The 72,089-nt window shown below is 41.4% G+C and overlaps 1 protein-coding gene across 1 annotated transcript; it reads left to right on the forward strand.

Annotated features, from left to right (window-relative positions):
* Positions 1–39,084: 39,084 nt before the first annotated feature.
* On the forward strand, positions 39,085–52,011 carry LOC147879572 (uncharacterized). Its single transcript, XM_087371401.1, has 3 exons — positions 39,085–39,202; positions 51,617–51,780; positions 51,862–52,011. Exons 1-3 carry the CDS (start codon positions 39,085–39,087, stop codon positions 52,009–52,011), a joined length of 432 nt encoding a protein of 143 aa, XP_087227527.1.
* The last annotated feature ends 20,078 nt before the right edge of the window (positions 52,012–72,089 follow it).

The following is a 72,089-nucleotide window of genomic DNA, read 5'->3' on the forward strand; positions in this document are numbered from 1 at the left end:
CGGGCTAGCAGTTAATTACCAACCACCATCGTGGCTCGCAATTACTCACCTGCCAGTTACCACCAACTAGATTGCATGCATGATTACTATGAGTGCAGTAAATTACCAGTCACTAGGCTTGCATGCTCATTAGAGTACTAGAGTGCATGGTAATGAGTGATTAGAGGTGATTAGGTTTCATGATTTACTTTTGTGGTAATTATTGCCCGATGGTGGTGGCTCTCATCAACCACATTTATTGTGGCTAAGACTCCATGGGACTACTGTTAATTACCAGCCACCATAATGGCCTACTCACCCACCACCAGGCATCTGCTTCATGATTACCAGCCTGTTTGGGGTGCCTAAGATACCACCGCAATGGCTTGCAATTAATATGAATGGAACCCTAGGCTCTAGCTACCACGATGGCTCGAACTTTATAATATATAAGTTCCGTGGCATTTGGCATTTTACTATGTTGCTCTCATCCGCTCCTACTCTGCTACTTTTCTCCACATGCTCTGTTCCACACACCCTCCGCCAGCTCTTTTCTGCCCCTGCTCTACTTTGCTCCATGCTCCCTCCTCCAACTCTCATCACTCATCTGCTCCCCTACTACTACTCACCCACTCATCTTCATCGTGCCTACTATCACCCCCCCCTCGATGCACTGTGATCCTAATGTTATATGCCTTCTCATATAAGGTGATTGCATTGCACTCACATGAAGTAGAAATGTTGGCACTAGTGGACACCCTTCATTGCCATGGTCGATTCCCCCCATATCTACATGTCACCACCTTAGATGACATGCTCACCTCTGGCCTCTTTATGGTTGTGTTGTATGGGTTCCCCCTAGACGTTGATGAAGGCCTCATATGGTTCTACTATATGCGATGCCAGTATTGCACAACACACCAATGGTACTCCAACGTACAATGATGGTGCTACAAATTACAATGATGGTATTGCGATGTACAATGATGGTAATTCAGAAGATAGTAGCACTAGTGGAGAAGAAATTGATGGTGATGATGATTTAGAAGACACTAACACAAACATTTATGATCTTGAGCGAGATCAACACCAAGAGCTTGATGTCTTGGGGAGACACAAGGTGCACACCGGAGATGGAGATGAGGACATGGATGAGCTTACTCTACTTGACCTTTACTTATCAGAAGCAGACCACTCCTCCATTGAAGACCTTCTTAGAACCACTTATGAGGTGGAAGGCTTACCTGGCCTGGGGAGCTGCCTCGATGTCTTGTCCACCCCGACTGCTCTCTGCCTCATCCTTCCTGGCCTTGAAGCTCTCTCGGAGTTCCTGCATCACCTTTCTGGTTTCCACATTCTCTCTTTTCAGTTCCTCCATCATCTTGTCTTTTTCAATGTTCAATGTATTATGCATGTTGTATAGCAATTTGTAAAGACCCTCCTTTTTGGCTCTCTGATCTTCAAGATCCTTTTGCATCTCTAGCTCCTTGTCCGCCATGTCCTCGTCATTTCTCACTTCTTTGAGCCTATCTCGGAGCTCCTTCATGCACTTCTTTGCTTCTTCTCTTCTATGCCTTTCCATGTCAACCAATTTTGTAGTGGCTGTACAACCAAGTTTGTGTGAGAGAATAGGATCAGCCCAAGACTACATTTGTCACTTAATGGGGCACGTATGCCTACCGAAGGATGCCCTTCGGATTATGTAATGCCCCCGCAACATTTCAACGACTTGTCATCAAACTCTTTCATGACAATATCGTCAAGTTTCTTGAGGTATTTCTAGATGACTTCTATGTTTTTAATGGTAAAGCCTCCTCCCATCTTGATCTGTCCATATAAAATGATCATCTACACAAGTCAAGATGGGTCTTTGATAAGTGTAGAGAAGTGCGTTTGTGCTTGAACCTTGACAAATGATTATTTCTTGCACTTGAGGTGTTCTCCTTGGTCATATTATTTCTACTGAGGGGATGACTACTGACCCTACCAAGAGGTAAAGTCTTTCTTAGGGAATGTGGGATATTAGTGGAGTTCATATGTTTCTATGCTAACATTGATGTTGCACTGATAGAACTATTACATCAAGAATGATCTTTTGTTTAGGCCACCCTACAACAACTAGCCTTTGATCATTTGAAGGATCACCTTGTGAAGGCCCCAATTCTTAGGTAGCCAGATTGGGATGTCATTTTTCATGTTCATGTGGCTGCTAGTGGATGGGCAGTAGGTGCTATACTGGCTCAACCTACTAGGATAACAAGATTGACTTGCCAATCTACTTTGCCAACCGACAACTCAATGGAGCAGAGCGCTACTAGAGTACCACAAAAAGCAAGGGTCTTGGCATGGTTTATGCCATGACCAAGTATCATCACTACCTCTTGGGAAACAAGTTTGTAATCATCACTGATCATCAAACTCTTAAATAGTTACTGAATAAGTCTACTCTTGGTGATCGGTTAAGTAGATGGATTCTTCTTTTTCAAGAATTTGAATTTGACATTGTGGTGAGGGTTGGCATACTACATCAACCTGCAGACCACTTGTTTAGGTAAGTTCTAGGAAACCAGCTAGTGGTAATACATATGAACTACCTGATGTGGGCGGGTGATGGTACTACTTACGAATGGCAGTTTGCTATGGACTGCTTTCCACCATGGTATGCCAACATAGTACAACTATTGTCTACAAGTGGCTTCCCTCCAGGTTTGACTCCAACAGAGAAACAGAAGAGGATCCTTCAAGCTACTCCTTTCAAGTTGATTGCAGGCCAATTGTACAAACTCAAGAAGGACCATGTCTTGAGATGATGTGTTGTTCCCCACAAGACACAATCCATTCTTGAAGAGGCACACATTGGCATAGGGTGGAGGGCATATGGCCTCGGATGCTACTGCTCAAAAGATCATGGGTGAGGGTTCTGGTGGCCCAAACTCTTCGACGACTGCCATGCTCATGTGATGATGTCTCATGTAACGAGCAAGCCCCAAGCCTACATGGCACATGCCCCCCTTCTATCATTGGGGGTTGGATTTCATAGGGCCCATCTCTCATGTCACACACCGAGGGAACAAGTATGCTCTTCTTGCTACTACTACTGACTATGGGACCAAATGGGTAGAAGCCAAGGTAGTCGAAAATTGCACAGCCCAAGTTGTAGCCACATTTTTATATGACCAGATCATCTCTAGGTTTGGATGTCCTATCAAATTGATGAGTGACCGAGGATCTCATTTCCTAAATGACACCATTGCTACCCTAGTCAACATGTAAAAAATACTTCACAAATTTTCATCTCCCTATTACCCACGTGCCAATGGTCTAGCTGAGAGCTCCAAACAAACCATGTGTGGGATCATGCATCATCTTTGCCTCAGTTGTTTAGCATATTGAGATGACATACCTCCACTTGCTTTATTTGCCTATCAAATAGCATACAAGGCGAGTACTAGGTATTCACACTTCGAGCTATTGGAGGTCATCATGCCTTATGAATTTCATCTTGACACACACTGGATACTTTCGGACAAGGATGACAACTTTGAATCCTGGACGATGGAACGCTTGTGGGATCTGGAGTCATTGGCAATCAACATGAAGCCAGTCTTTGCTCAAGAAGTGTGGCAGAAACACCAAAAAACATGGCATGATTGAAACCAAAAGCCACTGTTTCATTCTCTTTCCACCCAATGTCACCTTCTCTTTTTACCCGATTATCACTTTCTCTCTCTAAATGCCACCTCCTCCTGACACTGGGTGTCCCTTTCTCTCTCTAATTGAGGACTCCTCTTTTCACTTTGGTTTCACATTGTCTCTCTAATTGAGGACTTCTCTTTCCACCTTGGTGTCAATTTCTGTTTCACCCTAGTGTCACTTTCTCTCTCTAAATGGGACCTCCTCTTTTCAACCACGTGTCACTTTCTCTCCCTAACTAAGGACTCCCCTTTTCACCTTGGTGTCACCTTCTCCCTCTAGAAGAGGACTTCCCTTTCCACCCTGGTGTCATTTTCTCTCTTTAAATGGGACATCCTCTTTTCACCTAGGTGTTACTTTCTCTCTCTAAGTGACTCCCCTTTTCACCTGTGTCACCTTCTCCCTCTAGAAGATGACTTCCCTTTGCCCTGGTGTCACCTTCCCTCTCTTCATGGGACCTCCTCTTTCCACCCGGTTGTCACTTTCTCTCTATGAAGCGCCCTTCTCTTTCCATCCTCCTGTGCATATTATTCTCATTACTATGTCTAATCACTCATTACCATGCACTCTAGTTCTCTATTGAGCATGCAAGCCCGGTGATTGGTAATTTTTACTTCACTCGTAGTGATCATGCATGCTATTTAAGCATAGTGGCGGGATGAGCGGTGGCACAGTGGAATCATAACCACGACAGATGTGGCTGATGATAGCCACCACCATCGGGTAGTAATTCCCACAAAACTAAATCATGAAGCCTAATCACCTCTAATCCCTCATTACCATAATTTACTGCACTCATAGTAATCATGCATGCAAGCCCGATAGTGGTAACGCGGTGGCTAGTAATTAATTGATAGCCCAGTGGATCTTAGCCGCCACCACATGTGGGGGTTAAAGGCCACTGTACCTTAACCCCAATTATGTACAATACTCAAATACATACATATATGGATGAAATAGAAGATTAGGGTGTTCTGCACCCACCAAAACTTGTGTCTTTCAAGCTTCCTCTCACCCTCTTAGCTTTCGTTGTGTCCTCATAACTAGTATCAGAGCTTGGTAGTAGAGCCTGGCGGTAGCATGAGCAGCTCGGGGTAGCCTCTAGCCCAGAGAGAGAGTGGTGCATCCCAAAGATCCTTGTTTAGAAGGAGGAGCTACAGATTTTGGAGCTACTATAGTAGTTGGAGAGAAAGGGGCAAAATCCTCTTGGGCATTTATTTCACTGGGTTGCAAAGTTGAAGGCGTAGGATATAAGCAAATCTTCTCTGATACACGAATGTAGTAGTGCAAATATCAGGAGTTAGAGACAAAATTTCAACATGAAGTCTTCAAGCAAGCTATAGATCAGATTGAGAGCTACATTTTCACTTTTAACATCTCTGTAATCCGAGTTTTTAGTAAAAAGTTACAGCTCCTGCAAAAGTGACGAAATTCATTTCCTGCAAGGATTTCGTGTGTTGGATCTCCATATCCAAGCCACCATTTGTAGTTCTGACACTTCTAGTGGATCTAGAGTGGTCCAAAACTTCTACTTGAGAAGCTGCTTCCAGTTCTGTGAACTTTTGAAGTTGTGGTGAATCTCCGTCTACTACTCCGTCTTCATTTTGCCATTTCTTGTGTGAGTGGGATCTCAACATCTGGGCCTCCATTTGCAGAGCTGTCTATCCCGTTGGATTCGGGACTGCCTAAAACATATGTCTACGAAGCTTCTTGCCATTCTGTGACGAATCGAGGTAGTTGTGATTCTATGTGTTTTTCTGTCATCTCTTTGAAGGAAATTTCTCAAAGTTTCCAAGACCTTCTCATTGATTGCCATGTGGCATTTTGGCTAAGGTTAAGTTTCCTAAGGTTCATTTTTGCAAGCAAATGCAAGGGTTGACTAGCTCTTACTCCATCCTTGGATGAGATTTTGGAGTTGTGGCAGAAGAGAGATATTTGCAGATTGTCTTGTTGAGTTTGATTATGTAGTGATGCCAATGTTTGAGACATGCCAGGTTCTACTTTCACTAGCGGTCATTGCCGTAAGGCCATGATTTCTTGGATATACCTTACGCAGATCACTCTGATTGCAGTTTGAGCCATGTGCACTCATTTGTTGTTTGCATTGGGTTGTATTGGATGCTTTACAGGCCATTTGGGTGCATTGTGATCCTTGTTGGATGCGCTGATATGCCTAGATTGCCTTATGGGATGCTTTATTGATGGACGTTTAGCACACAAATGCTATTTTATGTTAAGGGACAGCTTTGACATATTGCAGTGGATGCACAGGTTGTGCTATGATCTTTTGGATGAGACATTATTGATGCTTATGCCCATGGACAGTCTTTATGCTTGAGGCATTTGGCTCTTATTGGCATTATATTTGCCATTGTTTTGTCATTGTGGGTTGACATTTTTCTTTTGGGCCAAATTTGCTCATATGGATGCATAGTATATGCACATGAGTCAGAGACATTTTGATGCTTTAAGCCTTGAGTTTTGGTGACACTATCCTTCATTAAAGCAGACATATTGGGTGCACCTGGTATTTGGTGTGATTTCTCTTTTGTAGGTACTAGCATTTGGGATTTTGTTTCATTTGCATCATGGCATCCTCTTCTATGTTTGAAAAGGAGTTTTTCAGCATTAAAAGGTTTGATGGGACAAACTTTTCTTTGTGGAAAGAACAGATAAGGGATGTGCTTATTCAAAAGAAGCAGATTAAACCCTTGGCATGGATTGAAGCTAAGCCTGAAGATATGTCTAAGGATGATTGGAATGAGTTGGATGCATTAGCAAAGTCTACTATTAGAATTCATCTTGCAGAGTCAGTTTATTTCACAGTAGTAAATGAGCAAACTACGGAAGATTTGTGGAAGAAATTGTGTGCCACTTATGAGAAGGAAATTGCCTCTAATGAAGTTTACCTCATGAAGAGGTTGTTTGAGCTGCAGATGAAGGAAGGGTCTCCATTGCTTCTCACTTTAATGAATTCAATATTATTTTCAGCCAGCTTCAGGCTCAGAAGATGAATTTAGATGCAGAGACTAAGGCAATATTTCTCTTATGTCCATTGCCATCCTCATGAGACACCTTTCGTACATCTGTCAGTAACTCTGCATCTGGTGGAGTACTGAAGTTTGATGATGTTGTGAGTAGCTTGTTGGTTGAGGAGATTAGAAGGAAGTCTATGGATGGCAACAACCAGGATGCATCCTTAAATGTGCAAAGGGCCAGATCATAGTTCAGGGGGAAGTCCCAAGAAAGAGGAAAGTCTCGTAGTAATTTTAGGGCATGAACATTGAGTGTTACCACTATGGCAAGAAGGGACATATGAAAAAGGATTGCTACAAGCTAAAAAGAGAGCAAAAGGATAAGAAAAAGAATGCAAATTGGGGTGCAAATAAGAAGGAAGAGAGTCCAAGGGAGGACAAAGGAAAAATGAAGATCGAGGAGATTAATGTAGTCATGGATGATAGTGACAATGACATTCTCTTCATGTCTAGTCTACTTGCAGACTTTCTTACCACTTTAGATGATGCATATTCCCAGGATTGGATTTTGGATTCTAGTGCTTCATTCCATGCTACTCCCCATAGGGAATGGTTCTCCACTTATGACAATGGAAAGACAGGTTGTGTGCATCTTGGAAATAACTATGCATTTGACATAGTGGGAGCAGGTGACATAAAGTTTTCTTTTGCAAATGGATCTACATTTGTTTTGAAAAATGTGAGACATGTGCCTAAGTTGACCAAGAGTCTTATTTCAGTGGGTCAGCTAGATGATACTGGTTTTTAGACCACTTTTGGCTTTCAGAGTTGGAAAATTCCAAAAGGCACTATGGTTTTGGCCAAGGGTGCCAAGTATGGGACTTTGTATCCCTTACATGTATCAAGGGTGTCTGATCATGTTGTTGCAATAACCGAGCAGCCAAGTACTTCTTTGTGGCATTGCAGGTTGGGGCACATGAGCCAAAATGGAATGAAACTCTTATGCCGTTTGGGTTATGTACCACATTTGAGTTTTTCTGATTTTGAATTTTGTGAGCACTGTCTCTATGGGAAGCAAACTAAATCAGCCCATAAAAGAAGGGGAAAGAAAGAGCTTGAAAGGCTTGATTTGGTGCATTCAAACATATGTGGTCCCATGCCTACACAGTCATTAGGTAGGGCTAAATACTATGTGACATTCATTGATGATGCAACTAGGAAAGTGTGGGCTTATGCTATAGCTCAGAAGAGCGATGTGTTCCAGGTATTTAAAAAATGGTTGGCTTTGGCTAAAAATCAGTCAGGTAGAATGCTTAAATGCCTACATACTAATAATGGTAGAGAGTATGTCTCATGACTTTTAGCATTTTTGTGATACACATGGGATTAAGAGGGACCCCTCGTACTCCAGACCAGAATCAAGTTATAGAACTAATGAACCGCACCATTTAGGAAAGGTTGCAATGTATGCTTTCCAATGCAAGTCTTTCTAGTGGTTTTTGGGCTGAGGCAATGAAGATTGCAGTGCATGTGATCAATGGATCACCTAGCAGGAGTTTGGATGGTGGTATTCCTGAAGAGGCATGGAGTGGCAAGAAGACCTCTTACTCTCATTTGCATATATTTGGGTATGAGGCATTTGCACATGTGCCAAAAGAGCTTCGGAAGAAGCTAGATCCTAAGTCTTGTTAAAGATAGTGTAAATTGCACTATCCACATAGGGCATGGGGGCAAACCCTAACCCTAAGGGGTTCACATGTATATCTTCATGTTCATTGTCAATACACTTAGTGTACAGGTAGCTATATCATGTGCACTCCTCTCTCTCTCTCCCTCTCTCTCATTTCTGTTATCATGGTATCAGAGCCAATGGTGTTCCACTCCCTTCATGAGTGTCAAGCCCTCCTTGCGTGAGGCATCTTCCATTGAGAGAGATTTCCGTCGAGAGAGAGTCAAGCCCTTGCTCCATCAAGGCACAAGCCCTTGTCCCGTCAAGGCAACAAGCCCTCTTTCATGAGGCATCTTCATCTCTCAGTTAGCTCTCATCGTAGAGCCCCTTCTCGTCTCTGTTTTGGATAAAAAATCTCTCCATTCCGCTTCATGGAGATCAAGTTATGATGTTCCGAATCTTTGTAGATTTCTTTGAGAGATCTTGTAAGGTTTTACGAGAGAGAAAGGTTTTGGTTCAAGGTTCTCTGGTCCTGTGTTTTAGCTACAACCAGTAGAGGGCAGCAGAGATCTCTCACAACCAGTGAGCTTCAAAGCCTTCCAAAGATGACCAGCGAGTAGCGCACCTACTTCCATGCTCAACTGCTCAAGCGCCTCTACCCATTCAAGCTTCAACAGCTCGACTCCAGCCCCAACAACTCTCCATCCTCCTGCTCACGGGCTACTCCAAACACCACTACGGCCTTTAAGCTCCAACGAGCCCCGATCTACTCCAAAGGCTAGTCTCTATGGTCGACTAAGCCTCACAGGCGATAGCGAGCAACTCATAGCAGGCTCCACCACCTACGGGTCGCTCCAACAATGACGGTCTCCTCCACCGCTCACTATGTCTATGAGCCTCCTCCTCAAATCGGTGAGTGCGCCTTCAATGCCTTCACTGCCTTCTTCCAATAGCCTGGATGCCTATAAGCCTCGCGACTCCGAGTCGAGCATCCCCAAGCAACAAGCAACGCATGCTTCAAGGCTTCGATGGCCTCAACTCTACTGCACCTTAGCTCCTTCACGCCTCGGCCAAAGCTCCTACAGAACCTCAACTCTCCAGCTCGCTAGCCCTGAACGACGGACGAGTCCAAATGACCCCAGCGCAGTGCCTCAAAACGACGGACTGCTCCATCAATACTCCACTGCTAGCCGCCAACGCAAACGACATGGGCTACGGGCAGCTCTCCTCACAAATACAACTGAAAGTGCATAAGATGTCCCTGAGGTGAATGAGGTGCCAAATGCTGATGTAGGGACTGATCTATAATCTTGGATCCAACCACTGATCTGCATCAAGTATGGACTGTATACGACAGCCATAAGTTGCATGATGAAACACTGAGTCTCCCCAGGTTGCGCTATGGTTGAACCTAATAATGTCTACTGCACTGCGTACTGATGCATAAGTATCCTCATACTGAGGAATGATCTGCTGATCGAAAGTGGTGGTCATAACTAGATCCAAGGATGCAATGCGGCATGAGTGAGCCGATGCTGAAATGTCGTGAAGACTGATCTGCTGATCTGAACTACTGAAGGGAACTGAGCCCAAGGTATGCTCTATGTCAGAGGTGAAAGCATCAGTGATGGACGCTAGAATGGAATCACCTGAAGAGCTGAATGCGCTGGGGCATATATCTCTGCATGCGGCAGAAGATGTGAGTGCCTCGTGCTGAGAACTTACCTGCTGAATAATTGCATGATCATAGGTGAACTCCTGCTCAGTATCTATATTTGTGGCAAAGGATGGAGTCGGATCCATGCATAAGGGTGATGGCTGTACATCACTGAAATCAGACTGAGCTGATGTAGATGGGACTGCCTCGTATTGAGGACTTACCATCAAGTATGCCTCGTGTTGAGGGCTTACTGCGGAATGTGCCTCATGCTGAGGGCTTACCAAGAAGTGTGCCTCATGCTGAGGGCTTACCGAGGAATGTGCATGATCAAAAACTACGGGCTGATCCATGCTAACATCTAAGGCATCTGCAACTGCATCTGATCTGTCAAGGCCAATGAGGCTAGAGTCTGCATCATAGATTGGTACATACCCTGTGGCAATGAATGGTCGAAGTAGGTTCTCTTTCCACTCACGGATCTCGTCCGGAGTCATGACTGGTGTATCATCAACGAAGTGATGTGGATAACTCCATGATGGAGGCGGTCTGGTGCTCTGTGCAAGAGGCTTACCCGTGTACCGGCGAGAGTGTCTACCCATGAGAACACTGTAAAGGAGCTGCCACTAGGGGGCTTATGCTAAATTGTCAGAACCAAGTCATGTGAGAACTGATGTGTGTGCCAAGGATCAAGCCTGTAGGAAAGTGATGACAACTGTGTGTCGGGAGTAGCCAAGAGGCTATACAAGGCTGATGTATGTGTGTGGAAACCAATGCCAAAAATAGTCAACAAATGTGACTGTACATGGGTGGCATGTGTGCATGCAAAGGTGCAACAATCCTGAATCCGAGGAGGAAGATCACTCTGCCAAGTGTCACACTGAGTGATGAAGTGCCAAATGCCAAGAGGACTGAACTGGTGTCAGATGTGTGAAAGTGAATACCGATGATAGATCCGATGGGACTGATGCCGGTGGGAACTAATCGAGTAATGTGGCAATGGCTAACTTGGCTTGGTGGAGTTGGATCTCCTCTATGGTGGTGCTAGTCTATAGCTAGACTACACGTCGAATCGTAAAATGCAGCAAATGAATTTTATCTTAATTCATTTTAAGTGCTGGGTGTGCTGCAAAGGATCAGGAGGTGGTTTCGATGAAGAGGAATCAATGATGCTAGCATGTGGAAATCTCGGATGGTAGATCTGAGGTGCTCAGCGCGTAAAGCATGATCTGTGAGCATTTTTGCCTTTTACAGCTCTGTGAAATTCACTCTGGATCAAAAGATACAGCCCTCGGAAGGATAGGCCTATCTTTGATCCCAAGAAGGCCAAAAATGATGATGTGACCTAGAGAGAGTCACATGCTGAATTCACTGTGTGCCTGTGGAGAGACAACTGTGCCTAGTTGACAGCTGGTGACTGTGTAGGCTAAGGTGGCAATGCCACGTGGTCACTGACTAGACCCAAGGTTAGACTATAGGTCCAACTAACCATGGTGCGACCCACAACTGACCCAAGGTTAATGTAACCCGGGCTACCTGACTCTTATCTGCCACATGTCAACATGATGATCCAACCATAGTCAACCCAAGGGATGAGAATTGTGAGGCGATGGCTGAGGCGAGAACTGTGAGGCGACAGAGTTGGCAATAGCGATGAAGACGACAGTAGAGGGCATCGTTGGAGGAGCTACGAGCGTTGCGGAGCTGCAGTCCATTTCTAAAGGGAGCCACTGGAGAGTTGATGTTAGAGCCTTGAGTGGAGGCTGTGCTGCAGGCAGAGCGTCGGTTGTAGGTTGATTTTGCCTTTGTTGGGGCTGGCATATGAAGCTGTCGATCATAGAAGATCCTGCCGAGAAGTCTTCCGAGGGGTGTTGGAGTCAGCCGAGAAGTTCACTTCCTCTTCGTTAGGCAGTCAGGTCAGCCGGCTCGTTAGGACGCCCATGGATGGAGTTTTTGCTCTAGGCTACCCGTCGGTGGAGAGGCTGAACTTTGAAGTATACATGCACTTATGGCTCAGTGTTTCATCATGCACTTATGGCTGTCGTATACAGTCCATACTTGATGCAGATCAGTGGTTGGATACATCAGCATTCGGCACCTCATTCGCCTCAGGGACATCTTATGCACTTTCAGTTGTATTTCAGGCTTCTAGGCCTTTACACTGTCAGCTCCTTCTCGATGAGCCTATGATAGATGCTACATCCCATGCCGATGGTTGTTTAGCCATGCACATAGTAGACGACCTTCAGCTCATGACAGTTGAGTATACAGGTTTGACAGGTTTCCATACCTTGTCAGTTTTATGGGCTTCTTCTTCAGCAGAGCAGTGTATCACACCTGCACCTTCGGCCCTAGATTTTCAGCCCCTGGATCACTCTGTCCACATCGACTATGCAATCTTCTTCGACACTGCATCATTTGACAGAGATTATACTTCTACTACAGCATACCTTGCACATTGCTGTCTGTTCTTTTGGGTTGGTGACACTCTCATATGTCACAACCTATGGATTGTTTCTCCATAGCTACATCGACTAGCCTCACATCCGGATGCCTCTTCTTCAGAGCAACTGCACACTCCACGATGACTCATGACATGTTCAGCTTTGACATGTTCAGTACGCAGCCATACATGCAGACATTCACGCAGTCATCTTTTGATCGACCAGTCTTTGATCTAGGTGGACTTGACTTTCTCCATATTTCCTTCCTCTTCCTTTCGGCCTATCTTCTGGGTTTTATTCCCAAAGGCGAAGGATGACCCACAACTTAAGAGGGGGAAATCCACGATATGTACAGGATCGTAAGTTGTACTCATTGTACATGCTTCCGCTTCGTAGTCACTGTGCTCACATACACACATACTACTCTGATTTCTTTTCAGTTTTGGATGCTAGCATACGCACCAAACAAAATCCACAAAAAGGTCTTGTACATGCACCCTCTACTTACCCAGTGCAATTTAAGAGGGGGTGTCAAAGATAGTGTAAATTGCACTATCCACATAGGGCATAGGGGCAAACCCTAACCCTAACCCTAAGGGGTTCACATGTATATCTTCATGTTCATTGTCAATACACTTAGTGTACAGGTAGCTATATCGTGTGCACTCCTCTCTCTCTCTCCCTCTCTCTCATTTCCGTTATCAAGTCTAGGAAATGCATCTTTTGGGGTTAGGTGAAAGTGGACAGATGGGCTATCATCTTTGAGATCCAGAAGTAAAGAAAATCATACGAAGCCATGATGTGGTCTTCAATGAGAAGAAGATGCATAAGACACCCATGAGGGATGTGGAAATGAGGAGAATCACTTTCCAGGATGTGAATCCACTCGCATATGTTGATAGAAAGCAAGCTATCCATGCACCGAATGTGCAAGAATTGGTGCCACCAGGTACTCCCATAGGTACACAATTAAGGGTAGATGATAGATCATCTATTGGTGGCAATGATGAGCCAAATGTGGCTGATATGCAAGTGGGACAGCAAGTTGAAATGCCCTTGAGAAGAACATCTAAAGTGTCTAGACTGCCTGAGAGATTTGTTCTAGGGGTAGACTGTGTGATGCTTACTGATTGCAGGGAGCCTTCTTGCTATAGAGAGGCTATGATGAGCGAGGATCAGCGCAAGTTGGAGTATGCTATGCAATCAGAGATGAGTTCACTCATAAAGAATAAAACTTGGGACTTGGTTTCTTTGCCACATGGAAAGAAAGCATTACCATGTAAATGGGTCTACAAGATGAAGGTCACAAAGGTGACGATGTGCCTAAGTACAAGGCCCGTTTGGTTGCTAAAGGATTCAAGCAAGAGAAGGGTGTGGACTTTAATGAGATATTCTCTCCAGTTGTGAAGATGACCACACTTAGGTGTGTACTTGGACTTGTGGCAATAGAGGATACGGAGCATATGCAGATGGATGTTAAGACATCTTTCTTGCATGGGGATTTGCATGAGGAAATTTACATGATACAACCAGAAGGCTTTGAAGAAAAGGGCAAAGAGCATTTGGTTTGCAAGCTGAAAAAGAGTCTCTATGGCCTTAAGCAAGTGCCTAGAGAATGGTATCACACGTTTGATGCTTTCATTCGGTCCCAGAGTTTCAAAAGAAGTGAGATTGATCACTGCCTCTACACTAAAAGGGCTAAGGATAATAGCCTGATACTCCTGGCACTTTATGTGGATGATATGTTATTGTCTAGCAAGAACACTTATGAGCATGATGCATTGAAGGCCAATTGCATGAGGCCTTTGACATGAAGGATTTGGGACCTGCAGGTCATATTCTTGGTATGCGCATCACGCGTGACTGGAGTAGGAAACTCCTTTGGCTTTCACAGGAGTATGTTACAAAAGTATTGCAACATTTCAATATGGAGGGGGGGAAGGTAGTAAGTACTCTATTGCCTCCATATGTGAAACTAAGTCAGGCAGATAGTCCCAAATCAGATCAGAAGAGGGCCATGATGACCATGGTTTGTTATGCGTCAACGGTTGGGAGTCTTATGTATGCTATGATAGCTACTAGACCAGACATTGCATTTATAGTGGGAGTTGTTAGCCGGTATATGGCTAATCCAGGAAAGAGGCATTGGGAGGCAATTAAGTGCATGATGAGGTACATGAAGGGTACTAAGGAGGTGTGTATCTACTTTGGCAATGGAGAGATGTGTCTATTTGGGTACACAGATTCCGACTATGCAGGGCATGTGGATAGCAGCAGATCCACTTCTGGTTATGTGTTCACCTTTGTAAGTCGTGCAGTGTCATGGATCTCTCATGCACAGAAGTGCATTGCTTTGTCTACCACATAGGCCGAGTATGTTGCAACCACAGAGGGTTGCAAGGAGGCTATATGGCTTGATTGGCTAGTGAGAGATTTGGGGATTCATACAGGTGTACCAGCATTGCATAGTGATTCCATGAGTGCTATTCAGCTAGCATGGAATCCGGTCTTTCATGCAAAGACCAAACACATTGAGGTCAGGTATCATTTTATTAGGGAGGTACTTCAGGATAAGTGCATAGAGCTTGTCAAGGTTCATACATATGATAACCCTGCAGATATCCTGACAAAGAGTCTACCTAGTCAGTGGTTTGAGTATTGTCATGTATTGATGGGCATTGGATAGTATGATCATTGGTTGTTCTCCCTTAAAGGCACATTGGCCTTTAAGTGGGAGGTTGTGGGGTTTAAAGGCCACTATACCTTAACCACGATTATGTACAATACTCAAATACATATATATATGGATGAAATAGAAGATTAGGGTGGTTCTGCACCCACCAAAACTTGTGTCTCTGAAGCTTCCTCTCACCCTCTCACCTTCCATTGTGTCCTCACACCATAGACGTGGCTGGGAATATTAGATGCCACTACCTCTAATCATTCATTACCATGCAAGTCAATATTGCCGCCTTGAATTATTCAAAATTCAGGCCAACCAACGTGGTGGTGGCTCTCATGTTGACAGAGTCAGGCTACAACCACCACGGTGGCTCTCACCTTCCTTGATAGTAGTCGGGCTACAACCACCATGGTGGCTCTCACCTTGACAATGTAGTTGGGCTACAAACCACTATTCCATTCCCTTAATGACTTCCTCTTCTATCCCTCTCGAACGTTTCATTCTCCCTTTTGCAATCTCAAGCCTCCACTATTCCATTTCCTTCAGTCCATCTTCTATTCCTCTCGACCATTTCTTTCTTCCTTGCACTCTTCCGGCAACTTCTATCCCTTCTCGTTGTAATGGACCCTACACTGTTCGAGACCTCCTCACACAATCTTTCCTCCCCCTGCTGCAACACAGTGCGAGAGCCCCTCATTCCCTGATCTTGAAATCGTGACATATGGGAGCTCCTCTCTCACTATTGAGAAGCCCAATTTGGATGCTCTCCAAAACTTCACCAGGATGGTGCAGGAGGTGAACGTGAAGGAGGAGCAACTAGTCTGTCAAGGTCAAAAGATTACCATCAATGAAAGCGTGATTGAAAATGCTCTAGGAATTTCTGGAGGCAGTTTGCAACAAGCAGACTTTTTCGAGAAGCAGTGGAAGAAACAGGATATTCTAGACATATACCCGAATGCTCAGATTAGCAAATATGGTGGAGTCAAGATTTTGAGCTTGCCAACAGACCTCCAAGATGTGCTGAAGAAGACCATTCACTTCATTCCTGATATGAGAGGAAACTGCAAGTTCTGGTAGGTTCAAGTAGTAATAGAGCATCTGAAAGGACGTGATGTATCTTTCTCAAGGGAGATCTCCAAGAGTGTGTTAACCAACTTGAAGAATTGTGTGGATGGCAAATCCCAATTGTCATCTCAGTCCACTGGAGTTGCAATGCACCTGATGGCATCTACCCTCATTAAAGAGATTTTTGAGCAATATGAGAATCAAATGTCTCAAAAGGTAACTTTTCTACAAGAGAAAGCCACCGATGCAACAAAGGCAACGCAACTTGGATGTAGAGAGGAGCAAGTTCTAGCCACCACAGTGGAGCTAGTTCCAGCCACCGCGGTGGAGCAATTTGTAGCAACTACTATGATGAGGGTTGTTGAAACACTATTGGAAGTCCAAAGAGCAAGCTACAAGACCCTACAAGAAGATCAAGTAGATGTTTACACGAGCTTGCCATGGCTTTTGACAATTATGAAAAGTAGTCTGTCGGCGTGCAAGATTTCCAAACTAGAGTGGAAGTCTTGGAAACTGCCCATTTAGATGTTTTTTAGCAATTTATGTAGCTTCAACAGATGCTGATGGATTCAAATGAAGCTGTTGCAAAAAGTGGAGGAGATGAAGGAGAACATCTGTAGCCTTAGGATGAGGGAGAAAGGAATCAAGAAGCAACTACGTCATGTACAGAGCAATACTGTGGTATTGAGGGCCGCAATAGTTAAATCGGATGCCTATCCTGCTATGCACCAAGGTCCAAAATGCATGGTCTGCCATACCCCCATCATAGATGACTGCTAAATCCCATGGCCTGTATGCTACCTCCCTATGCACGTTTTTTTGCTTCGGAATGTTTGTCCATACAAAATCACTATGTAGAGAATGCCATTTTCCATTGCCCAGATCATGGACATATCAAATGTGCCTGTCTGCTACAGCTATCTACGACAAGAAAGTAGGTGTTGTAGCTCAATTTTCCATTTGGGAAAAAGATCTTAAAGATAAGGAGCTCAAATTAAAGAAGGCCAAGACCGAGAACCTGACTGCAAGGAAAAGGAGCCTGAAGGGAGGAACCAGTCCCTTCAGGAAAGTAGCAAGAAGGGCCGAGCCTACCCACGAAGCTCAAATCATGGAAAGAGGAAGCGGCATGAAGGGAAGGGCCAGGCCCCTACAGGAAGGAGCTAGCCCCATTCTAGAAAGGAGCAAGGAGGGCCGAGCCTACAATCAGGGAGCTCAACAAGGAGTCCTTGAGATGTAATCTGAAGTAAAGGAGTCTTTGAGATTGTAATCTATGTAATCTGTGTGTAATCTATTGAATTGTTAATCTTCTCTAGAGTTTACTTGGGCAATGTTTTCTCAGCTATGTGACTAGATAGTGTCCTTTGATCCACACCACCGCAGTGATAATAATGAGATGAAAGATTTCGATTTGACAAATAATGTGAGATGAAAGATTTTAATTAGATCACTAATGTGAGACTAAAAGACTTTGATTAGTAAACTAATGTGCTCGACGAAAGATTTCGATTAGACAACTAATGTGAGATGAGAGATTTTGATTAGACAACTAATGTGAGACGAAAGATTTAGATTAGACAACTAACATGAGACTGAAAGATTTCAATTAGACAGTTAATGTGAGACAAAAGATTTAGATTAGACAACTAACATGAGATTGAAGAATGAGAAGGTCGGGCTCAATGAACTCTCTCCCTATTTAACTATAGTGCAGACACAACTAAGAACCCATTATGAAATCTAGCCCCAAAACTTTGTACACTGATCCAAACTCTGTACACCGATCCACCTACTACAAATCTATACCATACCCAAAAGACATTGGAATGCTTTTGGTCTATCTGAAAATGATGTTGGATGAAATCCTCACGAAAACACACTCGGAGAAGGAGGAAAATAGCTGCAAGGAGGACATGCTTCGGTGGTGGGTTTATTACTTGGAGTTAGGACAAACGGTGAATATTAATTTCCTAGGGTGAAAGCATGCTATGGTGTATGTACTATTGGCAAGAATGTGGTAGTACTAAGTAGTGTGCGATATGGAGAGGTTTTTTGAATCGATGTGCAGTAATATATTTATTGATTACACATTCTCATGCACAAGATATTCTCATGTATGCATTCCCATGCTCATACACACATTTTGATGCACAGTGTCTCCTCTCAGGTGTTTCACTTTTGAACCTGCACTTCCACTTTTGAACTTCTAAACTTCTGATTTCTAGCTTCGACTTTTGAACTTCTAAACTTCTGAACTTCTGATTTCCACCTCGGATTTTCTGGCAGGATGTTGCGAGTCACTCTCTCATGAGTACTCTCTCTCTCTCTCTCTCTCTCTCTCTCTCTCTTTGTTCTTCTCTTTTCCCCCATTCTTTGCTTTTCCTCCATTCTCTAAATGCTTTCCCCCCATAATTCAATATTTGGACCTGCATGCGATTGTCTTTTGCCATTGCTTCTATCGACATGCAAACTTTTTGCTTTTGTTGTTGCTCTCTCTCTCTCTCTCTCTATCTATCTCTCTCTCTCTCTCTCTCTTTGTTATTTTACTCCGTTTCATCTTAGTGTGAGTCCTAGTACTAAAATGTTACTCTCTTTGTAGTAGCTAAAGACCGCCGTGTCTCAAAGGAAGCCCAAAGGCATCACATCTCCCACCTCCAAGAAGCCCAATATCCTTTCTCCAAGAAGAAACACTCCATCTAGGAAGTCTACAACCAAAGAGAAGGCAAAGGCTATGGACAGAAAAGTGGCTTCTATTCCAACTCCAGCCAAAGAGAAGCCAAAGACAGGACAACAAACCAATAGCAATTTCGAATGGAGTCAGTCTTGGATGGAGATTTTTCTTGAGAGTGAACGCAGACTCATATCTAGAGTTGGACACCTGGATGCGAGAAATATGGGGAAACAACGACAAAGAGAGCCAGCGTGGCTTTCATATAGGTTGGTTGAAGAAATTGTTTGCTAAACAATTTTATGAAGATTTACTGTAGGATTTAGAATTCGAAAATAGTGACAAATAATGAAGTTAGTATAGTGTTGGCGCGGGCATTCGCTGCATCTACTCATGGAGTAGATGTGGATTGGGATGACTTTTCCCAACATAAAGACGTGAATCTGCGCTCGGCTAGCTTGGACAGCACGTGTATCAAGCACGAACATGATGTAGGCACGTCTACAACAAAATGGGAGCTTGTACGTTTACAAGATCAACAAAAGTTCAGCGTGGAGCAAGAAGGTGTACTGCATGAGTGGAAGGGTACAGTGTCAAAGGAGAATGCGAGATTGCATGCAGATTTTGAGGCTGCTACTGCAATTGAGGGCGAAGCCCTCACAAAAGTTGAATCAATTGTACATACACTTAGCTAGGTGTGTAGTAAAGTAGACAATTTATTACATGGTAGTGTACTGTAGGACATGTTCTTGAAGGATGTAGCAAAACTTGAGGTAGAACTGGATGCAGCAAAAGTAATATTTCAATCAGCAAAAGGTAGTGAATTAGCATTGGAGAGCACTACAAAGCAAGCTCAAGTTTTTTGAGCAACGTGCATCATCTAATTGAGAAGCTCCCAAGTCAGGGTCCTGAAGTTCTGAATCCAACACCAATTCACCATCCCACAAGCTCTACAGTAGCGACTATGAACGTGAATATTGAATGGTGAGATTCTTAACTTCCATGTACAAATTGATGTTTTAGTTTTTAGAGTTGGGTCCTCTTACAAGTAGTGTCTACTTACCCTTTCAATAAATGTGCAGGTGTTTTTTCTGTGGGCTTGGATTTTCTCAAGAAACTATTGATGTGCTTTTTGCACCATGCTTGCACACATACCACATCATGTGTACAACATTCCATTTTTTTGAGAACTTGCAATGTATTCATCTATCCTGCAATGTATTGGTGTCAAATGCATGGTTGGCTACCATGGGCTTTGACAAAGTATGTATATTTTCTTCACTCTTTTTTTCTTATTACTTATTACTCAATAGAGTAATATAATATTGTACATGTTAAACATTTGAAGTCAGTTATTTAGTACTAAATAGTATTGTTTATGTGATTTAGCAATATTTAGGATTTAGAACTATTTGGCATTTAGCAATGTTTAACATTTTGCACTATCTAGACTTTAGAACTATTTAGCACTACTAAGCATTTAGTAGTATTCAGCATTATTTAGCATTTAGTGGTACTATTTAGCTTTTAGTACTATTTAGCACTATCTAGCACTGCTACTAGTACTGTGTGTTTCAGCACTATTTAGCATTTAACACTATTTGGCATTTAGTAGTATTTGTCATTTAGTACTATTCAGCACTATTTAGCATCAAGTACTATTTAGCATTTAGGACTGTTCAACATTTAGTAATATTAGCACTACCTAGCATTTAGTACTAAAAGCACAAGCATTAAGTACTATTTGGCACTATCTAGCATTGCTAGTACAATTGTGTTTTAGCACTATCTAGCACTACTAGTACTGTGTATTTAGTACTAAAAGGATAGCTAAAAAGGCTAAATACTACTAAGCATTTAGTACTAGTTAGCATTTAGTACTATTTAGCAATATATAACACTACTAGTACTGTGTGTTTCAACACTATTTAACATTTAACACTATCTGGAATTTAGTAGTATTTGGCATGTAGTACTATTTAGCATTTAGGACCGTTCAACATTTAGTAATATTAGCACCACCTAGCATGTAGTACTACATATCATTTAGTACTCAAAGGATAGCCCAAAAGGCTAAATACTACTAAGCATTTAGTACCATTTAGCACTACCTAGCATTTAGTACTATTTAGTACTATTTAGTTTTTAGAACTATAATTTAGTATTTAGTACTATTCATCATTTAGTACTATTTAGCATTCAATACTATTCAGCATTTAATACTATTTATCATCTACTATTCAGCACTCTAAGTTAGCAGTTAGTGCTATTTAATATGTAGCATTTAGTACTATTTAGTAGTATTTAGCACTAGTTAGCACTTAGTACTATTTAGTATTAGTAGTATTTAGCAGTATTTAGCAGTATTTAGTACTATTTAGTATCAGTGGTATTTAGTAGTATTTAGCACTAGTTAGCACTTAGTACTATTTAGTATTGGTAGAATTTAGTACCTTAGTTAGCACTTAGTATTATGTAGCAATATTAGGATTAGCATTAGTACTATTTAGTACTTAGCAGTATTAGTAGTATTTAGTACTATGTAGCAGTACTTAGCAGTATTAGTAGTATTTAGCACTATTAGTAGCACTTAACACTTAGTACTATTTAGTACCAATCACATCTAGACTCCAACACAACCAATGGAAATATGGCCCTTGAGGGGTCTCCTTTAGGGGGCGCAAGGGCTGTGTTGGAATATGTCCCTTGCCCCTAAAGGGGAGCCCTCAAGGGCCATATTTCCTTCAAGTTTAAATACTACTATTTTTTTGATTATTGTTTATCTTTAAATAATCTATTTGCCTTTTGAAATCAGTTTCAAATAATTGTCCTTTTCCTTACACAAATAGGTAAAGACATTGAAATACCATGTCCAAAAGAGTTGGACTGGTACAAAGCAAGCTAAAGCTATTAAAAATGAGAAATACGAAACTCCTAACATTTCAAATGTGTTCATAGACACCAAGAAAGAACAATAGGGAGAGGGGCATGCCTCGTGTGGAAAAGAAGACAATGAACAACTATTCGATGGAAGTCAGTTAGAAGATGACAATTCCTTGGAGGATGTTGGGGATCAGGAATATGACAAGGATGAAATGTTGGACAAAGTAAAAAAGCAGCAAGCAGTGGCACAGGGGGACCTGAAAGTTGCAGAGGAGAGAGGCGGGACTACTTTTTTTCCTATGTGGCCAAAAGAGGGTATTTATTTTTATAAGTTTCTATTTTATCTATTTCATTTATTCATGTTTTATATATTGCATCTATTCATGTATTATATATTGTTCAAAAGATGAAAGTTTGCCAGTTAAGGAAGCTCTTACTAAGATGAAGCACCACATACAACACAAGAAGAAATCTGTTGTGCGGTCATTGTACAGAAGCAAGAATATAGAGAAAAAGGAGGGTATGTATTTTTTTGTAAAGATGCACATTTACAATCTTCTGTGTACAGCACCTCAAACACATTTTTGATCTGACTTTATTTCTTTGTAGACAATCTAGCTAGAGACATGGAATATGATCAACACTTGGATGAAGATGATCTGCTGAACTTGGATGAAGAAAATCTGCAGCAACCAGATAGGATTATAGAGGAAGCAATAGCAAGATTAGACATGCAGGACTTGCCAACAAACCACAGCAAGGACGAAGACATAGGTGGCGGTGGGGAGTTAACTAGAAATAACAACAAGGGTGAACACACGGATAGTGGTGAAAAGCTCGACACAGATAGTGGTGAGAGGGTCACTGAGGCAGCTGAGATTATATTAGGGCTAAAGCCTCTAAATTGCCTGATAGCTCTGATGGAGAGCAAATGGAGGATGACACAGTACTAGGTAGCCTTCTCCCTACAGGGACAAAGAAGAGGAAATTTAGTGAAATATTAAAGAGGTGGTGGCGGACTGTGCTCCTGAAATGGCCCAAGGTGGTGATGTTCATAAATTAGGCAACCATGTCGTCTCTTTGTGGCCACAGTTGATCAATTTCATGAAATCTTTGTGGGAGAATTTTGAGATCGCTTCATGGAGTAGTATGACAAGGAGAAATGTCAGTCCCATAGTGTCTTTGATAGAAAGCAAATTGGGATATGATGAGTTTAGGGAGTTCAAGTTCCTATTCAAGTTTGCATAGGAGGATTGTTGTACAAGGGAAGAATTCCACCACCCAACACGGCTAGATGAGATGTGTCTGCTTAAGCCATTTAGTGCATTGGCTGCACATGACAATCCCAAGAACACACTTTTGGTTGATGACACTCCTTTGCAAGTAGCATTAAATCCACCCGGCTCTTACATAACTCCTTTCGCCTATGACAGAGATCCTAATGATGATGAGCTATCAGATTAGTTGCTCCCATACTTATTGGATTTAGCAAATGCCAGAGAAAGTGTTCCTGCCTTTACAATGAGATACCCTTATGAAGGCCATGTGATTGAACGCATTGCAGCAGCTGCCCGTGGTGAGCATCCAGCCAAATTATTCATTGAAGTCTTTTCTATAGATTATAATGACATGGGGTGTGTTGATGCTGTCATTTCACTATTAACTGAGATCCAAAGCCCATGGACTGGTTTATTATCCAACAAAGAATTGCAAACCTTCTACATGAGATGTGCCAACAGATTCTTAGGCATAATCCTTATGTAAACCAATACCCACCATACACCAGGCCTTGAAAGCCAGATTGTAAAGGACTTGTACATTGATGAATACATATCTTATTACTTTCTAAATACAGACTTGTACTCGTTACTTTGTTATATACAGACTTTGCTGATAAAATTAATGGTGAGCTGATAAATGTAGTGGTGTTCTTACGTGGTATTGGTGCTGTTAAATGGTACTAATGTTTGCTAGATAAAAGTACTAGGTGAGCCATTGTTTTGACTAGTGCATAAATAGCCAATGTCGATGCAATAAAATATATGGTCCTTTTTTATATGTTATCTTTTATGGTATTTTTTGCTCAACTATACAATACCAATTTTGGTTCTGGATAAAATAATACTAACTGTTAGTTAGGTCTAAGCTAAGGAATCATGTGTCATGTCTGTTATGGTGCTCATACAATTGGCTATTTTTGACTTACAGATCCATCAATGTGTAATAGAGTTGTACACTCTTCTGCTGGGATGGAATTGCAAAAAGGGTTGATAACATCTTCAGAGATCTTACAGATGTAGGGTATAGCCCAAAAGAAATAGCAACTTCGGATGTCCGAGACGACAGTCCCTTGGGTCGACTACTAACGAGGATGTTGAGGAAGAAGGGCCAAAAACTCCTATGTTCTAGGGTCGTTCCTTTCTAGAACATAGTATATTGGGATGTGTGGAGTGCAGCGCCGTAGAGCTACTGTATGTATCCAAGCTTGATCGGGTTGTATATTGGGGTGTGTGGAGTGCAGCGCAAAGCTATTGTATCCAAGCCATTTGGGCTCCGTAATGTCATATGACTGATTCTATATGTCTCATTATGATTTTATATGGCGCCTTCTGATTTTGTATGGCTCATTCTAAACACTATAAGTGCAATATATTAAAAAGAGGAACAACATTACAAAAATATGATATGACAGTGATACAATGGTTCTCTCTCTCCTCTCTCTCTCTCTCTCTCTCTCTCTCTCTCTCAATTGACAGCAGATGTGCTACTTAAGATAGTACTACATAGTATCACATAGTACTAACCAAATAGTACTAAGTAGAATGATATGACAGTAGTACAATGGTTCTCTCTCTCTCTCTCTCTCACTCTCTCTTCTCTCTCTCTCTCTCAATCTCTCTCTCTCTCAATTAAGAGCTGCAGATGAGTTACTTAAGCTAGTAGTACATAGTACTAAATAGTACTAACCAAATAGTAATAAGTAGTCTGATATGACAATAGTATGATAAGTAATAAATAGTCTGATATGACAATACTATGATAAGTAATAAGTAGTATGATATGACAGTAGAACAAACTTAATATGAACTACAGAAATATTACAATAGTACACAATCACTAAAAAATAGGACTAATAGTATGATATGACAGCAGTACCTAAACAGTAATAATATAATAGTATACAATTAAAACTAATAGTACTAAAAACTGTTAAAGTTTCTCACTGCGGAGCATCCTCGAGAGAAACAAGATGCCTTTGTATTACAAAAAGCAGCCCCCAAAGGGGCAGCTAAAAATACAAAACGCTCACAAAAATATGTAAGAGCCATTGCTAAAATACATGCTCAGCAATAGTTCTTATAGAATAATGTTTTCCAAGATGCACCTCCTGGGGTACACAATACACCATTCTCTGGCCTTTAACCTCGTGCTTTGCTTGCAACATTTGGAACTTTATTGCCAACACCACATCAGCATGCACTATAGCGGGAGGTGCATCTTTTAGTAATGCATAACTGCTTTTGTATTTTGGGATTTTTGCATAAAAGATTCCAGAAACCCCTTGATCCCCAATGTTGAAGGCATTACCCCAGCCATCCGTCTCTTGCTCTATGAGAACTGCTTTTTATTTTGAGCACAACACCACATAATAATCCTCATTATCTTCATTTGTAGGGGACTGTAGTACTACAAAATGGTCACCCATCTGAAGCATGTCAGCCAGCTAGTCTCTATCCGTCGCATATGTTACAGATTCCTTATCCATGTCTAATGTAGTCTGTCCATTGATGGGCTCCAGCCTGTTCAAGGTCCATGGACTTGCATGAGATAAATTGGTACACTTATCTCATGTTTCATCCATGCAGAATGAACAAAAGCATGACAAATGTCTAAACAAGGCTTGTGTGGGATCTTTATTACTAAAACCCAATATGCAGCATGTTGAATGACTTCCTTTGATGGTCTGGTAGTTCCATGCTTTAGACCTGTCAACATCACCAACCTTTACTTCTATGAAGAGCCTTTGTTTAGAATCATCTCCCATCTTCCATGCCAACCATTCCACAACATTGTGTGCATTTTGTATCTTTGCACCATTTACATCCAATTGCTCATTGTTAGGGCACGCTTTATGACTGCACTAGCCCCATCATGTTCTCCCTTTCCATGATCGCTTTTGAAAAAGTTCCACATCATCTGAATGCCAGTCAAAGAGAAATACCTAGCATAACAAACAACAGATATATTGCATTTTAAAATATGAAACATCTTCAGCGTGATGTAGAAAATAAGGGAGCAGTGTCCAATGTCTTACCTTGCAACAAAGTAAAATGGGCAAGCGGCCTTGAACTGAGATGCTGCCCCATCTGACCAAACCCAGTGTCTTTCAAACTTCAAGCCTTTAGACACCAACCATTGATGGTGGAGCATAAAGCAATGCTGCACAAATAGTGTGTCATGTTCTTTGTCATCTGAAATGTAAAAGATGGATTGCTTTTTTATCTCGCTTGTCTCCTTCCAATAGCAAATATGAACCAAGATGGTCACTTGTTCATTATGCGAATGCATTGATTGAACCTCATTCTGCACTTTGAATGTATAGTTCTCTGCAAAGTCAACAACTGAAAGCACCACATCATCACAGGAAAATTTGTGGTGCATTTCTTGAATTGAGAGTGTTGCTAGTAACTACGGAAGTTGTGAGTGATACACATTTAAGTGTTGTAAGTATTGAGGGATGATGATGGATGGAGGAGTTTCCTTGTATAAAAATTTTATTATTTTCTTTGCATCACCTTTTCCCATATCCTTAGTGACATATTCATACGTATTCCATCTTATCAATGCACCATTTGCATCATCCAACTCACATGGGTTAAACAACGGTTGTGGGCACTTGTCACATTTGCGTAATAAGCATTTAAGCTTTTGCTATTCAGCATCCTCTTCCTTTGGACCTACTGCCGAACCCACATTTTAGACACAGAAGAACAACTGGTGGTGTGGGCAACACACGTGTCCTCCCCTTGGGACCTACAAACCTTGCATAAGCAATCACACATATCTCCATGCAACAATGTGCTATTTTGCCTCATGGAATTCACTGCTAGTCGGAACAAGTCTATTCTTGTATGGTAAATACAACAACAAGTATTCCTTTCCTTCAGTTTTTTAATGAAATAGGGCTTCAAATTCCGAGGGGAACAGAAACCAATATCTATGGAAGGATGCTCCTCCTTGAAATTAAAGAAGAATTCTACCTGCAAAATCAATCATCAATAATCAGTATTATTTAAACCTAGACAACAAACAAAAAAAACTATAAGTTATTTAAAACTTAGAGTGCCATCATTATTTTTCTAAGTTCTATCACTCAATTATTAAGTCTTAACTGCTACTAGTAGTGCCAAATATCAGTAAGTGCTAGATAGTACTAAATGCTAAATAGCACTAGATGCTAAGTATTGTTGTAAATTCTAGATAGTACTAAATAGTAAATGCTGGATAGTACTAAATATATTTACATAGTACTAAGTACTAAATATTTTACTAAATACTGGATAGTACTAAGTGTGAATATTACTAACTACTAATTTAGTACTATTAGTAAGTGCTAATATTACTAAGTGCTAGATAGTACTATTAGTAAGTGCTAATATTACTAGATACTAAATAGTACTATTAGTACTAAATATTAAGTGGTAATATTAGTAAGTGCTAATATTACCAGTGCTGGATAGTACTAAACAGTAAGTAGGAAGTGCTAATATTAGTAAGTGCTGGATAGCAAGTGCTAATATTACTAAATAGTAAATGCTTGATCTATAGTACTATTAGTACTAAATAGCAAGTGCTAGATGGTAAGTGTGCTATTGCTAGGTGCTATATAGTACTATTAGTATTGAATAGTAAGTGCTAATATTACTAAGTGCTAGATAGTATTGAAGAGTACTTACTAAGTGCTAAGAATTATCGAATCCTAAATAGTACTCAGTAAATAGTACTTACTCAATGCTAAATGTTACTAAGTGCTACATAGTACTAAATAGTGCTAAAATACTGTAAAATAATACTAAATAGAACTAATAGTAGTAATAGCAGAGTTAAGGCAAGGAAGAGAACAATATCTAAACATTACTATATAGTACTAGTAGCAGGGTTAGTGCAAGGGATAGTACTAAATAGTACTAAATAGAATTAGTAGCAGGGTTAGTGCAAGTAGAGAATGATTATGCTCGAAGTCCTTCTCTAATACAAATAATTTCGAACATCACACACTACTAATTAACACTAAATAGTACTATTTAGTCATAATAACTGACTTGAAAGAGCAAACAATACTATTTTGTCCTATCTTTATTCCTAGGACGGATTTGTAAAATATGGTCTATACTATAAATGTATTAAGTCCTCGGTGTAGTATTTAGTACTGTGATTCTATGATTTAGTGCTAAATTTGCTTCATATAGAGTCTGCTACAATGTTAAATGTTAGCTTCAACATTTGAACAATACTAATATTATCCCTGATAGTACTAAATAGTTGTAAAGAGTACCAAATAATAGTGTGTAACTTGGGCTTCGTTGAAAGAAGGAAGATGCACCTCTATGAGCTCCAAGAAATGGGTGGGATGTATTGCATACTTTTTTGGGCCAAGCCTATGCCTGCAAACATCCTTCTTGTTTGGGGAAACCTTGGTGTTGTCTTTTCAGAACTGGACAACACATTGAACAACCTCACAACTTAAGGAATCCTGTCTACGCTTTCAACCTCCATCTGCCCATTTGAAGGAAGCTTGTTTTATGTCCATGCGATGTTTCTTCAGATTCCGTGCTTGAATTCCAAGGACTTTAGCTACTTTACTATCAGTATATTTTTTTAATGTTGAAGTGTTAGCAATCATGTGGAGATCTGCTCTCTTTGCAGCTAACTTATCAGTACTTTCTACTCTTTTCACAAGACTCAATGATGTCTTTAGATTATCCACTATTGCCATTGGTATGGACTAGCTTTGAAAATTTGTCTCATCAACAACCTCTTGCATATCTGGATGTTTTATAACCTTAGACAAAATGTTAGCCTTCGTTCTCAAGTCCAAGTTCTTTGTGGTATGCTTGAAATGTCGCACAATTGTTAATTTCAAGTGTCTCATGTTCGTTTTAGAGCAATGATGTGGCAATGCATTGAGCGAGTTCCCTTCATGGTGTGGCACTTCTAGTGGGGAGTTCTCCATCTTGCGCACAACCGTATTTCAATGGTAAATCATAAATTAATGAATGACACAAGAAGACAATAAGTCAAAACATGCATGCTCAATCTTACTATACGAGAAAGTCATCCTGAGAGAGAGAGAGAGAGAGAGAGAGAGAGAGAGCTGTAGAATCACTCAAACATAACTGGTTTTTATGCCAGAGAGAACATACGGTCCAAAGTGTGAGGGCTTCAATGAGAGAGAAGGGGAGAGCCAGTTTGCACAAAGAATGCACAAAGAATGAAGAGAGCCGGGGAGAGAGAGAGCAATGGACCTCTAGTGAAGATGAGCGAAGATAATTGCAGGGACAGAGACAGGACTCCATGAGAGAGAAGAGAGTCAACTGTCAATAATTTCAAACATATGCAAGTGATTCCACGAGAGAGAAGAGAGTCAATTGAGAGTAGATTGCAGATCACGGATTCCTCGATGTGCAGGGAAATCATCCTCGATTGAGAGTGGATTGCAAATTGCAAATCGTGGACTCCTTGATATGTGGAAATCTAATCCAACTATTAGCGCCTTTTAGTACACAATTTAGTACTATATCTATGCTAGAACCTTTGCCAAAAAGAGTACTTTTTTAGACATCGTAGCATGCTTTCACTCCCCTAGCTATTGTTTTTCCTACTCCTTTAAGGTACTTGTCAAGCTCATGATGTAGGTTTCTTTTGGCAGGACATGATAGAGGCGCGAAGATGTATAGACCGCAAGGACCAAGATGAAGAGGACCCCTAGCAAAAGGAGGAGTTACTATGGGCATATAAGTCGGCAGAGTCAAGCAAGCACTGTATAATCCGAGTGTGTGAAGAGGTCTGCCATTGTGCAGTAGACTTGCCTCAAGAGCTGGGAGATGCTTGCTATAGAGAGGTTGATAAGATAGTTGGGAGTCTAGAATTTCCTTGAAAAATCAAAATGTCATTGTGTTTTGAAATAATAATAATATTGCAAACATTTCTTGAACTTGTGGATATTCTCATGGTGCTCGTAATACTTGATTTTGTATCGACCTGCTTCCATGTTAGTACTTAAATGTTTTAAGTAGCCCGGTGGTTGAAATCTAATAGTTTAAAATAACTAGTTTAAAGGGCACTAGCACTGTGCAACAAATTTTAGGATAGCATGACAGTAGTGTAGGGATAGCATGGTAGTAGTGCAGGATAAGTTATCGCCGGCGCGGTGGTTGGTTGCACGGTTGCACTAGAATATGAACAGCCACCAGCGCAGTGGTTTGCTTCTATTATTACAAGATGAATGCATTCGTTATGGAAAACCAGCGCGGTGGTTGTTGGGATATACTAAAAGCAAGAAAGGGATGAAATTTGATGGTTAACGAAATGATAAATAATCTAAACTTAGGCATTGTTTTAGTATAGCAATGTGCAACAAATTTTAGGATAGCATGGCACTAGTGTAGGGAGTGCACGATAAGTTATCGCCAGCGCGATGGTTGGTTTGCACTAGGATCCACCAGCGTGGTGGTTTGCTTCTATTATTACAAGATGAATGGATTTGTAGGATGTGTGGATTTCGTTATGGGAAACCAGCGCAGTGGTTGTTGGGATATACTAAAAACAAGCATGGGTTTTACTGTTTGGGATTTACAAAAACAATTTAATAAAACTAGCATCAGTGGTTGTTTGGGATATACTAAAAAGAAGTAGTCTCAATACAAATTCCATTTTGTAGGACAAGTGGACATATTATTTCCCTGCAATGAGACTACATACATTTTCTTAGTACTATCTCAGTCATCCTCCTCCACCGCGCTCCAGACACCCCAAGATGTGCTCATGCGTGTCTAAATCCAATTTGAAGACACTCTTGCCCTTCTTTTGTTGTGGCACAGGTTGCATATGGAACTTAATAGCTCTTACTAGATGAGAGTACACACATGTTTGTGGACTCTTATATAGCAGTTCGTAATTGCGGCCTCTCTTAGATGTTTTTTTGTGCCAAAAAGCTCCGATTACTTCTCATAGGTTGTTCCCCAATTATCCTTAAATGTTTCCTCAACCTTGTACTTAGGTTTTGTGCACTGCAACAGAAAGTATGGATCATCTTCCTTGTTCTCCCCAGAATCTATGCAACAACTGCAAGGTTATCCCGCTCTTCTAGATAGTCAATGCGGTCATCGAAACTCTCCCCAAACTATGGCGAGTCGTTTGTCTCTCCATTGTTTGTGCCTCCATCTAAACATAGAGGAAAAACTTGAACTCGCTCCCATGTCTTCGCAGTTGCAATGTTCTCACAATCGTCATGATCCGCTATGATGCCCGCACTACAGAAACAAGAAAGTTTTCGTTTTAATGAGTTGATTGTTTGGCCCCATATGCTGTGCAGACCATGAACTCCTTTAATTTTCTCACAATCATGCCAGCTTCTCCTTTGCACTTCATCCACTTTCACTTCATGGAACACTCTACAAATGCGCGCCTGTGGAGAGGTTGGCTGTAAGCCATGTTATAGCATCATGGGCATCATTGAGTTTTTCTTGAGGGCATGCTAATTGGTGTTTAAATAGATCTTGCTTAATAACAGCACCGCATCCATCATGTTCACCCTTGCCATGGCTAGACCCAAAGAATTCCATGTCTAGACCGGTCGGGGATTTGAACCTTGAGACGAAGTAGATTCCATGTGCTGATTTAAATTGAGAGGCAGCACCATCTGACCACACCCAATGTTGTTTTATATAAGTTCTGCATGGGAATTGTCCTTTTTCAAAGCCATTCCCAATGCAGTAGAAAAGCATGCTGCACAAATAGGGCGTCATGTTCCCTATCATCTGAAATGTAGAAATGGTAAGTGCGTTGCACTAACCTGGACTCCTGTAGTCAGCAAGCAGATTGGCATCAAGTGTGGAAGAATCAAGCAAATGACTGTACATGATATGCACAAGAATTGTTATTTGCTTGTTGTACCAGTGAGCACTTTGTATCTCATCTTGTTCTTGAAAAGAATAATTTTATCCAAAATCTATGACAGATACAATAGTGTCACTGGGAAAATGGGCAAGGCACATCCTGAACTGCTTATCCTGCCAGCTGGCCGTGAAATTGTGAAGCACATATTTTGGGATGGATTGAACCATGTGACCTACAAGCTCCCTTGGCTAGGTGCTCTTATATGATAGTAGCCATCTCTTTTTATTGGATCCTTCAACATTGACATTTTCAAATCTCCTCCATTTTAGAGCAACGTGGTTGTCTTTCCTCATTTCATTTGGATAGACATTGAATGTCTTCTTCTTCAGCTTCAAACTGCAATGCTTGCATGTGCCGTGAATGCATTCAATCCTATGCCACTCACGGTCTCCCTTTGGACCAACCACTGGCTCCCACAGAAACCTCATGCTACAAAACCTGCCCTCCCTTGCAATACATGATGAGGATCCAGGTGGCCTACAGACTGCACATTCATTGGGGAGGCCGATCCCCATGGAGCAATGCTCCAACACAAATAGATCTCAAGTCATTCATAGCTTGTCGGGCCAAGTCAAAACATAATAAAGGTGTAATGCAGATGAAAATGTATATATTATTCACTAAAACCAAGACATGGTACATACATCAATCCACAATAACACATATGTATATATAAATGGAACCAGTTTTAAACTATTGATATATACTATTTTATTATAAAATAAAATGTGCGCATACACCAAGTATAACGAATCTTAGAGTATTCACACTATTCCGTCATGAAATAGAATGTATACACTAAGCTTTATTTACATTTTAAGCAGAACTACAATAAAGGTTAAGGTGTGTATATCATGTTTAGAAAAGATATATTACATATATAGTATTTATACAAACGAAATAAGTCTTAGAATGTTCACATTGTTCTAGTACAAAACAAAATGTACACACTAAGTACAATAACTCTTAGAATGTTCACACTATCCCATTGTAGGATAGAATGTACACATTAAGTTCCCACATAAAACTAAGCTATATTCATATGTTAAGTAGAACTACAATAGTATGTATGTCATGTTTAGAAAACAGATATTACATATATAGTATTTATATATAATTAATGAAACAAGTCTTAGAATGTTCACACTATCCTATTATAGGATAGAATGTACACACTAAGTTCCAACATAAATAAGACAAGTCTTACAATATTTAATGATTTAGTATAGAATAAAAAATGAGACAAAATGTACACACTAAGTTTCTACATGAATGAAACGAGTCTTAGAATGCTCACATTGTTCCATAACAGAGCAGAATGTGCACCCTAAGTGTAGTAACTCTTAGAATGTTCGCACTATTCCATGAAGGGATAGAATGTACACACTAAGTTACGTCAACATGTTAATTGGACTCAAAATAAAACTTGAAGTATACATATCTGCTTTAAAAGATACAAAACATGCATAATACCTATGTAAATGAAAATAATCTTAGAATGCTTACACTGTTTCATTACGAAACAGAATGTGCAAACTAAAGTATAATGAGTCTTTGAATGTTCACACTATTCCATTTCAGAATAGAATGTACACACTAAGACATACTAATCTGCAAAGAATGATAACATTAAAAAATAAAAATATGAATTAAAAGTACAAAGTTCTAATTATAAATATTATTATTTTAAAAAATATTACTTGTTTACAGTATTGCCTAGCAGCTGCTCAGCTTAGACATAGCACCATCCCATTATAACATAAAATGTACACACTAAGTTCCCACATAAAACTAAGCTATGTGTGTCTATTAATGTTAGGGTGCTTGTTTAAGATGTCCAACAAGTACACTCCTCCCTCCCCTCACAATTCGCTCCATTGAATGAAAGCCGCATTTAGGGATTGAATAATTATGTGAGACATTAGTCTTCATAGGAAGGAAAGGTGGAGGATGATATCCAGATACATCATAACAAGTAATCAGTATCCAAAGGTTGTAGGCCATAGTTCACATTCCTGCACTTGAAACGAGACTCACCTACATCGAATGAAAGCCAGATTAGGGAAACGTTGTGAACCATAGTTCACATTTAGGCACTTGAAGTTACAAGGGATGCGTGGGATCTTAAATAAAAAGTATCTAGATGGCCTAACCAAAAAATCAATAGAGCAAGGAAAATTAATAGGCTGCAGGGCAAAGGTGTATGAGTAAGATAGAGAGAGAGAGTTGTGTTGTAAAAACTGAGGAGGAGAGCGCTCGATCTAAAGAGCAAAGAAATACAAATGAGAACATTGCGCACTGTTTAAATCTATGGTAGAGTTGGAAGGATTGAGATCTAACTTGTCTCTGGTAAGTATATCCTGAAGCTAACCTGATTAGCAAGGTTATCGTTTTCTGTTCTGCTCTGGCTAGTTGCACTATCAGAAACTTGTCTGCAACTCTCCTCGTCGGCCATTTCACGCTGAAAGTTTGATTTCCAGTTGTCTAACGCAATTTTACGTCCCAATTCCATTTCGCTTTGGCTTGCCCATAGGTCCGTATTCCTTCCCTCCCTAAAGCCTTGCGCTTTCGCATGTGAATACCCATTTCCTTCCATCACTCATTCTTGGTCATAATTAGCTCAAAAGTCCGGACATGGGAGGCGCGGTGCGCTGTTCTTGCACAATGGTGACCAATAGAGCAAAGAAAATTCCGCATCTTCCGCATCCTCTGTCTATTGCGAGCCGCTCTTGATGAAAAATCGTGAGTTCTTTCTATCTGGGTCACGACGAGGCGACGGACCTACACTTGGAGATGAAGGAGCCTTGACCGAGGCCATTGCTACAGGCCTGCAAGAGGTAGTGAGCAGTGGTAGTAGTATTTGGTTACAAGTGAAGACTGTAACGCAACACCCTCGGTGCCAATCGCTGGATGTTTATCATATTCAGCGCATTGCTGGCCGCATCTATGAAAACAGTTCCCAGCTGCGCCCCTGCTACTCCCTCTGAATTCTTCTAGTTGTGCGCCTCGTTCTGAGCAGCCGTGTTGACGCGGACGCAATGCAGAAGCTCCAGCTTAGCCCGTCTCCTGTCGCTGTTGCAGTTTGAGAGCAATAGCGCGCAATGCAAAAGCTCCAACTTAGCCCGACTCATGTCGCTCCTTACCGTCGTACACAGCTTGGATGACCTCCGTGCTTGCGATCAGCATACACTTGTTCTTGTATACGAGTAGCAAGTCTTTAGCAAGATCCACTGCATCAATCAATCCCGCGCTGCATCCCATCCCTCCCAAATGGAACAGTTTGAAGGTTCTTGAAAGCACCGAGCTCCGAGGGCCCACTCCCTGTGAAGAAATTGGAGCCTAACATCAGAATTGTTAGAGCAAAATGGTTGTTTCTGTAGGTCTAGGACTTGAAACGAAGGAATTTGGCATAATCCCGATGGGAATGTCCTTGTTAGCCTGTTATCCTGCAAAACCAACCATTGAAGATGCGTACAATTAATGTCCTGTGGACGTGGGTATTCCGCTGCTCAAATTGTTACGAGCAAGATCCAGTAATGCTAGGTTTACACAGGAGCCCACATTTTCCGGAATGGTTCCTGACAAGAAGTTGTCCGAGACCTTTAGGATGGACAGATTCGGCATATTTTGCAGTAGTTGAGAAGGAATGGATCCCGTCAATCCGTTGCTGCTCATCATCAACGATGTCACGCTCTTCAAATTTCCCAACTCTGCCGGAATAGCTCTATTCAAGTAGTTATTGCGGAGATCAAGCGATAACAAGGCTGTACAATTCCCAAGCATAAAGGCTGTTGGCATAAAGATTCAATATCAACAAACTAGAGCTAGATTTCAAGAACACCTTCATCTGAAAAAGAATGTCACGATCTGCAATGCTCTTCAAGGGTTTCATGAAAATGGCTGCTTCCACTGTAGAGGAATATAATGAAAGCTAAAATTAAAGGAGTGCAATTGCTAGGGTAGAGTTTTGGAGACTCCAGTAGGAAAGCTGCTCTATGGTCTCCACAGCAAGCGAAAGGAGCTGAGCGATAGACATGATAGCAGCATATGCAAAGAAAATTTGCTATCGAAGTTTAATTTTTCCGCTGATCGTGTCTCAACTCTAATCAACCAAATTGGCAGAGCTTCAGGCTGCAAGAGCACTCTTGTAGGCTTTTGGCCTTGAACTCTCCACAGTTTTGGCCAGGGAAGAATTATGAAGGCATAGGATTTCAAGATTGCACCTACCGTCGAAAATAAACAGCAAAGACAAAATTACAGGCCCAATCAAAACTGTGGTTATGTTGGTGATGGAAAACAGGTCCTTTGACCATGTCGTAGGTTGACTGAAGAGGTTGGAGCCCCAAAATTGATGGTGTCACAGGCGGGAATTGTCTGCAAAACAGAGGAATGGCTCATGTCCGCAGATGCATCTGACTGTTCATTAATAACTTCATTTTTTTCAACTTTGGAACAAAAAATGTCACAAAAGAAGCTCACACAAATATTACACCAAAGTACGGCGAAATTGGCCTCATGAAGACCTCGCCTTTCGCAATTCTGTCATCCGGAACTGCTCTCAATTTTAAATAGATGCATTCCTTATTCGTAACACGAAGTCCAGCGATCGTACCGTCAACGTGGATCGCTAGCTTTGTAGGCGATGATCCAAAGCAGGGCACTAATGTATTGCTACAACTTTACGGGATTAAGGATATTGCTGCTACATGAAGTTTTTTCATACACAACGCTGCACGAGCCAGGAGGAGGAGAGGAAGAGGTAGGATACAGATACAGAAGCACGAAAAATAACAGAAGGCGATCATCCATGCTCTCACAGAGCTCAGACAATACAAGCAGCCGCAGAAATAAATCAAACTCCTCATGAGACTATTGAAGTTCCAGATATACACCTCTCAGGAAAGGACGTTTCGGTTATGCGCATCCGATGCTCATCTACTGAAACGGTGTTGTGTTGTATTTTCTATATTTACAGCACCAGCAGCAAGATTGATAAGACAGTGAACGAAATTGGCCTCATGAAGACCTCACCTTTGGCAATCGAAAGCCCAAAACCATCCAAAGTTCAAATCGATAACCTAAAACTCACGTTCAACAAATATACACTAACTTGATCTTCATCTGAGACAAACATCCAGAGCCGGAGCGCCAGATTCAATCATCTCCCATAGCACTCACATTATTATACTATGAACGGAATACTGACTTTCACATCCGAGACTGTTTTTTCAAATCTTTCATCTAACAAATCATCAACAAAAAAACACAATCCAGATCCGCGAAAACTGGTTCACGCATAGGAAAATGGTAAAGAGGGTGGGCAGAACGATATCGTGCCACACATAAACCAGTTCCACGTCGGAAAGGCCAAATTGTGATCACAAGCCTAACGAGGACGGATCACAAAAAATTCATGCAAACAAACGCTACCACAGGGACACGGTAGACGCGTGCTCATAAAAACACAAAAATCAGTGAACCAAGACACTTCAACAGAACCGAGCGAGAGGAGAAATCAAAAACTTGAGAGCAGACCTCTATCTACAAACGTCGTTGAATTGATCCAAAGAAGAGAGAGCCTTGAAAAAGTCTTCGAGATCAGCACCAGCCTAAACTTCTGTATAGCAATGAAACGGATAACGACTGATTCACAGAACCATTCAAGTATCAAAAACACGTAGCTTCGTGTTTCTATTCTTTGTTTGCGCGTATGGAGCATGGATGAAGTGGCGCCAAATGGTACAAATGGATACGCCTTACTAATCCTTTGGCTTCCAAAGAGAAAAATCTAGTATTTAGTTATTTTTGTTCACTTTTTTGGCCTGCCTTCTTAAGGTATACTGAAGGTTGTTGGCTTTCCAAAGCTAAAATATGTATTTTTTAGATATTTCTTTTTATTTTAAGGTGATTGGTCCAAGTATGCTCCTTGTAAGAGGCTTTAATGCATGGAGTTAATGACTTAAATGACTTAGTCCTCTTTGGCTTGCTCCCTTCTCTCTCTCTCTTTCTCTCACTCTCTCTCTCTCTCTTTCTCTCACTCTCTCTCTCTCTCTTCTTCTCTCTACCCTCTCCCCTTTCTCTTCTCCTTCTCTCTCTCTCTCTCTCTCTAGGCAACCCCCCCGGCCCCCCTCTCTCTATCTCTCTCTCTCTCTCTCTCTCTCTCTCTCTTCTTCTTCTTCTTCTCTCTAGGAAAGCCCCCCCTTCTCTCTCTCGCTCTCTCTCTCTCTCTTCTTCTTCTCTATCTTCTCTCTAGGCAAGCCCCCCCCTCCTCTCTCTCTCTCTCTCTTCTTCTTCTTCTTCTCTCTAGGCAAGGCTGCCCCCCTCTCTCTCTCTCTCTCAGCCACATGAATGAAATTCATCTTGTTGACTTTTGAACCATTTGCATTTACTACTCTTTGTACACTCTTTCCTTTTCATGCCTTCAATTTTATGCTCTTTCTTAAGCAAGGCCTAATGAATAATGGATATATATCATTCACCTTGTTTTGGCATGCATTGATTGGAGGAGCAAATGACCATGAAATTCTCCATCTCTCTCTCTCTCTCTCTCTCTCTCTCTCTCTCTCTCCTTTTCTTCTTCTTCATCCCTTCAAATCCTCCACTTTTTTCTCCCCCCCTTTCTCTCCCTCTCTCTCTTCTTCTTCTCCTTCTCTCTCTCTCTCACCTTGCAATTCGCTCCCTTTTCCTCTCACCATCTAGGGAGGCCACATGAATGAAATTCATCTTGAGTGCTAACTGGAAGGCAATGCTAACAAAAGTAGGGTTAAACTTAGTCTATTGGTCAAACGCAACAATTAGGAATACCAATTGGAGGTTTTTGGCCTCCCTAGTAAGGGTAGGTCTTAGTAATGAGTTTCAATCTTGAAAACAAAAAATATTTTTCCTGTGTAATTATTTGGCGTCTTTATTTTGTGGTGATCTAATTGGCTGTGTGCCACGTTGCTTATTTAGCATCATTATTTTTTTTGTCATTCATCTCTCCTTCTCGTTGGGCAGGCCTGTTGAATCCCATTCACCTTGTTTATGTGAACACGTGCTTTCGGATGCCCTTGAAATTTTGCCTACTTTTCTGCTTTCAGGGGTCGATTCTTATGGTTTTGTTTGTCCTTCGGACAGCAAGTGTGGCTATCTCGCCAAGCGAAATAGTTTTCTCATCTTAGTCCTAGTCTAGACCAAAAGCACACCCCAGAAAATGGACACAAGTCGGTGCACCTTGCAAGTGGATGCTATTGCATTGCTTTCTCTATACAACGATGAAGAAGAGTGCGAAGAAGAACTACAAGAGCGTGAAGAAAAACAAGAAGATGGAGGTGAGTCGAAACAGGGGACAATTATGGCATCGCTTCCTAAGCAAGAGCCAGAGCCAGAGCCAACAAAAGACAATGAATTAATCAATAAAGCAGTAGACCCTCTTGCAGATTTTCTACCACCATCGCCTGCTCCGAAAAAGTGTCCACGAAAATTATAGGATACCTTCTCCCAACGTTTGGGAACTTCAATCACAGGCTGCGAACATCAAAGGGCTACCGCAACCCTTATTTCATGCAACTTGTTATAACATATATGAAGATAGATGAAATAGGGAGCTGTTTCAATAAGTCCATTTTTGATCCACATGGCTATGATCCTAAGGACTTCTATGATGCGCTCCCATTGGAGCTTACACACTGACTCAAGAAGCCAACGGTTGATTTTATAGCATGAGCGAATACAATGTATACTGGACATAGTTCTTGTATAATGTCTCATTGTTTGCAAGTTTGAATGTTGCAACTTTCGTGTTAGCAAGTTTCTTACAATCAGTTTATGCAATTAGTAAAAGCATGTTTTAGGATTCCCCAGAAGCCAAGGGCTGATTTTATAGCATGAGTGAATACAATGTATACTCGATACTCATGTTGTATAATGTCATGTGGAAGGCAAGCTTCTCATTGTTTGCAAGTTTGAATGTTGCGGCTTTCATGTTAGCAAGTTTCTTACAATCAGTTTGTGCAATTAGTAAAAGCATGTTTTAGCATTCATTATAAGATATCTTGAAGCTTGTTGTAACTATAAGCTCCTTTTTTGGATTCTATTTTTTGGTGTTTATGTTTCAAGAGGGGCATGCTTTAGTATATATAGGCTTGCACTACTACACACGGATCCTATTGCGACATTTACATACCGACGTTTAGCGCCTGCTTAGCATTAATCGTCGGTATGAAAAGCGGGTTTCGTAAATCATCGCTATATAGCCACTGTTGCTAAAAGTCTCTATATAGCGACTTTACAAAAGTCGCTATATAGCGACTTTCAAAAGTCGCTATATAGCGACACTGATACAAAATATTATAGCGACGTTTTTACAGAGAGGTTTTTTTTTTTTTAATAGGCCTTAAAAGTTAGTTTTTTCCAATGATAAATTTTTTTAAATTTTCATACATGTTTGAGCTCATAGAGAAATAAAAAATGAGAGCATGTACATCAAGCCTTTGAAGCTCATATATTCATGTCCAAGTTTGAGATGAGAAAAATCAAATAAGAGCATTTACATCAACTGTTTCATCTTGAGCCAAGTCTAAGGCGCCAAGCAAGTCTATCTCCAACTCTATACTGAGTTGATCTCCTATATCATCATCGTACTCTAAGATCGTACGTTCACCTAAAAGTATTTGATCATCTTCTTCAATAAAGCTTAAGTGTGGTGATTGATCTTGATGATTGTTGTCTTCTTCGTCAATATCGTGATCTCCATCCTCCTCCCGTGCAATGTCATTATGCGCATCTTCCTCTTGGCTCATATGGTGATCTACATCTTCTTCGCTAGATTCATCAATTGGATCCGGCATTGGTAGTGGCATCTCCATATCCACATCTCGATCTTCAAAAATTTGCTTACTTCGTGGTGCAACTTGGATCACGTACCACCATCTTGGATCAGAACGATCCGGATGAAAAACCACCTATATTGAAGATGGGTGATATCTCTCAATCCACTTCTGCATCTCACGGCTATTGAGGATACAAAACTTATTGAATTTCTCCATTTGCTCTTCGCTCATCTTTCTTTCAATCCCTTTTCCCTGGGGAACCTCGCCAATGATGCGATCATCATCCTTGTTGTGCCAAGCTTGCGGCATATCAGGATCCGTGGATGCAAGAAACTCTATGATATATACTAATGACTCTTGCACAAGCCATCCCTCTGCCATGCTTGCTTCCGGTCTTGCTCTTTGTCTTACAAACCCCTTTAAAGTTTTCATAAACCGCTCGAGAAAAAACATCCATCAATTATGAACGGTACCTGCTATAGCCACCTCATCAACTATGTGTACAAGCAAGTGGACTTGAGTTGTCATAATGCTTGAGGGAAAGTGCTTCTCAAGCAAGCATACGGCTTCGATGGATTCCACCCTAGCCTTCTCGATGCTCGATATAGAGATCTCTTTTTGAGATATCCACCTATTTCACATGTCCATGCATATGTAAGATATTTGAGATATCCACCTATTTCACATGTCCATTAAGAAAATACATAATGCGATTTGATAGTAAGCATACCTCACAATACCACAGATCTTGAATATAGCATTCCTAACATCTTCTTGTAAGCACCCTTTTATTGTAATTGGGAGGATGAACTATCAAAGCAACAATGAAGTCATGTCAACAATATAACATAATAATAATTACGCTAACGCATCACTATTATCGGTACACTAATTCTACTTAGAATACCTGTAAGACCTTGTGCCAATCATGGGACTTGAGGCCACTAAGCTTATTGTCCTTTGAAAATGCTCCTTTCAAGCAACGCATGTACCCTGTCGGTGTTTGAAAAGAGGCAATGTCTGCCTTGACCGCTGCCTCCTCCCTCGTAGAGAGGATCCACGTTGCTTTCGGGAGGACAACTTTTCCCGAAGCATGCACTTGGGGCCACAAACGAGACATCCTATTCATAGCATGCAAGTCTTCTCGCACTCTTCTCGAGTCCTTGGAACCAACCAAGTATGCCCAAATAGTAGCCCCCACATTCTTGAAGATATGCATGGGATCCAAGAGATGATTGATTTGTAACTGACCCCAATACTTCAGAAATGATGGTGGTGGATCAAGCTGACCTCCACGTGCGAGATGGTCGAGCGGAAGGTATCGAGCATGACCTTCATAAACCTTTTTCCTCATATGTTTGGAGTAGCGTGCAAGCGATTTCAGAGCCGGTCCACAAACAGGATAAGCATGGTACCCACTTGTAACAAGTCCTGCACGCGCGCATGAATGTGTTAGTACAAGACATGCGTGCAAAAGAGAGTAAAAAAAGCATAATCCCTCATTGTACATGTAAAGACATAACCACGTACCTGCGCACTCTCCATATCCTGGGTAGTCATGCATGGTCCACATCAAGATACCCCTGACCAAAATATCATTGGTATGTCTAGGAGCTCTGGAAATATCAAAGACCTACACTCCTCTCCATAATATCTGTAACTCCTCTATCAAAGGTGCCATGTACACGTCCATGTTTTTTGCCTTGTACTTTCCTGGCACAAGTAGTGCAAGCATGAGGTGTCCCTTTTTTATTGTTAGCCATGGTGGGATATTGTAATTCACCACGACTATGGGCCATGTCGACCAAGATATCGAGCGTAACCCGAAAGGATTCATGCCGTCCATGGCTAGCCCAAGATGTAAGTTGCATGGCTTCCTCGCAAAGTCCGACCACTGATTATCTATGTGCTTCCAAGCTACACAATCTGCGGGAATCCTCAATGTGTGATCAGTGGACCGATGAGATGCATGCCATGTCATCAACTCCGCTATGGATTTGCATCGAAACATGTGTTGTATTCTTGCAATGATGGGAAAGTGTCTTAAGACCTTTACCGGTATCCGCTCACCCTGCAAGTCATCTCTATATCGTTGTTCCCCACACTTTGGACAACTAGCCAAATCTCCATGCTCATGACGAAAGAGAATACAATCATTACGGCAAGCATGGATGGTATCATAATCCATACCCACCGTTGTTAGCATCTTTTTCGCTTCATCTCTTGATGCGGGCATGGTATTTGGTGCAGGCAACATCTTCTAGAGCAACCTATGACAAAGACACTATCCAAATGATGATTCTCAAAACAAACAATATCCAAATAATGAGTCAAATTAATGCAAGGGCCAACCTCATTAAGGCCGAGACACTTGTATCCGACCACCCATACTGTACTTGTAGATTCAAGATTGAGAGACAAGCACGTAGTTTAGACATCCTAGCACCCTCGTACAATTGTGTTGATTGCAACTCTCGCATTTTGACCTCCGACTCTGACATCACGTGTACGTGGGATGTAGTGCCCCTAAAAATGGAATCCATCATGTCGACCATACCCTCGTCGTCATCCAAGAGACTATAGTCTTGTTGAAAGTGAGAAGGTATATGTGTACCCTCGTCACCCTCCTCATCCTGTTTTAAGATTTCGTGTAAATATAAGATCTTCTATTTCCTGGTATACAATAAGATTGCGAACTTAAATAGCTTTGACTTACCGATGATCCATCAACATGTGCAACACCAATGGGGGGTACTGGTTCCGGCTCCTCCCCATACATCCGCAAGTGGCGCATGATAATACGACGTTGATGTCGTACTTCTCGCTTGCAATGAGTGCAATGACAGTATAACCTCTCTGTAAGCCACTTCGTGCTCCCGGGCGTTGGCGCATCATCGGACGAGCTTCCACTCGTCCCTTCCATCTACACTTATAAAATCACAACATAAGCATGAAGAGGAGATATTGCCAATTATAAAATAGCATGTTTGAGCTTCTCTTGAGGCCATATTAAAAAAGTGACAGTAAGCGTCGCTATATAGCGACCCTCTGTTCCGTTGCTATATAGCGATGTTTTCAATTAAAAACGTCGCTATATAGCGACGAATAAGCGTCGCTATATAGCGACGCTGTGGGTTAAAACCCGAAACTCTAATCGTGCGGCGTTTTCTTCAAACTATTCCCTAATCTCTCAAGTAAGCAATCCAAAATCTCCTCCCACCTATTTTCGACGACCTCCCACCTATTCTAAGCAACCTCCCACTTTATTTTCCACTCCTCACCCTTCTCCTACCTCTTGTACTCCCTCTCTATCCTTTTCCCTCTTTGGTTTCTTGAAAGAAAGTTCTTCAAGAGGTGAGTTTGTTTCAACAATGTAGGTTGTTTGTTTGTTAGCCTTAGTTTTGTGAGTGTTTCTTCTTGTATTGCTAAACCTGTAAACTAGTTTTCATGCTTGTTTTGAAAGGATTGAAACAAAAAACGAGATTTCAAGAAAGAAAGAAAACTCACCTCTTTTTTCTGTATTTCTCTTCCTTCTCTTTCTCCTTGTCTCCTCAATCTCCTCCTTTCCTTGTCTCCTCAATCTCCTCCCTTCAAGAAGTTGCTTTTGTAATTTCCTACTTCCACTAACATCTTATTTGAAAAAATGGGTTGTTTTCTCTCTTTTATAGGGCCAGTCCACTACACCGAGCAGGACATACTTTTTCAGGTAAGTGCTTCCTCCTTTTTTCATTTATTATTTTTATTATTTGCATTGGCCTGCAGCTAGCGCCTTAAGCGCTAGCTGCAGTGATGGGCGTAGGAACCCTCTCTTCCCCTCCCACTCTTTCCTTCTTCCCCCTTCTCTTATTCTCCTTTTTCCCCTTCTCTTTTTTCCCTCTTCTCTTATTCTCTCTTTCCCCCTTCTCTCTTTCCCCCTCATCTCTTTTCCCTTCTCTCTTTCCTTTCCCACTTATTCTCTATTTCCTTTCCCTCTTATTCTCTTATGCTTATGCTTCTCTCATTCCCCCTTCTCTCTTTCCCCCTTCTCTATTTCCCCCTTCTCTATTTCGCATAAGCTCATGCTTCTCTCATTCCCCCTTCTCTCTTTCCCCCTTCTCTTTCCCCCTTCTCTCTTTCCCCCTCATCTCTTTTCCCTTCTCTCTTTCCTTTCCCTCTTATTCTCTATTTCCTTTCCCTCTTATTCTCTTATGCTTATGCTTCTCTCATTCCCCCTTCTCTCTTTCTCCCTTCTCTATTTCCCCCTTCTCTCATTCGCATAAGCTCATGCTCATGCATGAGCATAAGCATGAGCTTATGCTTATGCTAATGCATGAGCATGACCTTATGCTTAAGTTTCCGCATGAGAAGGAGCTTATGCTTATGCTAATGCATGAGCATGAGCTAAAGCATAAGCATAAGCATAAGCATAAGCTCATGCTTATGCTCATGCATGAGCATGAGCTTATGCATAAGCTCCTTCTCTTTTTCCGCATGAGCATAAGCATGAGCTTATGCTCAAGTTTCCGCATAAGCTCATGCCTTATGCGTGAGCTTATGCGGAAATAGAGAATGAGAGAAGCTTATGCTTCTCTCATTCTCTATTTCCGCATAAGCTCCTTCTCTTTTTCCGCATAAGCATAAGCTCATGCTTATGCTCATACATGAGCATGAGCTTATGCTTAAGTTTCCGCATAAGCTCATGCTTATGCGTGACCTTATGCTTCTCTCATTCTCTATTTCCACATAAGCTCCTTCTCTTTTTCCACATGAGCATAATGCTCATGCATGAGCATGAGCTTATGCTTAAGTTTCCGCATAAGCTTATGCTTATGCATGAGCTTATGCGGAAATAGAGAATGAGAGAAGCTTATGCTTCTCTCATTCTCTATTTCCGCATAAGCTCCTTCTCTTTTTCCGCATAAGCTCCTTCTCTTTTTCCGCATGAGCATAAGCATGAGCATGAGCATGAGCTTATGCTTAAGTTTCCGCATGAGCATGAGCTTATGCTTAAGTTTCCGCATAAGCTTATGCTTATGCATGAGCTTATGCGGAAATAGAGAATGAGAGAAGCTTATGCTTCTCTCATTCTCTATTTCTGCATAAGCTCCTTCTCTTTTTCCGCATAAGCTCCTTCTCTTTTTTCGCATGAGCATAAGCATGAGCTTATGCTTATGCTTATGCATTAGCATAAGCATAAGCTCATGCTTATGCTCATGCATGCATGAGCATGAGCTTATGCTTAAGTTTTCGCATAAGCTTATGCTTATGCATGAGCTTATGCGGAAATAGAGAATGAGAGAAGCTTATGCTTCTCTCATTCTCTATTTCCGCATAAGCTCTGCTTATGCGGAAACTCATTCTCTATTTCCGCATAAGCTCCTTCTTTTTTTCCGCATGAGCTTATGCTTATGCTTATGCTTAAGCATAAGCATAAGCATAAGCATGAGCTTATTCTTAAGTTTCCGCATAAGCTCATGCTTATGCATGAGCTTATGCGGAAATAGAGAATGAGAGAAGCTTATGCTTCTCTCATTCTCTATTTCCGCATAAGCTCCTTCTCTTTTTCCACATGAGCATCATACATGAGCATGAGCTTATGCTTAAGTTTCCGCATAAGCTCATGCTTATGCGTGAGCTTATGCGGAAATAGAGAATGAGAGAAGCTTATGCTTCTCTCATTCTCTATTTCTGCATAAGCTCCTTCTCTTTTTCCGCATGAGCATAAGCATGAGCTTATGCTTATGCTTATACTTATGCATAAGATTATGCTTATGCTCATGCATGAGCATGAGCTTATGCTTAAGTTTCCGCATAAGCTTATGCTTATGCATGAGCTTATGCGGAAATAGAGAATGAGAGAAGCTTGTGCTTCTCTCATTCTCTATTTTCGCATAAGCTCCTTCTCTTTTTCCGCATGAGCATAAGCATGAGCTTATGCTTATGCATAAGCATAAGCTCATGCTTATGTTCATGCATGAGCATGAGCTTATGCTTAAGTTTCCGCATAAGCTCATGCTTCTGCGTGAGCTTATGCGGAAATAGAGAATGAGAGAAGCTTATGCTTCTCTCATTCTCTATTTCCGCATAAGCTCCTTCTCTTTTTCCGCATGAGCATAAGCATGAGCCGTTATGCTTATGCATGAGCTTATGCGGAAATAGAGAATCTTCTCTCATTCTCTATTTCTGCATAAGCTCCTTCTTTTTTTCCGCATGAGCTTATGCTTATGCTTATGCTTATGCATAAGCATAAGTATAAGCATAAGCTCATGCTTATGCTCATGCATGAGCATGAGCTTATGCTTAAGTTTCTACATAAGCTTATGCTTATGCATGAGCTTATGCGGAAATAGAGAATGAGAGAAGCTTATGCTTCTCTCATTCTCTATTTCCGCATAAGCTCCTTCTCTTTTTCCGCATAAGCTCCTTCCTTTTTTTCGCATGAGCATAAGCATGAGCTTATGCTTATGCTTATGCTTATGCTTATGCTTATGCATAAGCATAAGCATAAGCTCATGCTTATGCTCATGCATGAGCATGAGCTTATGCTTAAGTTTTCGCATAAGCTTATGCTTATGCATGAGCTTATGCGGAAATAGAGAATGAGAGAAGCTTATGCTTCTCTCATTCTCTATTTCCGCATAAGCTCATTCTCTTTTTCCGCATAAGCTCCTTCTCTTTCTCCGCATGAGCATAAGCATGAGCTTATGCTTATCCTTATGCTCATGCATGAGCATAAGCATGAGCTCATGCTTATGCTCATGCATGAGCATGAGCTTATGCTTAAGTTTCCGCATAAACTTATGCTTATGCATGAGCTTATGCGGAAATAGAGAATGAGAGGAGCTTATGCTTCACTCATTCTCTATTTTCGCATAAGCTCCTTCTCTTTTTCCGCATAAGCTCCTTCTCTTTTTCCGCATGAGCATGAGCTTATGCTTAAGTTTTCGCAATGCTTATGCTCATGCATGAGCATGACCTTATGCTTAAGTTTCCGCATAAGCTCATGCTTATGCATGAGCTTATGCGGAAATAGAGAATGAGAGAAGCTTATGCGGAAACTCATTCTCTATTTCCGCATAAGCTCCTTCTCTTTTTCCGCATGAGCTTATGCTTATGCTTATACTTAAGCATAAGCATAAGCATAAGCATGAGCTTATGCTTAAGTTTCTGCATAAGCTCATGCTTATGCATGAGCTTATGCAGAAATAGAGAATGAGAGAAGCTTATGCGGAAACTCATTCTGTATTTCCGCATAAGCTCCTTCTCTTTTTCCGCATGAGCTTATGCTTATGCTTATGCTAATGCTCATGCATGAGCATGAGCTTATGCTTAAGTTTCCACATAAGCTCATGCTTATGCATGAGCTTATGCGAAAATAGAGAATGAGAGAAGCTTATGCTGAAACTCGTTCTCTATTTCCGCATGAGCTTATGCTTATGCTCATGCATGAGCATGAGCTTATGCTTAAGTTTCCGCATAAGCTCATGCTTATGCATGAGCTTATGCGGAAATAGAGAATGAGAGAAGCTTATGCGGAAACTCATTCTCTATTTCCGCATAAGCTCCTTGTCTATTTCCGATGCCGCTGCTTAAGCATAAGCATAAGCATAAGCTCATGCTTATGCTTAAGTTTCCGCATAAGCTCATGCTTATGCATGAGCTTATGCGTAAATAGAGAATGAGAGAAGCTTATGCGGAAACTCATTCTCTATTTCCGCATAAGCTCCTTCTCTATTTCCGATGCCTATGCTTAAGCATAAGCATAAGCATAAGCTCATGCTTATGCTCATGCATGAGAATGAGCTTATGCTTAAGTTTCCGCATAAGCTCATGCTTATGCGTGAGCTTATGCGGAAATAGAGAATGAGAGAAGCATAAGCTCATTCTCTATTTCCCACTCTATTTCCCCCTTCTCTCATTTCCCCCTTCTCTCCTTCTCTATTTTCGCATAAGCTCATGCTTATGCTTATGCAGAAATAGAGAAGGAGAGAAGCATAATAGAGAATGAGAGAAGCATAAGCATCTCTCCTTCTCTATCTTCGCATAAGCTCATTCTCTATTTCCGCATAAGCTTATGCTTATGCTTCTCTCATTCCCCCTCATCTCTTTCCCCTTCTCTATTTCCCTCTTCTCTCATTCTCTATTTCCACATAAGCTCCTTCTCTTTTTCCGCATAAGCTCCTTCTCTTTTTCCGCGTGAGCATAAGCATGAGCTTATGCTCATGCACGAGCATGAGCTTATGCTTAAGTTTCCGCATAAGCTTATGCTTATGCATGAGCTTATGCGAAAATAGAGAATGAGAGAAGCTTATGCTTCTCTCATTCTCTATTTCCGCATAAGCTTCTTCTCTTTTTCCGCATAAGCTTCTTCTCTTTTTCCGCATGAGCATGAGCTTATGCTTAAGTTTCCGCAATGCTTATGCTCATGCATGAGCATGAGCTTATGCTTAAGTTTCCCCATAAGCTCATGCTTATGCATGAGCTTATGCGAAAATAGAGAATGAGAGAAGCTTATGCGGAAACTCATTCTCTATTTCCGCATAAGCTCCTTCTCTTTTTCCGCATGAGCTTATGCTTAAGTTTCCGCATAAGCTCATGCATGAGCTTATGCGGAAATAGAGAATGAGAGAAGCTTATGCGGAAACTCATTCTCTATTTCCGCATGAGCTCCTTCTCTTTTTCCGCATGAGCTTATGCTTATGCTCATGCATGAGCATGAGCTTATGCTTAAGTTTCCGCATAAGCTCATGCTTATGCATGAGCTTATGCGGAAATAGAGAATGAGAGAAGCTTATGCGGAAACTCATTCTCTATTTCCGTATAAGCTCCTTCTCTTTTTCCGCATGAGCTTATGCTTATGCTCATGCATGAGCATGAGCTTATGCTTAAGTTTTCGCATAAGCTCATGCTTATGCATAAGCTTATGCGGAAATAGAGAACGAGAGAAGCTTATGCGGAAGCTCATTCTCTTTTTCCGCATAAACTCCTTCTCTATTTCCGATGCCTATGCTTAAGCATAATCATAAGCATAAGCTCATGCTTATGCTCATGCATGAGCATGAGCTTATGCTTAAGTTTCCGCATAAGCTCATGCTTATGCATGAGCTTATGCGGAAATAGAGAATGAGAGAAGCTTATGCGGAAACTCATTCTCTATTTCTGCATAAGCTCCTTCTCTATTTCCGATGCCTATGCTTAAGCATAAGCATAAGCATAAGCTCATGCTTATGCTCATGCATGAGCATGAGCTTATGCTTAAGTTTTCGCATAAGGTCATGCTTATGCGTGAGCTTATGCGGAAATAGAGAATGAGAGAAGCATAAGCTCATTCTCTATTTCCGCATAAGCTCATTCTCTATTTCCCACTCTATCTCCCCCTTCTCTCATTTCCCCCTTCTCTCCTTCTCTATTTTCGCATAAGCTCATGCTTATGCTTATGCGGAAATAGAGAAGGAGAGAAGCATAATAGAGAATGAGAGAAGCATAAGCATAAGCTTATGCTTCTCTCCTTCTCTATCTCCGCATAAGCTCATTCTCTATTTCCACATAAGCTTATGCTTATGCTTCTCTCATTCCCCCTCATCTCTTTCCCCTTCTCTATTTCCCCCTTCTCTCATTCTCTATTTCCGCATTCTCATTCTTTTCTTTTCTTTGCATCTTCTTTCCCTCTTTCCTTTCCCTCTTCTTTTCTTTCCCTCTTCTTTCTTCTTGCCTATGCCTATGCCTATGAGAATGCTTATGTTTGTTTTTTTGTTTTCTGTTTTCGTGTTTGTGTCTATGCTAGACATGGGATCATGTCGCTCATCCGACGAGTACGGACAGCCTCACAGGAGGAGAGCTCACGATCTATATGCTCCAGAGGACTTTGATTCCTCTCAAGCGACTACCCCGAGGACTACCCCTGCCGACTCCTCTCGGACCTAGCACTACGACTACCCCTGGTCCGACCCCTCTTCCACGTAGCACTGCGACTACCCCTCGGGGAACTCCTTTGCTAGCCACGCATGGCTTTGTCGGGAGTCCCGACGAGTTTGTAGCACAGATGAGCGATGAGGAGGCAGCAAGATTCTTCTCTCTGTTCTCTCAGAGGACCTCCGCAATTCCTTCCCCTACACCGACGGGTGGACGTACTGCCCAGCCATCCCCTCGCACCCCTTCGACAGCGGGATCATAACCTGCGCATGCCTCTCGCAAGGGAAGGAAGAGTAGGATGGGCGGCTCATGTTGTGCTGACTCGGGAGATGTAGACGAGTCAGCACACTCACGCTCCTTTAGGTCTCCACTTGGTCCAGAGACACAGTATCAGTCAGGTCCCTCTCCTACTCCCACTGCTACTCCTCGCTCTAGAAGCGCTCGCGCAGCTTCCACTCCTTCAGACTCTACTACTGTCAGTCCCCCTTACTCATCAGGGGATCTCTCCTATCAAATCACATCTGCCGGAGAGATAATAGAAGATAAAAAGGGCAAATCAGTGATGGCCACCATGAGGAGGTTGATGAGTCATCACTTCAAGAGCGGCATAAATACCGATTGGCAGTATCAAGATGCCCAAAAGAAGCAGGTGGTGATTGATGAGTTAAAACAAAGATACCCTAATCCGCCAAATGTGGAGTTTAATGACGATTATATGCGAGAGCGCATGGGTTTGGTCCTGAAGCATCGTAGATCAACCTTGCGTACTTCCATTACAAAGGGGTTGGCTAAACCCAGCTGGGCAGACAAAGCTGATTGGAAGTACTTCAAGAAGCAACATAGGGACCATCCCGAAATGTTCGAGGGTCAGAGGAGGGCTGCGAAGAGACGGCTGGACGTCATAGGTACTTCGCACTTTGGTGCAGGCGGACGGTATGCGTTCGAGGCAACCGTGGTAAGTCTACTTCTTCCCATTTAATGTATTGTTCTATTTGTTTTACTTACATATTACATGCACTTTAGCTAACTCTAACTCTCGTAAATTGGATCCACAGCAAGCTGCGATGGGTCGTCTTCCTACAGATGCAGAGACACGACGCGCATTTCGGATAGGAACAAAGCCGTGGTTCATTGAGCAAGAGGCAATGGGAGCGACGGTCGATTGGGCTGAGGTGGCTGCTCGCACGGTATAAGTTTACTCCTACTTGTAATCTCACTTTTTAATTTAAGTTCCAATCTAATTTTCGATTTATATGGTTCACTCTTAGGGTCAAAGCTCAAGCGTCCCATCATCGGAGGCGAGCGATCAACAGGGCCAAGGATCGGACGCAGGTGGCGAGGACGAGGGAGAAGACGCAGGTGTCGAGGACCAAGGAACAGGCCAACAAGACGAAGATGATTCGGATTCGGATGAGTAGTGGTAGTAGCATTTTGTATATCCCCTCGTTTGAGTAATTTTGTATCGCCCTTTCGACAGGGTAATTTTGTTACAAACACTGTTGTATATGTCCGACATGTATATGCATTTGTTACTCATCATTTCACAAGAACAATTTTGTATCACCCTGCAAGCAAGGGAAATTTTGTTATAAAAAACTTTCTTTTGTAATTACAAAAAAAAAAAAGATTAGTGGGACTAAACAGGGCCAAAAGAAAGCCCTGTTTAGCCCCACTAACCCTTTTTTTTAACTTCTGTTAATCGTCGCTATATAGCGACGTTTACTAGTGTCGCTATATAGCGACGATTAATAGAGTCGCTATATAGCGACGTTTGCATCGTCGCTATATAGCGACGTTTGCCAATGTCACTATATAGCGGCGCTTTATAGCGATGCTCCTTTTCCAACGCTTTATAGCGATGCTCCTTTTCTGACGCTTTTAGCGACACTTATAGCGATGTTTGCGCCCGTGAAAAAAAAAATTTAATGTAAAAAGGGTCGGTATTTCCGTCGGAAAATGGCCTATGCCTTGTAGTGTTGACTATATGAGGACAGCATGCTACAAGTTGACAAGATTGCATCCAAAACTCATGCCTAATTTACCTGCATTTAGTTGATTTATTATTCAGACTTTCTTATATATCATCTCACATCGTACATGGAAAGCTCACAAATTTCCTAAATACATGTCATATTGGCTTAGAAGATGAAGCTCTCACCTTGTTATAATTTGATAGGTTGCCTCTAAAAACCCTGCATTTAGTTGATTTACTAATTTAACGTTCTTATACATCATATCGCATAATAGATGAAGCCCACAATTTTCCTAAATAGATGTCATATCTGCTCTGTAGATCCAGCCCCCAACTTATTATAGATTGATATGGTTTCCTCTAAAACTCCAGCCGCCATGGAGCCCAACAAATTTCAAGGAGGGTAGCCCCCATGCCAATTTGGACACACTCTGCCACGTTTTAGAAGCTACCCCCTCCTACATCTATAAAAGAAACACTCCCCCACCCTCATTTACACACAGTTTCTCCCCCCCTTGCTGGTACATACTCCCCTATAGCCTCTCATTCTGCAGCAGCTCCCACTGTAGCTCTTCTTGCCTCTGCAGTTCCTCTCCCATACACTCCAGCAGCAACCCCTCCTCTTGTTCCTTCTGCAGCTGCTCCTCCTGTAGCAATCGCTACAAGGAGCTGTAATTTCTACACTTCTGCAGCAGTAGCAGCCACTGCAATACAGCCCAGTAGCAGCAGACCCTTCAACAGCAGCGAGGTAGCAGCAACCCCTGCAACAGCTGCAACAGCAGCTCCTCCTGTAACCTCTTTTTCTGCAGATACTCGTCCAAAATCAGCTTCTCCCTTGCAAGCTGTTTCCCACACAAAAGGTGGAGCAACACTTTTTCCCTAAGCAATCCTATTCCCAACAGCTAATCTCAATTTTGACCCTATTTGTAATAAGTTTACATTGTTCTCTGCGTAGTTTCTGAAGTTGCATCAGATATCTAGAAGCACAGAGTTATCTCCTTTTGTCACAAAGCTTTGAAAAATTGTTACTAATGCATGGAAGCAACAGTAATTGGGCAGGCATCTTCCCTCTGGATTGGAGAGCCCTTGGAGCCTTGAGCACCCTAGTTAGGCTATCTTTTGAGACACTATTGTGTATATACGCTTTTTGCTCAGCCTCGAGCTTCATTTCATGTCTTGTACGAAGATCCGACTATAGTCTAGTCCTTTTAGTTTGGTCTCAAGTTTGGAAGATTTACTTCAACACCTTGGTCTTGTATCTCATTGTAATGGAGAGCCTTGATAAGGGTGGCCCCATCTTGGCCCCTTAATCATGTGTTCATTTTTTCTCAAGTAATATTATACCTTTCAGCTTTTGTCTTGCAAATCTATGAGTAATACAATCTCCCGCAGTCTTATGTAAATGAATTTTTCACTTTTCCTTTAAGAGAGCACTGAGAAGTTTCATGGCATCCATGGAGAAGCCCTCTGGTACAAGTTGGAGTGGTCCTTGTTCATTGGTATTTCAACCCTGCAATTGTTACTCCTCTAGGTCCCCGGTGCGGAGGTATAATCTTGGTAGTACCTCTAATCCATGGCACGAGCATCTTCAGCCACAAACCCACCATTGATCATGAGCGATTTGTACATATTCAAAAGCATCTACATGCACATACAAGATTGCATACATTCTAGTGGATAGTGGAAGCTCTCATAGCTTCATAATCTCAAAGTCTATCCATTCCTTGAGGCTGCCAGTGGATGACTTACCTCATAGCCTAAAGGTAGAAGTGGCGAATGGCACCTTTCCCACAAGTCAAAGGATATGTCCTAATGTTACTATTAAGCTCTCCTCAGAATAATCATGTACTATAAATCTCTTTGCTTTGGATTTGAGGCTTATTGACATAACATTTAGTTGTGATTGTGGCTCAAGACCATAGGAAGGTTTATAATGAATTTGCAAGACACAACCATGACCTTCCTAGACATGGGCAAGGAGGTTTTCCTACCTAGAATTCCATCTCAGAAATTGTAGATGATATCATCCAAGAAACTTGAGAGGCTTCTCAAAAGGGAATTTAGTATATTTTTATTGAAGCTTGAGGAAGAGAACACTCAAAATTTGGCGAGATGTTCAAGGTGGATGATAAAGGCATGTTGAAATTGATGATGCAATGTTAGGGTATATTCAAAGACCCTCCAGTAGGTCTTCCCCCAAAAAGAGATATGGCCATGCTATACATTTTAAAGAGGGGCCTAGACCTTTTAAGAAGGCTCCATATAGGTTTTCCAAAGTGGGAAAAGAGGAGGTGGCTAAGCAGATCTAGGAGATTTTGGATAAGGGATTCATTACCCCTAGTTAATGACCTTTTGCATCTCTAGTTTTATTGGCCAAGAAGAAAGATGGTACTTTCAGAGTATGCATTGGTTATAGGGAGTTGAACGAGATGAATATAAAAAATAGATTTCCAATCCCAAGGGTTGATGACTTGCTTGATGAACTCAAAGGGTCCAAGTACATTTCCAAGATTGACCTTAGGTCAGGGTGCCACCAAATAAGGATCAAGGAAGGGGTGAGTTCAAGACTGCCTTCAAGACTGAAAGAGGGCAATATCAATTCAAAGTGATGTCCTTTGGACTCACTAATGCTCTTGTAATTTTTCAATACTTGATGAATCAAATTCTTGGCCCCTATCTCTTCAAGTTTTTTTGGGTGTTTTTTAATGACATACTTATATATAGTAAGAGCAAGGAAAATCATCTCCAACATGTTGCTAAGGTGTTGGAATTCTCAAGTTACATTAGTTATATCCCAACCTTCTAAATGTTCTTTCATGGTTCAAAGGGTTGAGTATCTTGGACATATTGTCACTCTAGAAGGTATCTCAGTTGATCCTCCTAAAGTTCAAGTGGTAAAGCTATGGCCTATACCTACTACATTGACTTAGCTAAAGGAATTTCTAGAATTAACATGTTTTTATAGGAGGTTATTAGACACTATGGTAAGAGAGCAATAGCTCTTACATAATTGCTTAAGAAAGTTGAGAGAAAGTTGCTTTTTCGTGAAACTCTTCAGCTCATTTAGCCTTTACTGACCTCAAGGAAGCACTCATAATAGCTCCAATATTGGCAAGCCCTGAATTTTCCAAGCCTTTCTTGATTGAGGCTGATGCAAGTGGGAAGGGAAGAAGGGCTGTCCTCAAGCAAGGTCATGGTGTCATTGCATACGAAAGTAGGAAATTGAGTGACAAAGAGTACATCTCTCCTACTCATGACAAAGAAATGCTTGCTATTGTACATGCAATCGAGAAGTGGCACCACTACCTATATGGTAGTCATTTCAAAGTGCGGACGAATCATATGTCATACATGTATTTTCTATCCCAAAATACTCTAAGACTAAATCCAAAGCAAAAGAGGTGGTTGGAATTTATTCAAGGCTATGAATTTTTCATTGAATATAAGAGGGGAAAGGAGAATGCTATAGCTTATATATTATCTAGATTGGTTGCGTTAATGATACACCATTCCTGATATTTAGGAGGAATACTTGGGTACCCAAAACCAGCAAAGATCTTCATGGCTCTCCAAGATCCACAATGCCAAGATTACCCTCAATATGCCTTGAAGAATGGTCTTTTATGGTATATAAATAAAGTATATTTGGTCCCTCACTCTTCTTTCAAGTAACTAGTTTTGGAAGAGATGCATAGATCACCAATGGCTAGACACATTAGTTTGGGTAAGACCTATAACAAAGTAAAGTAGAGCTTCTATTGGAAGGGGTTATCGAAAGATGTCATGACTTATGTTAAGGGCTATGTGCATTGCTAGCAACACAAGATTGAGAACACACTTCCAGCAAACCTTTTCCAACCCTTACCTATCTTGAGGGGAAGTGGGCTCACATAAGTATGGATTTTATTGTGGGTTTTCCTATTACAACCAAAGGATGGAATAGTATATTTACAGGTTGTGGACACGATTACAAAAATCTCCCACTTCATACCCACCAAGACCACATATACTTCCTCTCAAGTGGTTGGTCAATTTGTGGAGCATATATTCAAGTTACATGGACTCCCACAGCAGATCATAAGTGATAGGGATGCCAAGTTCATGAGTGGATTTTTGAAGGAAATCTTCTCTCAGATTGGCCAAGTTGGCTCCAAGTATAACATATCATCCCCAAACAGATGGTCAATCTGAGAATGCCAACAAATGGGTGGGAGTGTACTTAAGACATTTTTGCTTTGATACTCAAAAGTCTTGGGACAAGTGGTTGTGTTTAGCAAAGTTTTTCTATAATTCTACCAAGCATATCTCAATTGGTATGTCCCCATTTGAAGCATTATATGGGTGTTAAGTCCAACTACCTTCCATCATTAGGGATCAAGTCCTTCTCAACCAACAGGCTGTTAACTATTTTTAATTTAGTTGGCACTGTCATTTGATGGATATTGGCAAGTCCATAGAGCTAGGAGTGTGCCTTGGATCCAAATGGGCCCAAGATGGTTGTAAAGAATGAGGAAAGAGAGTGGTATAAAGAGATAAGGGTTGGCCCTCCCTTCAAAAGGTGGCATGTATAAAAGGCCAAATTTCAAAGTGGTTTGAAAGGGAAAATTGTCACTTTTTGTAAGAACCCATTTGTCCTTGAAAAGTTGTTTTTTCTTGTTTTTTTTGCATTGAGTAGGTAGACCGAGTAGTGTAGCACCTCCCACACACAAAAATCCTTGAACAAAAACTCCATAAATCAAGGAAGTGTCCAAAGACTAGTCGACGAAATTGCATGTTTGTGTGTCGTTGTGTTAAGCTTAACGCAGTGACTCCTCAAGTCCCTGCTATAATAACGCAGCAAGTCCTCAAGTCGCTGCTATAGGGTAGCAAGCATTGTTGAAGGTCTGCTAGCAACCAGACTAGAGTCATTTAGAGCAGAACCACTGCCCATGATCTTGCAAGAAATAGGCGCAATGGTCTGGACTAATACATGGTGACAGTGTGTTCAGGGCATGACTACAAACATCAAATGGTTGCGCAATAGTCAGGAGCAAAAGGCAACTATTACAAAAGCTATTTGGAGTTGTAGGAGTTGGTCAAGGTGCATCAGCAAGTCGAGGCAGTGCAAACCTACAAAGTCGAGCGTTGGGCCGTCATGGCAATGATCGAGGCTCTTCCTAAGCAAACTACCCAGATGCTCCCGAACTATATTTTTATTGTTTGCTCCGTCTTTTTGAGTAGTTGTTCACCACACCATTATCGTGGCCACTTCTATATGGCACAATCTATTGGAGGAATGCCAAAGTCCCACACTAAATGGACCGAACTGCTCAGAAGGAGTTAACAAAGTTGCGCATCTTGGTATCGTGGACTCGGACATGGGAAAGAAGATTGGGGACTCCATCCGATGAGGTTTCGATGGGAATAGTTACTTGGATGTGGATACTACCAAAGTGAAGACAAGTTTCAACCTCGAATGCATGGTGCTTGAAAGACTACACGTTGTCCTTCAATTATGAGGGGGAAAGCCTGATGATGGTTGTTTTTGCTCAGTTGAATGGCCGATTGGACTATCTTGTATTATTATGCCAACCGATTATTGACACCTACCGAGTCTAACTATAGCACTACTCAGCGACAAGACTTGGGAATGGTATTCAACATGCAGAAACTAAGGCATTACCTCCTTGATAATCCTTTTGTATTCTATTTGGATCATCAAGCCTTACTTTATCTTATTAACAAGGCTATCATTCAAGGATGCTTTGTTTGTTGGATGCTTCTACTTCGAGAGTTGAACTTTAAAATCATTCATAAATTGTGCAAGAGCCATGGAGGAGCTGATTGTTTGTCCAGGTTACTAGCACACGAGGACACACAAGGCGTTACTATGGAACTGCCAAATGTTGAACTCTTTGTAATGGATTCTTGTGAAAATGAATATGTTGAGTTGATGGATTATTTGTCTAAGGGCATGTTTCCTAATATGAAGCCTTGGGATAAGAGCAGGCAACTACCCTTGAAGGCTTGGAAGTACACCTTAATTAGTGGGCAGCTATACTAATAGTGTGCAGATGGAGTTCTTTGCATATGGGTTTGCCACATGAGCGAGCTATTATGTTGCAAGAAGCTTACTCGAGTCCATCATGAGGACATTTTCAAGAAGATTTAACTACTAGAAAAGTCTTGTAAGCAAGTTTTTGGTGGGAAAACTTGTTTAAGAATGCTCAAACTAAGCGCATGTAGTGTAATGTCTATCAGCACAGACTGGATGACTATGTTTCTATGCCCTTGCAACCCACTCATCCATGGGAATCTTTTTAGCAATGGCGTTTGGACTTTGTTGGTCCTTTCAAGCCAACCAGGTTCACTCATAATAAATACATCATTGTTGCCATTGACTATGCTACTAAGTGTGCAGAAGCTAAGCCATGTTGAGACAACTCGGATCGAAGCACTGCTAAGTTTATTTTTGAGAATATCATATGCAGATATGGATGCCCTTTGCAACTTGTCAGTGACCAATGTAAACTTAACGACATGATGCAATGTCTAAAGAAGGAATTCAAATTTATGCACACAATCTCCATTACCTATTATCTTCATGAAAGTGGTAAAGCCGAGTCAACCAACAAGACACTTAAGATCAACCTCACTAAGATAGTCCAATCAGCTAAGGTGAATGGGATGCAAAACTCCATTCAAAGCCTCATGGAGGTACCTACGAATTGGTTTTGAGTCTCAGTAGTCGCCACTACATAGGCATTGATTTTGACCCATCAATTGCATATTTTTTGCCATTGTCAGGCTACAAAGGTCGAAATCAATTGCATATTTTTTGCCATTATCGGGCTACAAAGGTCGAAATCAATTGTAGATTTCAAAGTCAGATGTAGTCACTTCAAAGATACAATTAAGCATTTTGTATGCACCTTAGATCTAGATGAAGACTAGCACCTACATACTTTCATGAACTTTCTTCTGCCCTCGACACTCTCAAGGAATTCAGCCTCTCACCATTGACAAGCAGCATGGAGGACTTAAGGATCGAAGAAGAAATAGAAAAAGAAGATCTAGATCCTGAAGATTACTTTGGTCAATGACGCAACCACAAAAACAACAACAATGGCAAAAGCCACTTTGGAAAATTGGAAATGCCAAAATACAATGGACAAGGGGATCCTATCAGATTCCTTCAACTCTTTGATGCAGCATGTTGTGTTGGGCGACCAATCAAATGAAACCAAAGTTGCATGGTTTATGATGTCCCTAATCAATGAGGCCTCGGAATGGTACCTCGACCTTCTCATAGAAGAAAGAGCCACACGGGCACTAATATCCAAGCAATTCAACAGAAGGTTCCAAATAGAAAGGCTACAAGATGGCCCCACACTTTAACTGGGAATATGGAAATGCATAAGAAAGAAAAGGTCAGAACATACTTAGGAAGAATGAAAAGATTAATAGAAAAGTTTGTTTCTAATCCAAATGATAAGTACCTCATAGCATGGTTTATCTCTGGACTGAAAAAATCCATCCACAAGGACATGAAAAAAGTCAACAGCTATGCGCATTTCAGCAACGCTCATGAAGCTGCAATTGACATTGAGGATGGCATGACCGATTCTAACAGCAATAGCGATGACTACAAATCAAGTCATCGCGAGACAAGAAACCTTTGAAGAAGGGAAGAACTTCCAATAAAGATCACACCACTGATGATAGAGTGGAAGCCATGGCCCTAAGAGTAAAAGATGACATGATGCAAACCATCGAGCAAAATTTTTGGGCCTCTTAGAGCCACCATAGTACCCACGGAGAGAGAATGTCTGGTCCCCACACTATATGGACAACCACATGGCCAATGAGTGCCAATCCTAATAAGATCTTGAGGAATAGACTCAACCCACCAAAAGTGGCTCAACCTCCATGGTTATGGTGTGCCATTTGCAATGTTGCAGGCGATGATGTAAATACATATTTCTACAATATGAGGGTAGCACAACCCCGGCCTGGAAATTCTTAATTATAATTGACCTTCAATGAGAACCACTCTTCACATATATGCAATAGAAATATGCAAATTGTCATAGCATAGAATCAAACATAAAAGAAAATCTTCAATTTACTACAAGCAATCCACATGATCAGAGACCTTGCCTCACCTCTACGAGTTTGTTGGCGAATGCAATTGCATTAAGACACAACTAAAGACTATGGCCTAGAACCTATGACTATTTGCTCAAGCTTACTAGATTTGTTGTAGTCTTACAAAAAAGGACTCAAAAGATCTATGGACTCTAAAGACCTTGGAATAGCTGCTTGAATAGATGTTTCTAATAGCGTATGGCTCTACGGCGCATATCTTCGACAAAGAGAGCAAGAAAGGATGTCACCGTCTCTTCATATGCTCGACTAATGAGATCACCGCCATGCATCGATCCATCCAAAGTCACCTACATGTCAAATTTCTACCACGTATCTTTTAATGCATGAGTTAGCCAATCTCTTAGCTCTACTTGCATGGACCAATGAGGATCTGTCAACTAGCCACAAATCACAAATTGCCAATAGCCATGTAACCTTAATCTTTTGCATTCTCCCATGAGGGCATACCCAACATACCCTCCCTCGACCGAAATGGGGGAGATCAAAATAAAACACAAAGTTCATCAACATCTAAAACATGATCACTCTAGACCATCTAACATAAGTGCATCAGAGCAGTTCTTCAATGTGTCGATCAAACTCCTCAAAAGGCCCAATGTTGATATGGAAGGCTATCTTCTACAAGTCCTGCTACTTCATTTTGAGATGACAGTCCTACAACAATACAAGCATTTGTCTTTCCCTGTTTTGCCCCCTCGTTTTTTTGCTTCTGGCTACAAAATCTTTATATATGACCTGGATTCCCACAGTAAAAGCAGGTATGGGGTTTTGCTCTTGAATTACCACTTGACTTTTTCTTATCTTTAGCCATAAATGTAGTGTTACTAGTAGGATAGAGACTCTCTTCTTGTTTCTCTTCTTGTTTTTCTTCACTCATTACCAAGCCTACACAGTCAATGAAATCAGCCTCATCATCTAACCTCAAAATATGAATAGATTCACTATACCTTGAAGGCAGACTCTTCAATAGTATGGCTTTTTTATCTTCATCTTCAATTTTAGACCTGAGTTCAAGGAGTTGTTTTAGCGATGCTTGCATGCGATTCAAGAAAGTCACTAAATTTTCATTGTCATCCATGCGTAAATCATAAAGTTGTTGCTTCAAATTAGCTTTTGAATGATGCATTTTGACACCAAACAATGCTTCTAGGATTGCCCAGTTTGCTATTGCATTTTTTGTCAAATCCAAATGATGAAAGTAGTCTTCTCCCAATGCTCTTCCTATCATGCCAATGGCCTTGTCATTATCTTTCTTCCATGCCTGCTTCTCGGCCTCACCAGACGTCGGTTCTTTATCAACACTAGAAACAATACCCCACAGACCCTTTTGCATGAATCATAACTTAGTTGACAATTGCCAACTTGCAAAATTGCATCTAGTGAATCGTACAATTAATGCTTCAGACTTTGTCTTCCTCATCGATGTGGGGGTTAAATGTCACTATGCCTTTACCCCGGTTATGTACAATACTCAAACACATATATAAATGAATGAAAAAGAAGATTAGGGTGGTTTTGCACCCACCAAAACTTGTGTGGCTCTCTGTTTCTCTCTCTCCTTCTTCCGTTCTTACTTCCGTTGAGAGCACTCTCAACTGGTATCAGAGCCTGGGTGATCTAGCTGAGTGTGCATGAATGCTTGAAGCTCAGCAGCTCTGTGGGAGGAAGGAGAAGCTCTGTGGGAAGCTTTGTGGGTGACTTTACTTGCATCCGAGTGTGTAGAGACCTTGGAGGAACCTTTGGAAAAGTCACTTTGGTTTTGCAAAGTGGTTTTGAGAGCCTGTTAAGTGTTTTCAAAGAAAAAGTCGTTTTTTGAGCTTTTCCCTATTCCGTTCGATGACAAAGACTCCATATTGACTTGTAGAGGCAACTATTGCTTGCTTTTGGTATCCACTTCACTTCAGGAGCTTGGAAACACCTTCATTCTTGAATCTATCATTTCATTGGATTTCTGACTCACTGTGTCAGTTTTTGCGTTTTTTGCCCGGGTGTTGGAACTCAAGTTTGGAGCAACCATTTGCAGATCTGTCAGTTTCGGTGGACTCAAAAGGTCCTAAAACTTCTATGTTGCTCATCATTTGCACTCTGGTGGAGTTTACAAATAGCTTTATTTCCAAAAACGTTTTTCAGTCCGTGTGTTGGACCCAGTGATTGAGACCACGGTTTCCAAAACCGTCTGTCCCATTGCATTTCGGACGCCCAAAAACCCCTACCTGTCAATTCTTGTGCAATTCGGTGGAGGATTTTCAGAGTTATAGATCTCTGTGTATTCGATTTCGTCTCTCTGTTATGCATGGATGATATGCTATTGGCTAGCAAGAATACTTATGAGCTAGATGCATTAAAGGCCAAGTTGCATGAGGCCTTTGATATGAAGGATTTGGGATTTGTAGGTCATATTCTTGGTATGCGCATCACGCGTGATCGGAGTAGGAAACTCCTTTGGCTTTCACAAAAAGAGTATGTTACAAAAGTATTGCAGCGTTTCAATATGGAGGGGGGGAAGGCAATGAGTACTCCATTGCCTCCATATGTGAAACTGAGTCATAGAGATAGTCCCAAATCAGATGAGGAGAGGGCCATGATGGCCAAGGTTCCTTATGCATCAGCAGTTGGGAGTCTTATGTATGCTATGATAGCTACTAGACCAGACATTGCATTTGCAGTGGGAGTTGTTAGCCGCTATATGGCTAATCCAGGAAAGAGGCATTGGGAGGCAGTTAAGTGCATCATGAGGTACATGAAGGGTACCAAGGAGATGTGCATGTGCTTTGGTAAAGGAGACGTGTGTGTACTTGGGTACATAGATTCAGACTATGCAGGGCATGTGGATAGTAGGAGATCCACTTCTGGTTATGTGTTCACCTTTGTAGGTGGTGCAGTGTCGTGGATGTTTCACGCACAAAAGTGCGTTGCTTTGTCTACCACAGAGGCTGAGTATGTGTTGCAGCCACAGAGAGTTGCAAGGAGGCTATATGGCTTGATCGGCTAGTGGGAGATTTGGGGATTCATACATGTGTACCGACATTGCATAGTGATTCCATGAGTGCTATTCAGCTAGAACAGAATCCGGTCTTTCATGCAAAGACCAAACACATTGAGGTCAGGTACCATTTCATGAGGGAGGTACTTGAGGACAAGCACATAGAGCTTGTCAAGGTTCATACAGATGATAACCCTGCAGATATGCTGACGAAGAGTCTACCTAGTCAGCGATTTGAGTATTGTCGTGTATTGATGGGCATTGGATAGTATGCTCACTGGTTGTTCTCCCTTAAAGGCACATTGTCCTTTAAGTGGGAGGTTGTGGGGGTTTAAGGTCACTGTGCCTTTACCTCGGTTATGTACAATACTCAAACACATATATAAATGAATGAAAAAGAAGATTAGGGTGGTTCTGCACCCACCAAAACTTGTGTGGCTCTCTGTTTCTCTCTCTCCTTCTTCCGTTCTTGCTTCCATTGAGAGCACTCTCAATCGACTCCATGGATTCGAGGTATGATCCCTAGAAATTCTTGAAAGCATGCTTCTGCCAATACATCTAGTCCAGCTCTTCTTTGTTGGCTTGAATTACTTCTTGGTCTTTGAACTTTCCGTGGAAACACAAGTATTGCTGCCTCTGTTGTCCTGACGGACTTTTTCGACATTCATGCAAGTCTCTTATACAATTACTCACGATAGAATCCTCATAGGCTCTCGAACAAAAGTGCTCTGATACCACTTGTTGGCAATTCTAATACCTTCAATGAGAACCACTCTTCACATATACGCAATAGAATATGCAAATTGTCAGAGCATAGAATGAAACATAAAAGAAACTCTTCAATTCACTACAAACAATCCACACGATCAGAGACCTTGCCTCACCTCTACCGAGTTTGTTGGTGAATACAACTGCATAAAGACACAACTAAAGACTAGACTGGAACCTACGACCGTTTGCTCAAGCTTACCAACTTTGTTGCAGTCTTACAAAAAAGGACTCAAATGATCTATGGACTCTTAAGACCTTGGGGTAGTTGCTCAAACAAAGGTTTCTAATAGCGTATGGCTCTACGGCTCATGGCTTTGACAAAGAGAGTGAGAAAGGAGGTTGCCCTCTCTTTATATACCTGGCTGATGAGATCACTGTCCAGAGTCACCTACACATCAAATTTATGCCACATATCTTCTAATGCATGAGTTACCCAATCACCTAGCCCTACTTGCATGCACCAATGAGCATCTATCAACCAGCCACCATGAATCACAAATTGCCAATATGCATGTAACCTTAATCTTTTGCATTCTCCCATGAGGGCATACCCAACATCTCTCTCTGTCTCTCTCTCTCTCTTTCTCTCTCTACAACTGCTTGTGAATAATATAAGGTTTCATTTTATTCTCTCCCAAATGAGCATCTAAGGAAAAAAAAGAAGCTTAGACCATGTCACTGATAGGCCGCTGATAGGGCAACACACCACTTAAGATAGAAAGAATTTATCACAATATCAGCAAGGCCACAACAATGGAGCATCTTGAAATGATTGATGAGGCCGAGCAATGGAGCAGCCTGAAATGATTGATGAGGCCGAGATCCAACCTGATGAGATTTTACTTCATCGATTCAAAAGAGGAACAAGCAATCAACAACGCTTACTATGCAGTCATGCTCAAGCACAGAGGCTACCATGAAGCAGCATGGGTGGAAGAGAATTTTGTCACAAATTATCCAAAGCTCCTTACAGAGAACAAGGTAGCTTTTTCCCTATTCTAGTTTGAGTTTCAGTAAAAGGGGATGTCATGCAAAACAATTATTTATCTTTCAAGGAATACACTCATTCTTGTGTGTACTCCTCACTTAGTCTCTCTCATGGAGTTCTTGATCAACCTCTTATTGAGCCTTCTCCAACTTCTTGGCATAAGTCCGCCTTTTGGTAATATTTAACATGGCATTTAGCCCTCCTTGTGGCCTCTTGTCTCCTCTTGGTTGTGAGGCTACAAAAGCTTGTAGGGAGTCTTGTGTGAAGGCTACAAAAAAGCTCAAAAAGCTTTGTCAAATTCATGTATTAAGGCATGTTTGACTATAGAGCAATATTAGAGGAGCTAAAGCATCTCTCTCCATGCCTCCCTCCCTCCCTCCCTCCCTCCCCCTCTCTCTCTCTCTCTCTCTCTCTCTCTCTCTCTCTCTCTCTCTCTCTCTCTCTCTCTCTCCCCCCTTGAGGCATAAAGGGTTGTTCCTATCACATTAAAATTGCTCTTCTTCTTCTTCTTCTTCTTCTTCTTCTCTCTCTCCTCTCTCTCTCTCTCTCTCTCTCTCTCTCTTTTAAAATCCCTCCCTCTCTCTCTTTTCACACACATTCTCTCTCTTTCTCTCTCTCTTGCTTGTTCTCTCTCTCTCTCTCTCTCTCTCTCTCTCTCTCTCTGTCTCTCTGTCTCTCTCTCTCTCTCTTCTTCCCGCTCTTTTGTCCTTCTATTTGTGTTTCAAAAAAGGGCATTAATTACACATTAAATTTGAGTTGTTAGATACTTTCTATATAATGGCCTCCATCCGCCCTCCCCCCCCCTATGTCCCACTTTATGGCATGACTGCTTACTGCCTATCTCTCCATGAACGTCCCTCACCCTCCTTATGGAAAAGAGGCAGACATGTTGTGGAGAGAAGAAGAAGAAGAAGAAGAATATATTATCATCCTCTGAAGACCAAAAAATTGGCCTATGGGACCTGAGCAATACAAAATCCTCGTACACAAAGACTCCTCCCTTGGAGGGGAGGGTATTAAGAGAAACTACCTTTATGTCTTAGGTGAGTTCCTATGCTTGAAAAGCTTATAGACAAACGTTCCTAAAGCTGGGGGTGACCCGCTATGTAGCATATCAGCCAGTCTGTTATGTTCGTCGAGAAGAGAGCTAAATGCTTTCCGAATGTGAGTATAGTAAGGGCATATCATTACCATGTGTTTCTGCCATTCCCTGGTCACATAATTGGCATATTCTGCTCTCTTTTGGCATATCTTTCCATCCTCCTATTTCAATCTGCAGCTGGTGTGATCGGGTGCGAAGTGAGGCCAAAGCTCTTCGCTTATGTATTGCCATAGGTGTGCAAATGTACTTCTGCGTGGCTATTTCTCTTCCTATATAAGTAGCCCAATATTCGGGGTTAATAAATGTACGATCCAGAGAGAGAGAGAGAGAGAGGTACTATAATGCACACATGAGAGAGGGGGTAGAGAGAGAGGTGACAGAACAAGACATAGAAGGGGATAAATGGTTGACATGAGGAGAGAGAGACAGAGAGAGAGGTACTGCAATGCGCACATGAGAGAGGGGGTAGAGAGACAAGTGACAAACCAAGACATAGAAGGGGATAAAGGGTTGACATGAGGACAAGGAGGACAAGGAGAGAGAGAGAGAGAGAGAGAGAGAGAGAGAGAGAGAGAGAGAGAGAGAGAGAGAGAGAGAGAGAGAGAGTGGAATAACTCGAATAGGTGGACCAAAAATTAGTGGGTTGCTAAAAAAAACTCAATTGAAAAAACGTGCTCCTCATACACACTCCAAACAAGGTAAACATCAAATTCAAGCACTAGAGAAGGAATGCATAGCATCAAGGGGAGACACTTGTGAATGCCAAAGTAGAACTAGATGCTCAAGAATAAGAGATAGTCCAACTCCACATGCTTAATGATCAATTATCAGGGCAACCAAAAGAATCTCAACAATTCAATCGTCTAAAGCGTGCATGCACCTCAACATTGGGTAAGTATAAAGAAAAATGCATAGAGTTGCAAAATCAAAAGGCTATAATTTCCAAGTTGGAACTTCAACTACTAAGTCAAGCCAATGATGATGCGGAGGGGTCAGCACAAGATCTTTTGCTACAGGGCATCACTACATTATGCCAAGAGCTTGTTACAACCCTCCAACAAGAGGATCACCTTGAAGGAAGAATATGCATTCAATGGAAACACTTGTGAATCAAGACATTACATGCAGTATCTGGTCTTGATTGGACCAGGCCCATGAGCACAAAGACTCTCCGAGATCTATGCCAGTACATGGATGAAGATGAGAGAAATGTGTTCTATCTCTCAGTGCATGCAAATCTCATATGGATAAATCCTGATGCAATACTGCTATATGAGTGCTTGATGGGAAGCCCCCTTCTTCAAGTAGTAGCCGGCCTTCTACCCTTACTGAAACAATTACCATCAACTTCCCTAGGATGTAACTCCCAGAAAAATCCTACATTAAAGCTGACAATCCCTACCAGAAGTGACAAAGATCTGCCAGAGGAATATGTGGTCTACCTTGAATCTAATCTCCCCTATCCTGCCACTCTCTTTTCTGATCTTCTCACATCCCTCCCTAACTTTAGTATCATCCTCTATACATTTCCAAAAATCCATGCTAACCTATATTCCTTGCCATGCTTCTTTACCCATAACTTCAACACTACCTCCTAATCCAAGAATCTAACTCCTTTCATCTAGTAACACCCAAATTTTTTCCATCACTTGACAATCATTCCCTTGAGGACTATCAAGTTACTAAATCCATTTGCCCTACTCTCCCTCCACTTTCTTAGAGTTCTCTCAATGGAAGAAAAATAGAAGAGGGTGAGAGAGAGGAAGAGAAGAAACAGAGCCACACAAGTTTTGGTGGGTGCAAAACACCCTAATCTTCTATGTCATCCATATATATATGTGTTTGAGTATTGTGCATAACCATGGTTAAGGCATAGTGGCCTTTTACCCCCATAACCTCCCACTTATGCCTTTAAGTGGGAGAACAACCAATGGACATACTATCCCATGCCCATCAATACATGACAATACTCAAACTGCTGACTAGGTAGACTCTTCATCAGCATATCTGCAGCATTATCATCTGTTTGAACCTTGACAAGCTCTATGCGATTGTCCTCAAGTACCTCTCTGATGAAATGGTACCTGACCTCAATGTGTTTGGTCTTTGCATGAAAGATCGTATTCCAAGCTAAATGAATAGCAATCATGGAATCACTATGCAATGTCGGTATGCCTGTATGAATCCCCAAATCTCCTGCTAGCCGATCAAGCCATATAGCCTCTTTGCAACCCTGTGTGGTAGACAAAGCAATGCACTTCTATATGCAAGACATCCATGACACTACACCACCTGCAAAGATGAACACCTAACCAGAAGCGAATCTCCTACTATCCACATGCCCTGCATAGTCTAAATATGTGTACCCAAGTACATGCATCTCTCCTCTACCAACATAGATACACATCTCCTTCGAACCCTTCATGTACCTCATGATGCCCTTAACTGCATCCTAATTTCTCTTTCCTAGATTAGCCATATATCAGCTAACAACTCCCATGTCAAATACAATGTCCAATCTAGTATCGTAACATACATAAGACTCCCGACTGCAATGCAAAAGGATCTTGGCCATCATGGCCCTCTCCTCATCTAATTTGGGACTATCTGCCTGACTTAGTTTCACATATAGAGGCAATGAAGTACTTACAGCCTTCCCCCCTCCATATTGAAATGTTGCAACATTTTTGTAACATACTCCTATGAAAGCCAAAGGAGTTTCCTACTCCGATCACGCGTGATGCACACACCAAGAATATGACCAACAGGTCCCAAATCCTTCATGTAAAAGGCCTCATGCAACTTGGCCTTCAATGCATCCAACTCATAAGTGTTCTTGCTAGCCAATAGCATATCTTGCATAGAAAATGCTAGGAGTATCACGCTATTATCCTTAACCCTTTTAGTGTAGAGGCAGTTATCAATCTCACTTCTTCTAAAACCCTGGGCCAAATGAAAGCATCAAACTTCTAATATTATTCTCTAGACACTTGCTTAAGACCATAGAGACACTTTTTCAGCTTGTATACCAAATGCTCTTTGCCCTTTTCTTCAAATCCTTCCAGCTATACTATGTAAATCTTCCTTCAGGTAGATGCCCATACAAGAACGATGTCTTGACATCCATCTACATAAGCTCCATATACTTGGCTACCACAAGTCCAAGTATGCATCTAAGTGTGGTCATCTTCATAGCTGGAGAGAAGATCTCATCAAAGTCCACACCCTTCTCTTGCTTGAACCCTTTAGCAACCAAACAGGCCTTGTACTTAGGTACATCATCACCTATGACCTTCATCTTGTAGACCCATTTACATGGCAATGCTTTCTTTCCATGTGGCAAAGAAACCAAGTCCCAAGTCTTATTCTTCATGAGTGAACTCATCTTTGATTGCATAGCATAATCCCACTTCCTCTAATCCTCACACATCATAGCCTTTCTATAGTAAGAAGGCTCCCCACAATCAGTAAGCATCGTATAGTCTACACCTGGAACAAATCTATGAGATGGTCGAGACATTGTTGTTGATCTTCTCAAGGGCATTTCAGCTTGCTGTCCCACCTTCATATCAACCACATTTGGCTCATCATTTCCACCAATAGATGATACATCATCTTCCCTTGATTGTGTACCTATGGGAGTACCTGGTGGCACCAGTTCTTGCACATTTGGTGCATGGAGAACTTGCTGTCTATCAATGTATGGGAGTGGATTCACATCTCGGAAAGTGATTCTCCTCATTTCCACATCCCTCATGGGTGTCATGCATCTTCTTCTCATTGAAGACCACATCATGGCTTCATATGATCTTCTTTACTTCTAGATCCCAGAGACAATAGGCCGTCTCTCCACTTTCACCATATCCCAGAAATATGCATTTTCTAGACTTAGGATCTAGCTTCTTTTGAAGCTCTTTTAGCACATGTGCATATGCCTCACACCAAAATATGTGCCACCCAAAGATACGCATGTGCACATGTGCATATGCCTCACACCCAAATATACACAAATGAGAGTAGGAGGGCTTCTTGCCACTTCATGCCTCTTCAAGAATACCACCATCCAAACTCTTACTAGGTGATCTATTGAACACATGCATTGTAGTCTTCATTGCCTCAGCCCAAACACCACCAAAAAGAATTGCATTGGAAAGCATACATTGCAACCTTTCCTGAATGGTGTGGTTCATCTTTTCTGCAACTAGATTTCACTCTAGAGTACGAGGGGACATGAGCTCCCTCTTGATCCCATGTGTATCATAGAAATGTTGAAAGTCATGAGAGATATACTCTCCAGTATTTAAGCGTTACATGACTAATTTTTAACCAAAGCCAACCATTTTTGAAATACCTAGAACACATCGCTCTTTCGAGCCATAGCATAAGCCCACACTTTCCTTATTGCAACATCAATGAATGTCACATAGTATTCAGCCCTGCCTAATGACCTTGTAGGCATGAGACCACATATGTTTGAATGCACCAAATCAAGCTTTTCAAGCTCTTTCTTTCCCATTCTTTAGTCTGCTTCCCATAGAGACAATGCTCACAAAATTCAAAGTTAGAAAAACTCAAATGCGATACATAACCCAAATGGTATAAGAGTTTAATTCCATTTTGGCTCATATGGCTCAACCAGCAATGCCACAAAGAAGTACTTGGCTACTTGGTTATTGCAACAACATGATCAAACACCGTTGATACATGTAAGGGATATAGAGTCCCACACTTGGCACCCCTAGCCAAAAGCATAGAGCCCTTCTAATTTTTCCAACTCCCAAAACCAAAGATTGTCTAGAAACCAACATCATCTAGTTGACCCGCTAAAATGAGACTCTTGATTGGCTTAGGTACATGTCTCACATTTTTCAAAACAAATGTAGACCTATTTGCAAAAGAAAACTTTATGTCAGCTACTCCCACTATGTTGCATGCATAGTTATTTCCAAGATGCACACAACTTGTCTTTCCAAGATGCAGATCCATTTGCAAAAGAAAACTTTATGTCACCTGCTCCCACTATGTCACATGCATAGTTATTTCCAAGATGCACCAACCTATCTTTCCATTGTCATAGTGGAGAACCATTCCCTATGGGGAGTAACATGGAATGAAGCACTAGAAGTGGTAAGCAACTCTGCAGGTAGACTAGACATGAATGTCATTGTAAGTGACTATTATCAGTGATGACTGCATTTATCTCCTTGATCTTCACTTTTTCTTTAACCTCCTGTGGACTCTCTTCCTTCTTATTTGCATCCCAATTTGTTTTCTTTTTCTTATCCTTTTTCTCTCTTTTCAGCTTGTAGCAATGCTTTTTCATGTGGCCCTTCTTGCCACAATTGGCCCTTCTTGCCACAATGGTAACGAGATGGTAACACTCAATGTTTTGTGCCCTATATTTGCTAAGAGTCTTTTCCTCTTTCTTGGGACTTCCCCCTGTACTGTGATCTACCCCTTTGCACACTTAAGGCTACATCCTACTTGTTGCCTTCCATATATTTCTGTCTAATCTCCTCGACCAACAAGCTA

Source organism: Dipteris shenzhenensis, chromosome 33 (assembly GCF_047967505.1).
Source record: "Dipteris shenzhenensis isolate YYH24624 ecotype China chromosome 33, Dip_SZ_1.0, whole genome shotgun sequence".
NCBI lineage: Eukaryota > Viridiplantae > Streptophyta > Polypodiopsida > Gleicheniales > Dipteridaceae > Dipteris > Dipteris shenzhenensis.

Coding starts and splice junctions, on each gene's coding strand:
- LOC147879572 (XM_087371401.1), top strand. CDS start 39,085: ATGGACACAAGTCGGTGCACCTTGCAAGTGGATGCTATTGCATTGCTT. Junction 39,203..51,616: donor AGAAAAACAAGAAGATGGAG/GTGAGTCGAAAC, acceptor CATGCACTTTAG/CTAACTCTAACTCTCGTAAA. Junction 51,781..51,861: donor CTGAGGTGGCTGCTCGCACG/GTATAAGTTTAC, acceptor GTTCACTCTTAG/GGTCAAAGCTCAAGCGTCCC.